The sequence below is a fragment of the Apium graveolens genome, chromosome 5, assembly GCF_009905375.1.
Source record: "Apium graveolens cultivar Ventura chromosome 5, ASM990537v1, whole genome shotgun sequence".
NCBI classification, from domain to species: Eukaryota; Viridiplantae; Streptophyta; class Magnoliopsida; order Apiales; family Apiaceae; genus Apium; species Apium graveolens.
In genome coordinates, this window is record NC_133651.1 from 292,907,133 (window position 1) to 292,979,221 (window position 72,089).

Genomic DNA, 72,089 nt, shown 5'->3' on the forward strand with positions numbered 1-72,089 from the left:
CTTTGTAATAGTATTCTTACAGATCTCACAAATTACATTCATATATCGGATATTATTAGACTCAACCATTATCTATGTATCCATCCAAAATATCTCAATTGATTTTGGATCTCATGTTACCAATAGAGGTATTGGTATCAAGTTTCGAGATACCCCCACATTTCAATTATTTTTAATAATGTTTCATTACATTCCACTATTCATAGAAAATTCAATATTTTTCTATTCTAGATACCCCCATAATTTTAATATCTTACAGAATGTCAGAAAACATTCTAAAACTAATAGAAAATTTAATTATTTCCTTATGTGGTATCTTGTTTAAGGAACGATTAGCCCTTCGTAACTAATATCCTCAAATTCAGTGATATTCTAAGCTGATCACAATCATTTTGCATCTCCCTCAGAGCACAACTCAAGCTTGTATCTACTCCATTTATTTAATACGGGTAAGGTGCAACGACATCATGAATATTCACGTTGCAAACAGAATTCACCCGGTGATTATTCATTATTAGATTTATTCACTACCATTTTAATTACCTGTATTAAGTTAGTTTTACCCTTGAGCCTATAGAGCATACATCTCTCTATTTAGCTTCAATATTGACTCGATTACGAGGACGAGTGACAATTATTTTACTATCAAACCAGAAAGTAAACCCATATCGTGTCACTACCTCTCATCAGAGCAGATTTTACGTCATTCATTAAAACCTATAAGGTTTTAATATCATGTTTAAAAGAACTTTCCGTAGTTCTTGTCATTAGAAATTCAATTTTTTAATTTCTCTTAAAGTTTTACATGGTTCACACGAACCTACATTTCTGGCTCACCTACTAGTACAGCCATAAGAGGCCAAAGAAAGAACATAAATTTTCAATAAACCCACATTCAGTGATCCCTGATCAACTGATGCGTTAGGGTTAATAACTTTTTCGGATTCTCTCCGAAGTTCAGCATAAATAGCTGATATCAATATTCTCCATATTAAGTATCACATGGATCATTATAATAGGCTCGTGTGTCACTGCCGCAGCAGACTGACACCAACACGTGAAATTACTATTTAACTGGAAGAAAAATCCAACCAAAAAAATATAATTTCTGTTCCGACCCATAACCTGTTCTCCAGGCCCATTATGTTATTTAATGTGGAGAATCCCGAGGACTTCTAAATCTGGTTCACTTTAGCTGCACAACGCGTCACATTGTTTAACAACAAACATATTACTTCATAATAATTAGTGCAACACAAGTGAAAATACTAGAATAAAATTTTACAGTAAAACTATTGTTAACTAACGAGACATATTACATAATAAAACAACTTATGCCTCCTTTAATAGCTTTCCAAAGTCTCCAATAGACTAAAAGCATTTTGTTAAAAAATAAATCTATTAAAATAAGATGTTAAGAAATACATAGTTTGCATCACTTTTATTGTCACAAACCTCTGCTTGTAGTCTATTTTCTCCAAATAAATAGATACGCAGTAAGGCCTCTATTTATCCAATATTATAAGTTTGTGATATAACTCCATTATTAAAGATTAAACAATAATAATTGATGCTTACTCATCACTCAACAATGATTGAAAATTAATCATCAAATAATCAAGTTCCATCTTGAAGGGTCACATCTATGTAGCCATATTATTTAATTGCGTAGCAATATCATGTTATGAAATTGCAAACACGCATGGAAACTATAGCATATATGATTCTTGTATCAGTATACTAATAATTCTGAAATCCATTCAGAATTAAGAAACTCTAGCTCATATATATATTATCAATCATCATGCTAATTAAACAAAACATAATAAGCTATCCATTAATAGCGAAAATATGGACAAAATATAAATTTGGGTTTAATCTAACAATTTATAATGATTAACCCGAGAAACAGGAATCACCAAATATGTCCACTTGAATATAAGTTGATCATAAATCAATAACCACTAAAGCATCAATAGGCTTATAAGAAAACCAATTATCCAGCAACTTTGTGCTTACTTTTGCCTCGTACCTGTTATGCTTAAATAAATCACCACTTAAAATCAAATTTATATTAATTTCAAGCACATGACAATAAGTGATCAAAGAAATTAACGCACTCAATTTAATTTAATTAATGAGGCAAATAATGGCCACTTATATATCCATAAATACAGTCACCATTTAGAGCCTATCAGTGATAAGTATAAGGCCGTGATCCAATTTAAACAATCAAATTGACTTTTACGTCTACTCACAAGAAAGTATGAATATCGAAGAAAATTGCTTTAAGATTGTTATCAATCTTGTACGATATAGACATTATTATATATATTGAATATATAACTAATTCACAAGAACTTTGCTAATTCTTAAATCACATAATCATATAAGAATTAACAATTAAATTTGGAGAAGGGTTTGAGAAAACAAACATAGATTGGATTTAATCTCGAGTCCAGAAAACTGTCTCCTTAAAGCAGTTTCGCCTCGCACCATCCGTGTTTAGCAAACTGCTTCCCAGGATAAAACGAGATACTAGTATAATCAATAAATCGAAAATACTCTCAGCGAACTTGAACTGAGCCCGAGAACTATGACCGAAATATTTGGAAAATTTAAGACCGAAGAGACTGAGAATTAAAGAGACGACTCTTATTTAAAATTGGTGCCCTAAGACTCTATACATAAAGAGAGGCTTGAAAGGATTTATATTTTTTTTCGATGTGGTACATGGTATTTATAAGAAAAACCAAGGAATAGGTTTGTGCTACTCTCGATGTGGTACAAAACTCACTTTTCACATTAAAAGGTCACACTTTGGAACATCAGTTCTCATTCACCTTTTACTCATTTTGAGCGTGTAAATATGCGTTGGAATCCCCTTGAAGAGGAGAATACATTCCAATAAATACAAACCACTAACACATAATGTGTATCACTCGTATAGTGTCTCAAAATAATTTACAACTTAGACTAAAATACTAAGTTTGTTCAACACTATATACATCTCAATTCAGGGTTAATATGGATTGTACTTCAGATCTGTAAGTACTTCTTCCTTTTTTTCACTTGATAACACTGTAATATTACTTTTCTTAATCAATATGAGTTTCTCTGTTATAATGTTTTCATAAACTACATCCAGAGACAAAGGTTAGATGACCGGAGAAGAATTACCACCTCTTTAAAGTTCTGAAACAGAAGCTAATGAAATTTTTGTTAATAAAAATGATTATACTTCTGAGGGTGATGAGATTTTATCAAAAGATCATATAAGGAGTCAATATTATTAGATTTTATGAAGAATAACTTTTTATTTTTTTATTAATATTATTAGATTTGCTTATGTGCCATGTCCACACATGGCGGAGGCATTATGTGAAGTTTTGATGGAGACTTTTTTGGAGTGGAATGTTGATGGTAAACTCTCTACTTTAACGGTTAATAATTGTACTACAAATGATGCAATGATCAATCTTTTGTTAGATGAATTTGGAAGTGATCAAATTTGGTTAAAGCACTTTTTCATGTACGGTGTGCGGCTCATATTCTTAATTTGGCAGTGAGGAAGGCTTAGATGTTGTTTAGATTCAATTGAAAAACTTAGAAATAGTGTAGCTTATTGGACGAATATTCCAAAGAGAGAGGAGAAATTTGAAGAAGCTACACGTTAATTAAGAATTAAATGTGCTAAAAAAATTATCTCTTAATTGTCCCACAAGATGGAACTCCACCTACTTGATGCTTGAAACGGCCATACCATATAAGAATGTCTTTAGTCATTTGAAACTCAAAGAGTCTCACTATGAATCTTGTCCAAGTGATGAAGAGTGGGACTTGGCTAAAGATATATGTGCAAGATTGGAAATATTTTATAAGGCTACTTTGTTATTTAGTGGAACTAACTTTCCAACAACAAATTTATTTTCCCGCATGTGTGTGATATCAAGCTTATACTAGATGATTGGTCTCTTTGTGGAAATATTGTGGTGAAAACTATGGCGAATAAAATGATTGACAAATACAAAAAGTATTGGGATGATTCCCATACTTTTTTAGCGGTTGTGGTTGTGTTGGATCCAAGATATAAGGTCACACTAATTAAAAACTACTACATGAAGCTTCACGGGAAACATGGCCTTGAAATGGTGGAAAAGGTTAAGAACCATTGTTGTGATTTGCTTACCATATACGAAAGTAAATTGAAGAAGAAAATTGATGTTGAGCCTACTATATCATCGAGATCTCCTCCCACCTACTTGAGTAGAGGAGTATATCATTCTTTAAGTGATTATGAGGTATTTCTTGATCAAGAGAAAAAAGGAAAAACTTCATATGTGAAGTCAGAATTGGATAATTATTTGGAGGAAGAGCAATTGCCTAGAAGAAGTGAGGAGTTTGATATATTAGCATGGTGGAAAACAAATGGCTTAAAGTATACAACTTTACAAGCCATAGCTAAAGATGTATTGGTTGTCCCCATGTCTACAGTGGCATCCGAAAGTACTTTTAGTACAAGTGGTCAAGTGTTGAGCAATAGAAAAAATAGCCTTAGTCCAAAAACTTTGGAGTCATTAATGTGTTCTCAAAGTTGGCTAACAGCTATGGAGGGAGAAGGTAATATGTCATCATTTATTTTTATTACAATTTCTATTTGAATTAGTTTTTATTATGATTATGATATATATAATGATAATTTTATTTTATTTTATTTATAAAATAGATGTTCTCACAATTGATGATGAGGATTCTGATGGTGAAGAATGCATAACAGAGGACTACAATGCATAAATTTATGGTATTATATTTTCACATTCTCTGTTGCAAGTCTTTCATGTACTATTCTTTAATAAATTTTATATATCTATTGCACGAGAGATGGTGTGCAGGAGCAAACAAGTTTTTGAGATGTTCAACTTTTGGTCTGGATTCAAGAAAAAATATATTATTGTATTGGTGATTAATTGAAGTTTTAGTTTGTTTTAATCATATGACCATATTTATTAAGTAGTAAATTTTGGAGCAAGTATTTTTAAATTTTGTTTTTATATTATTATTTCAGTGATAAGCTAGACCTGATTTTTAATGTTATCCTATTCCAAATTGTTGACCTGGGAACATGTATATCATTTATCTTATTTCTAAAGTTCCGATGTTGTGAAAAAAATGCAAGACAACTTTAATGAGTTACTACTTATCATATTTTACATACTTTTATAGGTGTCTAGTTATTCCTGAGAATTGATTATAAATTATATTATTTATTTTACAATTATATATCATTTGGCAGGCTCCGCTTTTATTTATGTAGTATTGATCTTGTACTAGTAATTTAATAAAAAATGTTTAATATATCAAATTGTAAAATCCAAAAAATTTCTTGATACATATTTAATATATATTTAAGATTAAAATTATGATTAAAAAATTCCCCGAATCCCCACGAGGATCCCCATTCCCCGTTTGGGGAGGGGATGGGGAGAAAAATAATCTTCGATGGGTATCGGGGCGAGTTCGGGGTTTGTATTTATAAACGGGGACGGGGGGGAGGGAATACCACTCCCCGGCCCGAACTCACCCGATGACCATCACTACAAACAAGCGTTCGTATATATAATAAATTTTGTAAATTGTTCAGACTCATTTTTTTAATATTAACGAACCAAATAATTGTTTGTTTCCTAATTTTCCAAACATATAAAAAGATGCTCCCGCTCTCTCATTTTATATAAGTTACTTTTTTTGACATTCCAAAAGAATAAACATGACATTTCTAATATTTTTTTAAAATTTTCAAAGCCACACATTCATATAATAAACTTACTTTAACATCCGCTTTCATTTCATATATTTGTGTTCCACGTTGAAGTCAAGCATTAATTTTTTTAAATACATACTAGTCAAACAAGCTGATACATAATGTGACGCATGAGTAGTAATTGATTCAAGTTAGTCCCACTTGAATATTTGAATTAAAAAATCTTTATAGGGAATTAAATAACATTACTAATATAGCCCGTATTTTGCATATGCGAATTTCTTGTTATGTACAATATAAATTTTAAAAAATTATTATTAGTTTAAGCTTTAAGTTTGCACCTTCATATAATTTTTTGAGACACTTTGTGAAACTGTACAAATATCAAAATCAATGTGGTTCAATTCAATGGAGGTGCTCACCTAAAGATGTGGCAGCATGATAGTTAACTATATCATTTTCATAGACAATTGTTTTAGTATTAAGGGAGCTTTATTTAAAAATTAAAAGAATGAGAAGTTAGATAACTATAATGGTGACTTCTCCCTTTAACATTCGATTTTTCTCATCTTAATACATCAAGTTGTTTGAAACATTATAATTTCAGAAAATGGAAGCATAATATCATAAATTCTACTCGAAGAAAATACAAATAATTGCCTAACCTAATTTGCAGTTAAAATCTGATATATTATACAGAAAAGACTACCAAATTCGCTGCTTCAATATGTAAAAAACCGCTACAGAAATCTGCTAAAAATATGCAGAAAAATGCTACAAGTTTGTTGTAGAAAACTGCAAATATAACTGCTGAAATTGTTTTTAACATCGAGTGCTGAGATTGCTTTCATGATTTGTATCAAAGCCCTTTCTAAACTTAAATCAGTTGTTGCGTACTCCTAAAGATGTTTGAAGTTTTAATATTCAAAGAACATGAAACTATGTTAGGATTTTACTATATTTGTTAGAATTTAAATTTTTTTCACATGTAATAGTCAAAACTGGAAACTTTTAAATGCATAATAAAAGGTGGCTTCACGTATAACATGGACGAGTCAGCGTACAATTTATATAACAGAGCTAAAGTCCTGGAATTAAGGTAGGCAACAAGTTTACATTAAGGTGAAGATTTTCAAATATTATAGCAGTGGTCTCATGTTCATATCGGTAGTGCACTAGAGCTAGCTAAATAAAAAAGTGGCTAATACTGCATGTGGGTGTTGCATGGTTCCAATACTTGTGGATGGTACATATTCTCAAGGCATAAAATAAGGTAGGTTAAGTTGAAATTTCATGTGAAAGGATGACCAGAAAATAAAGAACTAAATAACTGGTGATGTAAGAGCTGGTGTATGTGTTTGTTTATAACCTATAAATAGCATATTTCCAGAGTATTTGTATATCATCAAAGTTTGTAAAACACAAGTAATAGAGTTGAGAGAAAAAAAAGAGCAAAAACTTCATGTCTCTGAAGAGTGAAAAAAAGAAAGGCTGTAGCCTTGTGTGTGAAATATAAGTTGTAACTTTGTTTTGTATGAAATAAAAGTATTGTGTTTGTTTCATATCAAAGTTATATCATATATATATATGATATATATAACGGGTCTTTTGAAATTTGAAAAATTAAGCTAGCAAAGTTCATTGCGTTTCCAACAAGTGGTATCAGAGCTGGAACACTACAAGACTGAAGAAAATTTAGCGAATATTTTCACCAAGCCATTAAAGCCAGATGTATTTTATAAAGTGAAAAATAAGCTTGGAAGAGACAATTATTCAATAGAATCATTAATCATTAAATTGATTATCCATTAAAATTAAACAACTAAAGATATGTATTAAACGTTGATAACCTGATGAGTTAGTTGGAAGAGGCCGAGTAATGTCAACTCCAGCCTGTCTTTTCCGAGACAACGTTAGCAGATTCTCATGAACGACAGGAAGAGGAAAAATTCCTTAAATTAGGAAAAAATATAAATTATGAAACACTTAGTATGCGTTAGTGATACGTTATTCAAAATATCAATAAAATATATAAACTGAAACCCAAAAAAGAAAAGAAATAAGACACATGTGTCCTACCATTGACTGATAGTACAAAAATATAAAACACTTAATATTGACTGATAGTAGAAGATAGTGTCAGACCTGATGTTCTTGGTTGCTGCGTCAGTATAGTCATGCGAAAGGAATTATCACATGTCAATGCCTCTACATGTGATGGATTTTTTTTATTTGCTGAAGTACGATCTGCAGAAAATTAGGATAAAAATGTGTATTCAGATGAAAAATAAAAATGTTTAATCCAGAGTATAACATGACAAAATGGTATTGTGTATGGTTGTAAAATTGGAGATGAGAAACAACATACCTATATTCGTTTGTTGGAAAATTTTATGATCTATGTTCTCAGCCAGTGTGGATTGATGTGTTGAGTTATGATTAACTATTGTATTCTGAAATGCATTAGTTGCTCGTTGTTTGGATACTATAAAAAGAAAAGTAATACAAACTTGAGTAAGAAACATCTAAAAAAGTGTCGATAAATACAAAGATGGATTAATAACAAACCATGATATGCGGATGAATGAGATGATGGTTCAAGCGATTCACATTTACGATCTTGAAAAATAACAAATAATTTCGTGACCGGATATTCAACATTAACATCATAAAAGACAATTATTATGTAATAACTTAATAACTCTGTTCATCATAAATCAAAGAAGAATGTGACTGCAATTATGATGGAAGACTTGAAACATTTGGCATCTATGAATAAAGGGCTTATTTCCATGATTGAATGTGGTAACAGTGATTTTGAATTTTAAATTTATGGTTATGGTTATTCAGGAAGTTATATGAAGCATCAGGCATGTAAACTTTAATTTAAGAACACGGATCAATATGTTAGTATGGATAGTTCGACAACATACAACTAAAGTACAGTGTATATATCTAATTGCGTTGGCCCATTTTACCATCAGATGCTCCAATATAGTTTTTTGGACCAAAAAGTATATTATATGGAAGTTAGTAATGGAAAGAAGGGCAGTTTTTATAATTTGGAAAACCTAGTGCTAGTAAGGTTTAAGAGTATTTTAATTGATATTGATATTGATATGTTAGATATATTTGATAATGTCATGTGTAATATGATTCGTGTTTAGTTTTCAGATCTTACATTACATGACAAATCAATACTCAACTGGAAATCAACACTTATACTGAAGACATAACTTAAGATATCAGAACTTAAGTTATCAAAACTTAAGGTTTAGAAGATATTTATCAGGAGATAATATAAGGACTTAAGATGACTTTCAGATAAGGCAGGCAGCTGATTGAAAGGAAAGAAGATCGAGACTAAGACAGAAAGAATTGTGCATGAAGAAGGAATTCTATGAAGAATAGAATACTTGGAAGAAAAGATAACTAGTTAATATATTTTAGGAAGCAGAATTATATTCCATATCGATTAGAAGATTATCTTGTAACTGTGTAGTATATAAACACAGACATAGAGTTTACACTATAAGTGTTACGATTATCGAAGTTATTATTCTTTGTAACTCTAGCAGCTCTCGTGATAATTTGTTCATCACTGAGAGGGGACAGTTCCATATTGTAACAGAGTTTATTGTGTTAAATAAAATCTGTATTCTGTTACTTAAGTTCTTATATTCGATTTGATTGTGCTAAACACTGTATTCAACTCCCTTCTGCAGTGTGTGTGACCTAACAAGTGGTATCAGAGCCTTCTGTTAACACACAAACAGTTTAAGATCCAAAATCAATCATGTCTGAAGAAGAAACTCCAACCAAGCCCACCAAAACTGAAGAACCTCCAAAAACTGTAACTCATAGTCAATATGAGACTATAAGAGTTCCCATGTTGAAACCTTCTGAGTATTCCATATGGAAAGTGAAGATGACTATGTTTCTGGAAGCTACAGATCCAAAATATCTCGACAGGATTTATGAAGGACCACATATGCCAACCAAACTCTCTGTGAAAGTTGCAGGACAGCCAGCAAAGTCTGTACCAAAGGAGAAAATTGATTACACTGCTGAAGATATCTCATCGATTGCAAATGATGCAAAGGTAAGACACTTGCTGCATAGTGCCATTGATAATGTAATGTCAAACATGGTAATTAACTGCAAGACTGCAAAAGAGATATGTGATGCTTTGGAAAAAAGGTATCAGGGAACTGATTCTATCAAGAAGAACAGGAAGACAATACTCACTCAAGAGTATGCGCACTTTGACTCAAAGCCTGATGAGTCATTGACTGATTTATATGACAGATTTGTCAAACTCTTGAATGATTTATCACTAGTTGACAAAGAGTATGATATTGAAGATTCAAATCTTAAGTTCATTGAAAGCTCTTCCTGAAAGATGGGATTTGAAGGCAACAATAATAAGAGACAACTATAATCTTGATGAAACAACTCTTGACAAAATTTATGGGATGCTCAAGACTCATGAACTTGAGATGGAACAAAGAAGCAAGAGGAATGGAAGAAAATCAAGAACAGTTGCCTTTGTGACTGAGGAGGAAAGTCCTAAAGTAGCTGCCTCAAGAAAAGGCAAGGAAAAAGCTCATCACAAAGTCTGATACTGAGTCATCAAGTTCTGATAGTGATGATGACTCAGAAACTGAAAGTATACCTGAGATGGACCATGATGAGGAGATGATGAAGCTGTATGCTCTTATGGTGAAAGGGATCACAAAAATTGCGTACAGAAAATTCAGGAGAGGAAAGAAGTTTTCCAGGAAAGGTGCAAGTTCTGAAAAGAAAGGTTTCAGAAAATCTGAAGGCAAAGGAGGAAAGTTTGACAGAGGAGATTACTCAAATGTTAAATGCTACAACTATGGTGAGAAAGGCCACATATCTCCAGATTGCAGAAAAGGGAAAAGTGACAAAGGAAAGGCTCTTGTCTCAAAGAAGAAAAGCTGGTCAGATGCTTCAGATTCTGAGGATGAGGAAAACTATGCCTTGATGGCAAATGCTGATATCAGTTCTGACATTGCTGACTTAAAGGTACCTCAAACTACTTATGCCTTTCATACTGATGCTATTACTGAGTTGAGAAGATATCTTAAAACCATGTTCATTAGTTATAAAGATCAAACGTTAACATGTGAAAGATTAACTTCTGAAAATCTTGCTTATAAAAAGAGGAATGATTATTTAGAAAAAGAGTTAGTCATGTTCCATCAAACTCAGAAAGATAAAGATGATGCCTTTTATGTTAGGGATGAAGTGTTAAAAATGAATGAATCTCTAAAAACTGAGTTAGAAAAGGAAAGAGAGATTATCAGGACTTGGACTAACTCTGGTAAAGCAACTCGGGATATTCTTAGTAGTGGAAGTTGGAAAGAGGGCTTAGGTTATAGAGATGATTAGAACAGTAAGGGAACTGTAGAAACTGAGCCTATAGTTGTTAAACAAAAACCAAAGGTAAATCCTGTTAAGTTTGTAACTTCAAAGTCTGATATTGATAAATTAGAAGTTAAGGAGAAAGTAACTTCTGACAAACCTAAACTGGATAAGCCAACCGAAGTTAACATAGGCTTAATGACTAAGAAGCAGCTTAAGCATAAGCTGAAAGATGTTAAGAATGTAAAAAAGGTAAAGCCACCTAGGAAAAATAGGAATGGAAAGGAAGGTGTGAACAAAAGTAACAATTATAAGCCTGTTCCTAATGCTCCTAGAAAAACATGTCATAACTGTGGAAACTCTAACCATCTGGCTTCTTTTTGCAGGAAGAATAAGAATATAAACTCCTTACCTTCAAAATCAGGAGTTAAGAGTCAGTTTGTTAGATATAAGCCACAAAATCCTTGTTTTCATTGTGGTAGTTTATGGCATTCTATTTATACTTGTAAGGAATATCATAGTTTGTACTATGATTATTATCAAATAAAACCTTCTGTAAAGAAAGTAAGCATTATTCCTTCTAGTGTAAGTTCTGATGCAAAGTCTGATATTGTAAATTCTGATAATAAAATTGTTAACATAAACTCTGATGCTAAATCCGCTGCAAATGTTAACAAACTTAAAAAGGCCAAAGGATCCAAGCAAGTCTGGGTCCTTAAAACTAATCATTAGTGGTCTTTGTGATTGCAGGGCAACAGGAAGAACATCCTAGTTCTGGACAGTGGATGTTCAGGACATATGACTGGAAATAAAGCCCTGCTATCAGACTTTGTGGAGAAAGCTGACCCAGGTGTTTCTTATGGAGATGGCAATATTGGAAAAACCCTGGGATATGGTAATATCAATCTTGGGAATGTCATCATTGAAAAAGTAGCTCTGGTCTCAGGACTTAAACACAATCTGCTGAGTGTGAGTCAAATCTGTGACATAGGTTATCATGTGGATTTCTTTGAAGAACACTGTGAAGTTATAAGCAAATCTACAGGCAAAGTTGTTCTGAAAGGATACAGGCATGGTAACATTTATGAAGCCAAGCTTTCAACAAGTACTGATGGTTCTGCAATCTGTTTGTTGAGTAGAGCATCAATTGTAGAAAGCTGGAATTGGCACAAGAAACTCTCTCATTTAAATTTTAACAAAATAAATGAACTAGTCAAGAAAGATCTTGTGAGAGGATTGCCAAAATCAGTATTTGCTCCTGATGGCCTTTGTGATTCATGTCAGAAGGCAAAATAAAGAAAATCTTCATTCAAGAGCAATACTGAATCATCAATTCTTGAGCCTTATCACCTACTACATGTTGATCTATTTGGTCCAGTTAATGTCATGTCTATTGCAAAGAAGAAATATGCTATGGTCATAGTGGATGAGTTCACCGGATACACATGGGTGTATTTCTTGCACACAAAAAGTGAAACTGCATCTATCTTGATTGATCATGTCAAGCAACTGGATAAATTGGTCAAAGATTTTGTGAAGATCATAAGGAGTGATAATGGCACTGAGTTCAAGAATTTGATCATGGAAGAGTTCTGCAAAGACCATGGAATAAAGCAGGAATTTTCTGCTCCTGGAACTCCACAACAAAATGGAATTGTTGAAAGAAAGAATAGAACTCTTATTGAAGTTGCACGAACTATGCTTGATGAAGCAAAGTTGCCAACCTACTTTTGGGCTGAAGCTGTGCAGACTGCTTGTTTTACTCAGAATGCAACACTTATTAACAAGCATGGAAAAACACCATACGAGATGGTGAAGAAAAAGAAGCCAAATTTGAAGTATTTTCATGTATTTGGATGCAAGTGTTTTGTTCTTAAGACTCATCCCGAACAGCTATCCAAATTTGATCTAAAAGCTGATGAAGGAATTTTTGTTGGATATCCACTTTCGACAAAAGCCTTCAGAGTCTACAATTTAAGAACAAGGGTTGTCTTGGAATCTATCAATGTCTCTTTTGATGATAAGAAGATTCCTGGACTTGAAGATTTCAATGATCATAATCAGCTGAGATTCGAGAATGAAGTTTTAAATTCTGATTCTGAAAATCCTGATACTGCAAACTCTGATGGATTAAACTCTGATATTATTGAAACTGTGGTGACTACGCCTAAGGAAAATGCACCTGTGCAGGGGGAGCATACTGAAGATCCAACCACATCTCAAGAAGCATCATAACCTACAACAGGCTCTTCAAGTTCTGATGGGCCAAGTTGTGATAATTCTGGAAAACTCAAATAATTAAGGATCCAACTCAGAGAGCATAATTTCAGGGGGACCATCAGAAAATGTTGATGAAGACAGCATGGATCATGGGGGAGCATCCAGTTCTAGAGAAAACCTTCCATCTGTAAGAAAGTGGACTAAAGCACATACACATGACTTAATTATTGGGAATCCTGATGCAGGTGTGAGAACTAGAACAGCTACATCAAATGAATGTATTTATCATTCTTTTCTCTCTCAGACTGAACCAAAGAAAGTGGAAGAAGCACTTCAAGATGCTGATTGGGTGCAAGCAATGCAAGAAGAGTTAAATGAATTTGAAAAAAATAAAGTCTGGACCCTAGTGCCAAGACCAAGGAACAAATCAGTTGTTGGTACAAAGTGGGTGTTCAGAAACAAAACTGACAGTGATGGCATAATTACAAGGAACAAAGCTAGGCTGGTTGCAAAAGGATACTCTCAACATGAGGGAATTGATTATGATGACACATTTGCACCAGTTGCTAGATTGGAAGCTGCCAACTTCTTGGAGGCAGATTGGTTTCTTGGTTTAGCAAGAAACAGAAGTCAATTTCCACAACAACTGCAGAAGCAGAATACATTGCTGCAGGAAGCTGTTGTGCACTGGTTCTTTGGATGAAGAATCAGTTACTGGATTATGGGTTAGAATTTTCTAAAATCCCTATTTACTGTGATAATCAAAGTGCAATTGCTATGACAGGTAATCCAGTTCAGCACTCAATGACAAAGCACATCAGCATTAGGTACCATTTCATAAGAGAACATGTGGATGAAGGTACAGTGGAATTGCATTTTGTTCCCACAGATCAACAACTAGCAGATATCTTCACAAAACCATTGTGTGAAACTACTTTTACAAGATTGGTAAATGAACTTGGAATGGTTTCAGGTTCTTTCTCTAAATCTGCTTAGTTTATGTTCTGATACATCAGACTTTATGATCAGTATTTATAGATATTACTATCTTTGTGTATTTTGTGCTTAAATTGAAAATTGCTAAAGTGTTGATTGTTGTCTGATGTGAATTTCTAAACTCTAATAGTGATATGAATATTTCTGTGATTATTCCATCCAATGAGGATAACTGTGCTAGATGATGATCTAGTAGTCTTTAATATACTAAAGATCCCATTTTTGAAGTAATTGTTTATGTGGAAATCTTTTAACACAAGCATATTTTGATATTGAGCTTAGTTAAGTTTACTTTGTGTATCTTATTACTAAGTCAAAAACTAGAATAGTGCTTCTTATCTGTTAAGTTCTGATGTTAGTAAATCTGGTGAATGTACTAAGTGCTGATAAGCCTCACTTATCAAAAGAAAAAGAAAAGAAATAAAAATCAGGTACTCCTTTGAGATCTAGAGTAAAAATATGGAAGGGAAGACCCAAGTGCATTGCTGGTATTAAGTAATATGCATTAGAAAAGCAAAATAAAATTTTCTTGGTGACTTTTCACACTCTATGATTACTGGAGAAATACTCTGATAACAGCATACATTCTAATAAGCAGTCGTGACTCACTTACACTGAGAAATCACTGTAAAATGGAATTTCAAAAGATGCATAAAATGAGCACAAAACAGTTGAGGTGGACTCATGCATGAACTCATTCTAAAGTAGACTTCAAAATAATGACAGATTTTAAGTAAAGTTCTTAGTTATGCCTATTTCTAAGATGTACTAAAGTGAATCAGACTTTACTCTTTGTCTGATATTTAGCTTAATGCACACACTTACACTCCATATGAATGATGAAAATTATTGTGGTGATAAATGTTATTTTAGATGAACAGTTTATGTGTCAGGTTGCATAAATTCTGAGGACAAGTTCTGATGGAAGTTCTGATGATTAAGTTCTGATGAAACCATATCAGTATTTGTGTGAAGAATTACAGGAATTCACATTCACTTTTCGAGTTAAGGAGTCATATTCTGATGACTTTTAAATCCTGATAATAATCAAGTTTTGATGCTGTCGTGACAGTATTTATTTACTTGGTTTATTTTTGGTCATTACTTGAACGATAATATTTTTACAGAATATTGGTTAATGTGAGATAAAACAGTCATAATCATTGTGGCTTAGTGGTTAACATGTATGTCCTGAAAAACTGCATGTGCACGATAATTATTGCTTATTTTATGTGCCCATTAACTCTCGTTCTTACCGTTTACTGACTGTTCAAATGGTGCCAGGTGTAAAGTGTATCCCATGCTTCAAAAATATGACTGTTGAGTAACGGAGTATATATATGAGAGATAAAAGATTTTCTAATCTTTTACTTACTTTTTTATTCTAAATCTCTTTTACTTTCTCTCTCTCTCTCTCTCTCTCTCTCTCTCTCTCTTTCTTTTATTTTCTGAAGCTGTTTTTCTCTCAGGATTTTTTACAAACACTTTGCAAACATTCTCTTATTCACTTAATTTCTTACAGAGATGACACCAAAAGAAATAATTTTTGATGGAGCTAAGTTTGTTCCTAATAACTTCTCTGCTATTCTTAGCAAGTCAGAAGCCCCATCAGAACTTCACTTCATTCAGGACTTTCTTGCTAGTTCTGATATTGGGTACGCTCTGACCGAACCTGAAGCAGTCTCTGGTACTCAAGTACTGGAGTTCTGGAGAAGCGGAGTATATGATGATGGTAGTGCTCAAGGGTCCCCCGGTATTATTTTTTCATCAGGGGAGGATGAGTATGTTGTGACATTGGCTACAGTCCGACAAACACTGCAGCTGCCTGCGAACTGTGTTTATTCTACTGTTGAAGAGGTAGTTCTTCAAAACATGATGGCCAGTCTGGGGTATGAGAGGACATTGGAAAAGCTGGGTCAGTTGAAGAGATCTTTCATAAGGAGGGAATGGAGTTTCTTCTTTGACTGCATAACCAAGGCTTTTGCAAACAAATGCTCTAATTTTGATGCAATCCCCATATTCAACCAACAAATCAGGTATGCTCTCATAAATCAAACTGATTTTGACTATGCAAGTGCTGTCTTAAGTTTTATTGGGGATAGAATGACAGAAGATAGAAATACTGTTTATTTTGCTAGATTCTGTCAGCTTATCTATAGTTTTTGTTGTGATAATAAGCCCCAATCTGCTAGTGAATTAATTTCATCATTCAGACTAGCTAAAAGAGCTTTTAATGACTTATTATCTACTGATAATAAGAAGGTTGTGTTAAGACCCCTCCTAGTTCCTTTATCTGTCAAACAAGCCTTAATAACCTACGATCCAGTTAAATATACTGAAGTATAAATAGATGTTCAACCATCAGAACCTCATCCATCAGCACCTACCACCTCTACACAAACACCTCAAACTTCTCAACCTTCAGATCCTACAGTGTAGCCTTCATCTTCCAAACCCAAGAGGACTAAGAAAGTACCTCAGACTCAACAGAAGAGAAGGAGAATTATTCTGCAAGATGAATCAGATGTTGAGGAACAGGTTCCAATATCTAAACCTGTTATTCTAGAAGCTGAGAATGTTTCTTCTCAGAAAGATACTGTCACTGGGAGTTCTAGGCCCCTCAAAAGGCTTAGAAAATTAAATTCTGATGATAAAACTCCTACAGTGTCTCCACCTTTGAGGAAATTAAAGAAACAGAGAGCTCATAGGGACATAGTTGAGACAGATTCAGATGTAGTGGAAGCAGCTAAGGAAGGGGATCAGGAATCTCTGATCTCAACAGAACCAGTTATTATTGAATTACTTCCTTATGCACAGATATAAACTGCACAACCAGAAACTGCTCAAGCTAAAATGCCTACACCTCTTATGTCACCTATAGTTAATCCAGTACATATTGAAGAACCAGGAACAAGTGCTGAAATTGATATTCATAACCTGATTGTGCCTGCGGTTTTGTACTTGGAAGCTCCACCAATTCAACTCACTCCACCAACAACATCACTTTTGAATATTGATCAGAACCTGGCTGCAGATCAGAATTTAGAGGAAAATGTTGAAGCCTCTATAGCCTCACATACTGCTATTTTATCAGAGGATGCTGATACTGCAGGATCTACAAGTTCTGATGCTGCTAATGAAGAAACTACTGGTGAAGCTGCTGAAAATTTAGATGCTGATGCAACTGGTCCATCAGGACATGCACCTCAACAAACTGTTCATAAAGCTGATTTAGTCAAGAAGTTTTTTACAAGGGAAACACCAGTACCTTGGAGTGAAACTCCTAGAGGAAAGGAGTGGACTAAAGAATGGAACTCAGTTAGTTTTGTTCCTTCTGAAAAGATTCTTGCTGAGCATCTTGCAAAAGTTGATGAAATGCTGATAAATGATGATTTCAAGGCACAACTGAGAGTTACTGCATTGAGTACAAGGCACCTTCAAGGTCAACACTCAATAATTCATCAAGGTGAACAAAATTCAGGAAGCTCTAATCCAGCAAGATATGAATGTGAAACTTGAAAAGAACAGATTTTTCAAGCCAGCCTTTGATAAAATTGCCTACATTGAGAAAACTCAGGAGAAGCAACAAGCTCAAATTGAAGAAATTCTGCAGAATCAGGCTTCTCACCAAAGTCAACCTAATGAGATCCAATCCTCAGTGAAATTGCTTGTCTCTCTTCTATTATCTGCTGATGCCAAAAAGGGGGAGAAAGTGATTAAGTCCAAATGCAAATCTATTCAGGCACTAAAAGGAAAGGATGATGGAAATGATGATCAGGGAAACTCTAATAAGGGTAGAGGTCAAGGCAAAAGACTTTCGTCAAGTAAATCTAGAATTACAAGTCAAGGAACAAGTTCTGATATTGGGAGAAGAATAAGTTCTGATACTGGTAAAAGGATAAGTTCTGGTGGATATCTAGAACTTGATGAAGAAATTTCAAAGCAGTTATTTCTTAAAGAAAATCCAGGAATGGACTTTGAGAGTCTAAAGGAAGAAGAAGCTAGACTCAAAACAGAAGGCGTCAAGACAAAATCTGAAGCTTCTGTTGTTGAAAAGAAATTTCCAAAACCCAAGGGTATTGTGATAAAGGAAAGAACAAGTTCTGAGGCAACCAAGGCCAAATCACAAATCGAAATTGATCCAAGGTCCAAGGGCAAAGAAAAAGTTGATGAACCTGTAAAGGTTTATATGCCAGTTATGGATGAAGAAATAATTGATGATGAAGCAGATGCTAATCTTACTCTGATGCATAAGAAGATTTTTCAAACAACCTCTGACATGGCTCATGTTGTTCAGAGTCAAGATTTAGTAAGTTCTGATATGACAGTGAAGCAAGCAACCTCTGACATAGCTCAAGTTGGCTTGATATCAGAAGATAGGAAACCTCTGACATTGCTCATGTTAAACCTTCAAAGATACTCCTACCAGGATTCACCAAAGCTAAACAGACTCAATCTTTGAAGACTGCAACAGGTGGTTTTGAAGCCAGAGTTGTTACAGGAAAGGAAGCAAGAGATAAATCTGGGTTGGGTAGTTCTGATGAAAGAAGAGTACATAACACTACCAATGATCCAACTTCCTTAAGTGAACCAGGTGTTGGAGCAACTCCTGAAAGATTGAATCGACTTGAATCTGTACAAATGGTTTACCATACCTTCTTGAAAGAACATATCTTGTTATATTTTATGACAGATGGAAGGGTATACCAGATTAAGAAAAATGCTATACCACTGAAGTATTTTGAAGAACTGGAACATGTTCTATACCTACTTCAAGTGAAAGACAGATTAACAGATAGTGATGCAGGGTATTTAAAGTCTCAAATTCAAAGACAGAAGAAGCTTTATTCTGTAAAGTCTGACAGCACATACTGTCCCAAGTACAGAGATCACAAGGGTGATATTGTCGATATGAAGCCTAACTCTACTAGGATTATAACTACTTTTCTGGGTTATAAGGCTGTGGAATTCAATCTAGAGTCTGACAAGGCATATTTGATAAGACTAGATCAGGAGATAAGAAAAGCTAAGATAAATGATCTCAGAGCATCTATTTTTCAAACTGGAGAAGATACAGCTGAATTGATAAATGCTAAAAGGAGGAAAGTCAATGACCTTGAATATGCAGAGAGATGTTTGTTGAAGAACTATCTCAGGACAACTCCTGATATCAAAGAGATCAGAAGAAATTGAAAGTTGAAGCCAAGTCAAAGATCTACAACTACTTAAATTCTGAATTTTATACAGACTGAAGCGGTTATCAAAAGTTAAAGATGGTAAAGCTGAAAGGACTGTAAGTTGTAGTTATCTAGTCAAATAGTCTTGCATTTGTACTTAATGTTTTTGACATCATCAAATATCTGTTGAACTTGTATATTATGCTAATTTACAAGTTGGGGGAGATTGATAGATATATTTGATAATGTCATGTGTAATATGATTCGTGTTTAATTTTCAGATCTTACATTACAGGACAAATCAATACTCAACTGGAAATTAGCATTTATACTGAAGACAGAACTTAAGATATCAAAACTTAAATTATCAGAACTTAAGGTTCAGAAGATATTTATCAGGAGATAATATCAGGACTTAAGATGACTTTCAGATAAGGCATGCAGCTGATTGAAAGGAAAGAAGATCGAGACTAAGACAGAAAGAATTGTGCATGAAGAAGGAATTCTATGAAGAATAGAATACTTGGAAGAAAAGATAACTAGTTGATATATTTTAGGAAGCAGAATTATATTCCATATCGATTAGAAGATTATCTTGTAACTGTGTAGTATATAAACACAGGCATAGAGTTTACACTATAAGTGTTATGATTATCGAAGTTATTATTCTTTGTAACTCTAGCAGCTCTCGTGATAATTTATTCATCACTGAGAGAGGACAGTTCCATATTTTAACAGAGTTTATTGTGTTAAATAAAATCTGTATTCTGTTACTTAAGTTCTTATATTCGATTTGATTGTGTTAAACACTGTATTCAACCCCCTTCTATAGTGTGTGTGACCTAACATGATATTGATATTGACATTGATAAATCTTAAATTTAATCATAATAGCGGGATTTGAAGCTTGACTTTACGAGTAGTTATCTAATTATCTATACTCTTTTGGTCGTTAAAAAAAAGTTTATAAGAACATATGCACTGCACTTCCGTTTTACTTGATTTAGGGGCTTCTGATGGAGAGAGAGTGATGCAACCATTCTTTTTCAAAGCCATCAATTATTGACGGAGCAACAATTCATTAATAGAAATTTTAATAATCAATGGAGTAGCTGATGGGTAGCAATTGATGGGGCCTACCTGATTTTTGCAAACTATGCTTGCCAACGTCTTTCACAACAGCCATCCAACATATATATATTCCAACATATATATATTGACAACACTGTCTAAAAGTTATGTATATTTCAATATTGCTTTCAAGGATACTCCCTCGGTCCCGATATACAAGTCTCTTTGACTTTTTACGCGTATTTTTAGGTGAATAAAAAGAATAGCTCCCTTGGGACGGAGGTAGTATTATTCGTGAGACCATTAAATAATTTAGTTGAATTTAAATATATAATATTTAATCTATATTAATAAGTAAGATAATTAATATTACATAATTATTTATTTAATGAATAGTAATTGATGAATTGATGTAATTATATAAGTGTATAAAAATATTAGAGAAAAATTCATTTTGCGTGAATAATAACCAACGGCATTTGTTTAATTGATGAATTGAGGCCCATCGAGTGCATATGCTCTAAAATGTGTAAGCAACTCTTTCCATATTGGCCACCATATCAAGCAAAACAAGCTAACAACACAACAGAGTCAAGTGACAAGTATTGCATCCACCTACATATATAAACCAAAAAAGTGCAAGTTTTTGCGGCTTTCCTATTCTCGAATCCAACCTTTCACATCACACTTTAAACCCTAGTCTCTCTCTCTCTCTCTCTCTCTCTCTCTCTCATGGAGGCACGAAAACCAACGCAACAGGAATTCACAGTGGCTTCACTATCTCACTTCTCATCATCTTCTTCACCTCCCAATTTATCTCCTGTCATTCGTTTCCGCTCCGACTCCGGATTATCGGAGCTCCGATTCGAGCAAGGCTCCGAAACTATCAGTTTCAATCTCCAAACATCTCAGGTTAACTTTTCATGATTAATATTTTTTATTCTTATGTGTTGTTTTTAATAATAAGGCAGTAAACACGTGAAGTTTATGATTAATTTTTGTTTTGTGTTCAGGTCTTTAAATTAGGCCCAACGGAGTCCATATGCGTATGTGAAGGTTCAGAAACTGACAATGAGGTGTGGAATTTAAGTGCATTGGTTGTTTTCTTCGTTTCGAGATTTAATTTTGTTGTGCACATTTGTGTTTTGTTTGTAGTAGTATGTGTGGAGTTTTAATTATTGTTAAGTAGTCAATGTGAACTTTCCTAACAAGGTAACAACTATTAAATGTTGAAATTTTGATGCATTATAATCTCTGATTTTGGAAAAAGGATCGTTCCTTTCTTAGTAAAAGATGCTTACCTTTCTAATGATACTTATATTGTAGTCTTAAGTAAAATGTTATAGAAATGAATAATTTTAGTTAAAAAGTGTGAGTGGACATGAGATTTGAGAGTCAAAAAGTAGCAATTATCGGCAAGTTCTAACCTAGAAACGAAGCAAACTTCAAATGTAGAAACTCACTCATTTATGGAGACTAACCAAAATTTTCTTATATACTAGAACAATATCCCAATTGCGGCCGTCTGACTTCCCCACAATTTTAATCATTCTCTCTCCCGCGTCCCTTTTCTATGCTCTTCACATTAATTGAGACGGTGTATGTATAGCTTCTGGAGTTAATTAATAATAGTAGTTTTTTTAAACTATGCGCTTGACAAATAAAACATTCACTAATAATTTTCTTCGGTTCTTGTGGATGAAAATGGTGAAAACTTGGCACAAGATTTTGCTAACTTATGTTTCAACTTTATCAATGCTAGTTGATTCATGTCCTCTGACATACTTCTAGTATGTTTTGAGACTCCATCTACCATTATATTGATTAGTATTTCAAGCAGCAACATATTGTTTAAGAGAATATATATAGTGAATTACTAGATTTATTTTTTGTGTTTCGCTAGTTGTGGTTTTAAATTTATTTTTTGTGAGTTTCGGCTTCCTCTTTAATGAAGTCATTGTGTAGCCATGTTACAGTAATTGTTGTCTATCAGTTAACGTCTTCCTTTTGATTCAGACAATCTATTCTAGGGGGATTAACATTCAGTTCAAAAATGAGGAGGAATCTAGAAACTTCCATTATGCATTTAAGGAGTGCAAGAAGGAGGCTATCACTCAAGGTGCTAAATTGATATTTATTTTAAATTTATATGAAAATGATAATCCGCCTCTCATTTAAATTAACCTGCCTTTTATATTGTTTTTCAATATCTTGTATACAAATTTTCAATTATCGGTGAGCAATGTTGATGGTACGATAAAAACAAGCCTTTCTTTGTGTTATGCGAAAATAGTCTATCCCAAGAGATAGGAGCTTTTAATTGACTGAAGCTTTTGTATCAGTTCACAATTACAACAAGGTATTTAAAAGCATTATACACTGGATCGCAAACTCAGACCATAAGATTGTGTATCAAAAGAAGTACAATTATTTTCTATAATTGAGCATGAATGTACCTAACTCGTGGTTGTTTTTTGTTCCCAGCATCAAAGTTACCTAATGGGACAACGTTGGATTCTAAAAGCAAGTTTGATAATAAAATAGAGGCATCTTCTGCAAAAATGTATTTCCATTACTATGGGCAATTACTGCATCAACAAAATATGCTGCAGGACTATGTGAGAACAGGTTATAACACCAAAATACAAATTGCTACTCCAGTGTTGTCCGTCTTCATGCTAGTTTAAGATATTTTCATGAAATGCTCATTCTGCATGTAGTGCAAGAGTCCCCCCCCCACCCTCCACCCACAACACACACACACACATTTTTAAAATTTGGATTTTCCTAGTTGAGGATTGCGATGTCTCTTAATTCTCTTAATTCGACTAATACCATTGATGTACTGATGTACTTTCACATTGACGCTGCACCACAATTGTTTGTTTCAGGTTCTTATTATGCTGCAGTGATTGAGAATCGTGCTGATTTTGCCGGTCGAGTAGTGGTTGATGTTGGCGCTGGTAGTGGCATTTTATCATTATTCGCCGCTCAGGTACCTTGGTTGTAAGCATGATCAATTGTGAACTTGAGAAGAAGTATCTATATTCCTCATTAGTAATGATCTTATTTTTCTTTGTGTCTTCTATCTATCTTAACACCATTTAATCAGGCTGGTGCAAAACATGTTTATGCTGTAGAGGCATCTGAGATGGCAGAATATGCTCGCAAGCTGATTGCTGGAAACCCGTTATTGAGTCAGAAAATTACAGTGGGTCATCAGTTTCCGTACAAGAACCCTAGTTGGATAGTTTTGGGCTATTATCTCATTTGTTGATGGTATTACAGGTAGTGAAGGGTAAAGTAGAAGATGTCGAGTTGCCTGAGAAAGCAGATATTCTGATATCTGAGCCAATGGGTAAGCTGAGGTTCTACATCTTTCCGGAGATAAACATTTAAGACGATGCTATATTTTTAACTCAATTAGCTTTGGAATACAAGCGGATCAAGTTTGTCATTTTTCAATTTAGTAATTAGATGTATAATGATTTCAAACTCTTGACAGTGCTTTTAGTGTCAAAATGAGGTTTATATGCACAGAGTACTTAAATTCAAGTTAACATCAGAATGATGTTGCTTCTTACGAACAACTCAACTCTCATATACTCTACAGTATAAATTGCCTTGCAACCTTTCTTACTAGTTCTGGACTTATGGTAGAAGGTGAAACTGCTGAGTTGAGCTTAATATATAGTTATCTTTTCATTATAATGTATTAAGAAATCTATTTGTGTTGAGTGATAGATAATGTAATCTGTTAGGCAATGCTTATTAGGGAGGATTTTAACGAGAGATAACGTTTCCTGGGATTCTAGTCCCATCACTATCATTCTGTGATTGGAACATAGTTGCTGTTTTGGAGTGCTGATGTTCGAGTAGTGGCATAGCAAATTTACTATAGGAGGACTACTATTAGTATATGCGTTTTTGTTTGGAGTATTATGATTCGGTGAGATGAATATATAATTTCCTGTTATCTCTAACAGTAGAATTTGGTATTAACAGGGTTCTAAATATGATTTAATATTGTTAAAAAAGGTATTAAATTGCATAGAGTGTAACCAAGTAGTAGTAGTTAAGTACTTTGTCTACTTGTTGTAGGAACCTTATTAATTAATGAAAGGATGCTCGAGTCCTACGTGATTGCAAGAGATCGGTTTCTTGTTCCTAACGGAAAAATGTTTCCTACATTGGGGAGGTGAGTTAACTTATAATCCCTTTTCCTAGTGAAGAGTCATATTTGCAGCTTAGATGTTTATGATGATCCGTGTCTGTTTATTAGATTATATTACATGAAGAAAAGAAAAGGCTTTTACTGTTTATTTATTTTGCGATCCCAATATTTGGAACAATTCTTATTTTTATTCAATGAATTTTTTTTTTTTGTTATTTAATTAAACATGCACACGCCGGCAGTCGAACTCTTGACCTCCCGCAAGGGGGACAAGAGCTCAATTACTGCACCAACCCTTTGTTGGCCTCAATGAAAAAAATTCTTTTTATATTAGTTGAATGAATTTACAGACTCCCCTTCAGCATATATTGCTTGTTCTGGTTGGTCAAAAGTTGATTGACTTGTATACACTTTTAAATTCAAAGTTGATATAAGTTTCTTTTTTAATTTAGCCATTACAGTTATGTTCACAGTGAACTATATATCGAAAAACTTTATTGCTAAAATTGCTGCTGCAAATTTATAAAGAAGTTGCACTAGTTATGAATTTGGAAATGAGTTGGATCGAGTTTAATGGTAAAAAATGGTCATCTTCTTTGGAATGGAAGGATAATAGTTTTAGAACAGTAGCTAAAGGGAAGTTTAAACTGTTGCTTAATATTATGCTTTGTGTAAGAGCTTTGCAAATTCTTTTTTCTTTGTTTAGTATATTAAAGCATTTGCATAGTTCGTTTTCTCCTAACCAAGCCATTCACTAAAATGTTGAGATCAACTTGATTAACAGCTTCACGTGCAAACACTTAGATGTTGACTAAAATTTTAAGATCAAAATTATTACTTGTACACACTTGGAATTTTGTTGTAACTATTTTTAATGTTTATTTTTTTATTAATAGATACACTTAGAGATGTTAAATTTTTCTTGTCAGTTTTAGGGAGGGAGGGGGGGGGGGGGGTGTCCTAATTGTTGCTGTTGTGCAGCTCCTGTAGTATGTTTTATAGTTTTACTTTCTTAATGAAATTTCTGCTATTGTAGAATACACATGGCGCCTTTTAGTGACGAATACTTGTACACTGAAATCGCAAATAAGGTTAGCAAAATGTATTAATTTCATTCTAACACAACTGATTGATTTTTGTTTTTGGGTCAATACGATGCTCAGCCTGCTTTATAACAGGGATAGTTCTTATTAATGTTTCTCTTGGAGCCAGTCCTATTTTCCTGCATGTGTTTGTATGTGGGCATGATTAAATTTTATTTTCACCCAAGATAGTGAAAAGTTTGAGTTGCTGGTTATCTCGTCATATACCTGATGGGGACAAGAGATTAATTGTGAATACAAGATTATGCAATAGCGGGTTGGGAAATTCAAAATAACTGTGTTGCAAGCTTACTAAGAGGATTTAAGTATCAAACAATACTTATTAGTTGTCGGGAAATGTTTTGGGGTATAAGGTAAAAGTAGTGTCCTTGCACAAACCTTAATGCGGGAACTAAATTTTGCTTGCAGTTCTTTGCTTATTTGTATATCTTTTGTGTCGAGTCTAAAATTAGAGTTTGTACTTTTCAAATCACAGGTACTGGCCGAAGTAGAAATGTGTTATGTTGACATGCATTTCTTCATTTCTTATAATTGTAATTCATGAAAAACAAAATTTTAGTATTGAAATTGGATCTCTTAGAAGTCGTCTTACGGTTACTCTTCTCTTTCAGGCTCTGTTTTGGCAGCAACATAATTATTACGGGGTTGATCTGACAGCTTTACATGGAACTGCATTTCAGGGATACTTCTCTCAGGTCAATTTTTGCTAATATGTATATGTGCGTGTGCGTGCGGCGCTCATAGGTTACTACAATATCGTTTTGGTCAAAATGCGATCATCTAATGTATGGATCATTTTATTAACGTGAGTTCCGTGCTTTCTTCACTCCCTTACATCCAGTTTTTATTTTTTTTATACAGCCTGTGGTGGATGCTTTTGATCCTAGGCTACTGGCCGCTCCTGCAGTATCACATGTGATAAACTTCACAACTGTAAAGGTATTGGTTAAAGTGGTAGTTCTATTTGTGATGGCTGCTGCTGTACAAGTTCTACTTCTGCAAAAGTGCATTTTAGATGCTTTTGGGTTATAGGAACTTTCGGTGTTTCTTCATCAGCAAGTACCTTACATAATAATCATATGTAAACATGAAAATTTTATGCCTGGATCATGTTTTTTCACTGTAGTCTTGTTAAGTATCTTATGTTCCGAAAGTAGATCTTTATCCTGCATTGGTTTAAAAGAAGTTTTTCAACTCACTTGTTCAGCAGTTGTGTTCACAAACAATGTATACCAGCATAGAGGGCTAAGCAGGATGTAGTGCTTTCCCTGACAAATATGCTCTAGGCCTTTATCTGAGCTAATATAATATTTGCCTATATTAACTAATATTTAATCATGAACAACGTAGAGAATACTATTTCCTTCATGAAAATGGTTGTTAAATGATGTCTGGCCTAAACAACCGAGCTATACATTGGATCCATCTTGTTCACTTTGTTGAACATATTTATGATCTTAATAATCTAAATATTTCCTTAAATGTATTGGTTTCCTCCTAAAATCATAAGTCAATGGTGCAGAAAAGCTCTTATGATGTTCAGGTTTGTTGGATAAAGGGATGGAGTGCGATGATAAAAAAATCGAATCAGTTATGCAGTTTGTGTTTGCCGTTTTCAATACAAACATACCCCAAAAGAAAAACTTGAAGGCAATAGTTGAACAAAGTTGCTTGTTTATTAGAAAATTTGTAGTGCTCAACGCGCGAGTATAGCATTATACCATGAAAGTATCCATCTATTGTTGTAATTATCTGATTTGGGTGGTATTAGCTGTCCAATGTTGTTTATGTTTGATCACTATAATTGAAATAAATTTTGCTTACCTGCTTCTTTTCTTTTCCATCTTACAGGAGGAAGATTTATATGAAATTAATGTCCCCTTAAAATTTACATCAACTGTGGGTACCAGGATTCATGGAATGGCTTGCTGGTTTGATGTATTGTTTGATGGAAGGTTCTCTACATGATTAACAGTTATGTTTGTTCTTAATGTCATTGACTTCAGAAAGTTGTGTTCCCTTACATGTTTGATTTACAGCACAGTGCAGAGGTGGCTGACCACTGCTCCTGGTGCACCTACAACCCACTGGTACCAACTACGCTGTGTTCTTTCTCAACCACTTTTCGTCATGCCCGGACAAGAGATAGTGGGTCATCTTCACATGATTGCTCATAGCGCTCAGAGTTACACAATTAACTTAACTATGTCAGGTTGGTGTTGCCTGTATTTGCTGATTATATATTGTATAACTACTGATCATATCTAAACATGTAGCGGAATCTCTTTCATTAGTTAAAATGTGGGGTCCTGGTGCTGAACAAGGAGGAATTCTGCATACATCATCTTGCAAGTTTGATCTTAAAGAGCCTTATTATCGGATGTCTCAACCACAAGCCTATTCGTTGACACAAGATCAGCAACCGCATCAGTTATTGCAATCAGAGGTATTAACTAGTGCTGTCATTATGACTTAATACATGCTCTTGGTGCTGATGTAGTCCTCAAAAATCAGTTTCTTTTGCTGTTAAATCAAAATAGAGAATTGATAATTTCTTGGGCGTGTTTCCTTCTACTGACTACTAGTGGAGTAGGAACATTACTATTTAATATTTGTGTTGTAAAAACTATAAACTACCTATTAATTTTCGAGGGAGACGTTATGGAAAACCATAATGAGTTAGAATCATCAATATGGACGCTTTCTGATTCACGTATGACGTACCTATGATTTATTTTGTGCAATTATAGAGAAACTTACAAAATCTTAGGGAACTTGGAAGGGTCAAGTTTGTCAGTGTGTCCAAAGATTCATGCGTGGGTTTTTGTCGTTGCTTAGGGGCTTATTGGAAAATAGAATATGGTTTATGAATACTCGGGAATATATCCTTGGTAGGTGTATGAACTTGTTTGCCAATTGGAAACTTTTCCTGGTGTTTTGTGTGTGTGTGTGTGTGGGGGGGGGGTTATAATCTTTTAACTTCCATCGTTTTTCCATGGGAAGATGAAGCTGGTAATAGTTACTCTTGTCCCTTGGCAGGATATACATATACAATCCCGGGATGATGAAGTATCAGAATTTATGCAACAGCCAAAGAAAGATCCTGTTTCTGACACCATTGATAGAGTTATGTAGGCGTATATATGAAATCATAAATTGTGCAAGGATGTTGATGGTTATTCCGTAGGTTTGGAGTTGCGTGGGTTTCCTGCTTTGCTTTAAAAGCAGTCCTATCCAATGCTAGCTGTTACTTGCATCTCTTAAAGAGTGAACTTCCCTTGCTGGCTAATTGGAGTACAGTTTTTCTGTATAATGCCTCATGATTCTGAAAGTCAGTCAGGTCAATTATTTATAGATCGGTTTTGTTCCGTTTTTTTACAGAAAAATGAAAAGAAAAGAGAGCCTTTAATATTTAGTGACAGTAAATTTAACTTAAGATTAGTGGCTGCTTGTCCTGATTAAGGATTCTTGTTAGATCCCTAAACCCTTTAGGAACTGCTAAAACATTGTTTCTTTTATATTTGGGCAAGTATCTTCTCTTTTCGTGGCCAAAAACCTACTTGGTCATTGTACAATATAATTGAACATTAAATTTGAGAGTGGACTGTGATACCCTCCCTCCCCCCCCCCCTCCTCTCAAATAAATGATTACTTCTATTCTATATTCCTCGGAGTAATTGTTGTTAAACTTTTGTGATTATGGTTTTTACAATCCATTTCTTGTAAGTGGGAGTGTTGTGAATATTTCACACTGTTATAATGTTCTGATGGTTGTATATTACGTTGATAGGAACTAGGAAGCACGACCTATTAATACAATTTGAAACTTTTCGAAACTGGAATCCTGACCGAGACCAAACACTCCTCTTCTTGTTTAATGCATCATGCTTAACCATGATTTTGTGCATACATAAACAAATTTAGACTGCAAATTGCAGTCCCGTACGAGGTCATTGATATGTTGCATTGATGAGATCCATTGTTTTTTTCTTGGAAAATAAATTTTTATTGCACTTTTAAGGTACAACACCAGGGGCATACCTTGCAATTAACAAGAAATTTGCTATAAAACCATGAGAAGTCATGAAAGCCTTCTTAGGCTAAATTATATATATATATATATATATATATATATATATATATATATATAAATATGCGATTAAGTATCAAAGTGATTATTAACTAAATGTCATATATCAGTTTAATCATGTAAGGGTTATTATTTAAATCACTAAGGTCATAATAACAGATAACTCAAAAGATGTGCTCGAGATTTTTATTTTTATTTTTATGGAGTTTTATACATTTTTCATAAATTCTATTACAACCAAATAAAAATTTATAAATTCTTAGTATTTTAGATGATATAGTGAGATTTTTAAAATTGTATCTAATTATTTTTATTAAAATAAAAAAAGAACTGCAAAATTAAAAATAAATAGTAGATAAAATTTAAGAAATCTCATATTTTATAATTCGTACTTTTTTCATTTGGTTGTAATATAATTCAAGAAAAATGTACAGAACTCCATAAAAATAATTTTTAATTCTTAAGCACATATTTTGAGGTATCTATTTGATATTTATTAAAAATTTAGTGATTCAGATGATAAACTGTTAAGTTAAGTTTAGTTTGATGGTTAAACTTATATATTGCATTCAGTTGAGTGACCAGTTTGATATTGAATCTATAAATATGAACTAATATATATATATACATCATTTCCCGATCAAAACTATGAGTACAAATTTATAGCGGAAGCGTACCATAATCGAAAGAGGTTTGATGATCTTGAGAGAAAGCGAAGAGCTTGAGTTTAGGGTGATTTAATCTTCACTATTCTTGGATGGGGTGTGTGTATTTTCTGAATATTCACTACTAGAAAATCAGCATTAGACATCGCACATTAGACATCAGTCAGAAAAGTCGCTGATATTAAAAGCCATTTTTACATCACATAAAAAAAAGTGATGTCTTTTTGGTATGTTTACATCAGCTTTTGAGTAAAGTGATGTCTAAGTTGTTCTTTTAAAAACTACGTCACATCAGTTAACATATAAACCGATGTCCAATTTTTTTTAACATCGGTTGACATAATAACCGATATCTAAGCTCAATTTTAAAAAATTAGAGCCCGCTGCTTCTCCCTTTTGCTCCCCGCCCTTAGCCAAATTTTTTCCCCCCTTAGTATATTTCCCCATCCCGCCTATTCACTCATTCACTTTAATAACATTATAACATAAAATTAAAAATAAATCAAAATCAAAACAAAAACAAAAAATTACAATCTCCACAAAAACAAAAACAAAAACTCATTCAGTCATTGCCCCTTTCTCTCTCGACTGCTAAACCTAGAACTCTCAAATATATGCTTACTGTCTTTCCCCCCTTTCCGATTAGACCTTGAATCTCCAATTAAACCTCTCAATTTCTTCAACTCATCTCTTAATTTCTTACTGTCTTTCTTTCAAATATTTTTTTTTCTCATCTGTTTCAATTTTTGTGACAGATTCGAAGATTAAGGAGTTAAGTGTGTTCATTGAAGTTTAAGGTGAGGAGTAGAGTTTCTTGGAGCTAAATCTGGTAGCTAAGGGTTTATTAAAGCTTAAATCTCGGAGCTAATTAAGTTGGATTTTGGTCTTGGAGTTTGTTGCTGTGTTTTTTGGGATTTTGGAGCTTGCTTTGTTAGGTATATTCTTCTTTACATATCTATTTATATATGTTTGGGCTGCATTTTGTGTAGTTGTATGTATGCATGTGAAATTAAAATGTGTAGTTGTTGCATGTGTAGTTGTATGTGTAGTTAAAATACGGATTTACATGTAATAACAAGTGCTTGTATATATTTGTGTTTGTGTTGTTTGTAAATATATTTGTGTTTAGTCTGTTTACTAATTCATATTATAATCTTAAAATCATGTATTCAGATATTCTTAGTTTTCCTAGGCAGAATAATTCAGTTTGTGTCAGTGTCGAAAAGATGCTACACGGCCATTAAGAGTTCAAATGTAGTATATTGCATTTTGGGCAGTAGGTTTCTTTTGGTTACAAATTTGCTTAGAGTAATCTCCAGTTTCTGGTTGTGATATATCATATATGAAATTATATTTAAATATGCAGCATTGTCTTTGATTTTTAACATAACTGTGATTACAACTTTGCAGATTACAGATGTTGAAAATTTGATAGTAGCACCAATATCAAAAGCATCAACTAGGCAAAGAGTTGGAAGGGCAGGAAGAGTACGTCCTGGAAAATGTTATAGGTGCTGAACTGAGAAGTTCTCATTTTATTGACAATAGTTTCTTTTTAGGAGTTGTGCCTATTATTATTATCTATTCTAAATATCAAGAAGATTTTAATGGTTTAGGTGTGATACTCTGTCCAAATTCTGCCTACTGTGTGTACAGTTTGAAGTGAATTAGATCTTGAAAAACAGGGCGTGATATGAGTTGATAATTTTCATAGATTGATGGGTGAATATCTTCCATAGCATCTCTCCTGGTTTGAATTAGGGGTTACCTGTGTAGGCCGAGTCTTGAATAATTTCTCCCTTTATATCATCCAACTAGACTTAATGAATAAAATACTAGTCGGTAGGTGTTTATTATATGTAATTTCAGCTTTGATTGATCATTCTAGGTTTTAACAGCTCGATAACTCATGATTATGATATTACACTTTCATATGTATATGCATGTCTTTATCTTTCTACTTTTTGAGCTTATCTCTGGCACTGGATATCTCTGTTGTTTTTTATTGCAATTATGTCCAAGTTCCACCTCTTTGGTGTTTTTGTTATTGAAAATGGATGGTTGAATTTAATTATAATTCATCTTCGGCATTCTTCTCAAATATCACTGCATGAGTTCTTGTTCGTAAATTTATTAAGTTTTTGTTTTGATTTTGCTGGAGAGCAAGACTTTGTTGAATAATACTAATTTAAGCTATAAGATATTAGGCTCTACACAGAGGAGTATTACGTCAATGAATTGTCTACAGAGGGGATTCCAGAGATTCAGAGAACAAGTCTTGTTTCCTCTGTAATTGATGATGATGCCAAACTTACTTCACCAGCTGGTTTCCAAATAGCTTAAATTCCATTAGTATGTTGCAGTATATCTTTCTTTTAAAAAATTGAATAATTTTATCTTTCTTCCTGAGCACACACACATGAGATGCCTGGTATAATTTATGCACTTCTCTCTGTTATCCAAGTGCAAAACCACCTACCTAGCCATATAGTAAACATAATTTATACTGATTTCATGATTTCTAGTACTCAGAATATTTAACTTTATGTAGGAACCAATGTTCTCAAAAATGATCTTAGCTTCAGATGAGCTTGGATGTTCCGAGGAGATCTTAACAATTGCTGTTGTCCTTTCCATACAGGTAGACTCTCCCCTATATCATAATCTTTTTGGAATTCTTCATATTTGATCTAGCTGTTTGCATAACATAGAAATATGAACATCTTGAGTTGAATGATACAATAATTGTATGATAAGTTACATTCTAAGAGTTCTCTAATCAATTGTATATATATAGTCTACACTGGATCTTCAGAATTCTGCAAATATTTGAGATGCTTAAGATATTACTAATAAATCAATGTGAGGCTGCAGATAGTAGCCAAGCTGCGATTCTATACACTGGCCTATATTTAGTCGCATTTGGGGCTGGTGGACTAAAAGCGGCGCTTCCTTCCTTGGGAGCAGACCAGTTTGATGAGTCAGACCCTGAAGAGTCTAATACCCTTTCTAGTTTCTTTAACTGGTTCCTATTTTTTGTTGTTACTGGGGCTATCTTTGGTGTCACTTTCTTGGTCTGGATTAGTGAAAATGAAGGCTGGAACTGGGGATTTGGGGTGTCTACTTTTGCAGTAGCAATCGCAATCTTGTGCATGGGAAGATCACTCTACAGGAACAATGTCCCAAAAGGAAGCCCACTCAGTCGAATAATGCAGGTGTGCACCATTTTGTACAATTACACAGGATGTATGCATGGTCATTGTAATTGCAGATAGATATACTTTGATGTCCATTATTTTGATGGGGCTAATTCATGACTTCAAATGCTTTTTTCTAAAACTAGGTATTTGTGGCTGCAATTAGAAACCGTAATCTTTCACTGCCAGAAAACGCAGTAGGATTCCACGAGGTTCATGATAAACAATCTGAGACTCTTCACAGAACAAATCAATTCAGGTGCCTACTCTTATTTATCTTAGCTAGCTAGTGGAGATTCTTAGTGTTCGGAAAATTTAATCTCTCTATATTGCAGGTTCTTGGATCACGCAGCAATTATTGTGACTACAGATTCATCTACTGTTAACAATCCGGGACCCTGGAAAATGTGTACTGTGACACAAGTCGAGGAAACAAAAATTTTAATTCGGATGCTCTCGATAATTTTAAGCACTATCTTCATGAATACATGTTTGGCTCAACTCCAAACTTTCAGCATTCAACAGAGTAATACGATGGACAGAAATCTTCTTGGTTTTCAAGTCCCTGGATCTTCAATCCCTGACATTCCACTAGTGTTTATGTTTATATTGATCCCAATATATGATCGTGTCTGTGTTCCAATTCTCCGAAAGTTCACAGGGATTCCCACTGGAGTCACAAACCTCCAAAGAATAGGAGTTGGACTCGTTCTCTCAGCCATTTCTATGGCTGTGGCAGGAATAGTAGAGACACACCGTAAATCTGTTGCTGTCGAGTACAACATGGTTGATTCTGCAGAGCCTTTGCCTATGACTGTGTTCTGGTTAGGTTTCCAATATGCAATATTTGGAATGGCTGATATGTTTACATTGTGAATAGTCTAGTAAAGCTCATGTTTTTAAAAAAAAAACTTCTGTTGCAGTCTATCTGGGTATCGTCCAGGGGATCACAGAAAGAGCTAGATGAAGCAAAGATGAGATTTGCTGCTGCCGAGGTTTCATCTCAACTCATGTTTAATTTATATAGAGCTTCAGCTGGTTTAGCAGCTGTTAAATTTTAGAAGAGCTTCAGCTGGTTTAGCAGATGTATTTCTGTTTGGGATGAACTATGTAAATGATCGATGGTGGATGTCTAGTACTTGCTTTTGCAGTTATGTAGTTTGTTTGGATTATGAAGTTTGGTTGGTGGTGGATATATGTACGTAATTGGTATAATCTATGGTAAATCAATGAATGTATGTTTGTTTTTGCGTTTGTTTTGGTTTGGTTAGTTTTGGAATGGTAAAATGGCAGTTGGTATGTTTTTGGATGACTCTTGTTTGGGTTTTGGGCATTTGATTGAAACAGGGGATTCATGAATAAAAAAATAAACAAACATCACTTCATGAACAAAATAACTGATGTAAAATGTAGTCAAATAAGATATTTCATACAATAAACTGATGTCATAAACAGGCACATATATCAGCTCACAAGAAATGACTGATGTAAAACAATATAATAGATATCACATTTTGAAAGAACTGATGTTAAACACACACAAAGACATCGGTTTCATTAAAAAAAGAAAGGTACGACATCGTTTCTAATAAAAGGCTGATGTAATATGTTAAGTTACACATCAGTTTAACAAGTTTTTCGATGTTAATGTATCATATTGCTTTATATGTGATAAGTTTAAAATGATATACATGACATATGAATGAATAACTGAAACTATAGTGAAGGTATACATTGAAGAAAAATACATCACATTGTTAAGAAAAACGATGTCTAAACTGTGTATAGACATCGGCTAATAAGCGATGTGTAATGCACCTACCTTTCTCATCGCATGCAAAAACATCGCTTGGATTTTAAATAGACATCGGCTAATAAGCGATGTTTATTGACAAATTTCTAGTAGTGATTATGAGAAAAACGTAACATTCTGTTCTAACATAAGGTTCAGTATATAGAGGGAATAATGGTGTTGTGTTATAAAAACCTAGTACTTTAGTATTTAATGCTAGGGTTGGTGAGTTTCGAGCTTTAATAACTGCTCTTGCGTTCGTAACTATCGGCCGTTGCAAGATGCCTACGTATTTCTGTGTTGTAGAGAATCAAGCCAAAAATATAGTTTTAGGTTGAGGGGTAGAGCCCTTTATATAGAGGTGAGTCTAGGTTAAACTTCTGTTGGGAGACTTGATTTTTAAAATTGTATCTAATTATTTTTATTAAAATAAAAAAAGAACTGCAAAATTAAAAATAAATAGTAGATAAAATTTAAGAAATCTCATATTTTATAATTCATACTTTTTTCATTTGGTTGTAATAAAATTCAAGAAAAATATACAGAACTCCATAAAAATAATTTTTAATTCTTAAGCACATATTTTGAGGTATCTATTTGATATTTATTAAAAATTTAGTGATTCAGATGATACCCTGTTAAGTTAAGTTTAGTTTGATGGTTAAACTTATATATGGCGTTCAGTTGAGTGACCAGTTTGATATTGAATCTATAAATATGAACTAATATATATATATATATATATATATATATCATTTCCCGATCAAAATTATGAGTACAAATTTATAGCGGAAGCGTACCATAATCGAAAGAGGTTTGATGATCTTGAGAGAAAGCGAAGAGCTTGAGTTTAGGGTGATTTAATCTTCACTATTCTTGGATGGGGTGTGTGTATTTTCTTAATATTATGAGAAAAACGTAACGTTCTGTTCTAACATAAGGTTCATTATATAGAGGGAATAATGGTGTTGTGTTATAAAAACCTAGTACTTTAGTATTTAATGCTAGGGTTGGTGAGTTTCGAGCTTTAATAACTGCTCTTGCGGTCGTAACTATCGGCCGTTGCAAGATGCCTACGTATTTCTGTGTTGTAGAGAATCAAGCCAAAAATGTAGTTTTAGGTTGAGGGGTAGAGCCCTTTATATAGAGGTGAGTCTAGGGTTAAACTTCTCTTGGGAGACTTGGTGGACAAGTCTCCAACTTAGATGGTGATTAGGAATCCTATTGAGGAAGGAGTTCCAGAATCTTCTGTGTAGGACTTTGAGTCCGTTTTGAACACATGTCTCTGCTCTTCCAGCCGTATTGGGCCTAGTCCGTGAACAGCTTGTGTTCGTGGACCTTGAAGACCTCATCTAGTGGGCCTCGTCTACATGGTCGTCTTGAGTCTGCTATAAGTTCGGATCAGACAGGTCTGTATTGGACTTTTAGACATGAAGCCCAAGTGTAATTAGTGCGACATTTAATGTGTCTTTAGGATGTATTTTCCATCCATATCATTTGCCCCCCCAACTTCCGTGAATACTTCTCGAGTTTTCGTGTAAGTTATAATGGTCTATTCGCGACTCGGGGTACTTTTGGCACTTCTCGGGTATCGGCTCTTCATGGGTATCGGCCCTTCATGGGTATCACCGCGTTATCGTAAAGTGTGGAGCGACCTACACGTTTACAACGGCTTATTAGTGTGAGCATACACACTTAAGGCCCTCGTAGGGGCTATTTGAATGGTGTTCAACACTAAACGGTCTTAATCGGGACTATAAAGCGAGCGTTTATCACCCCTTAACCTTCGTCAAGGTTAATTATAAGGTGAAAGCTGCTAATTGGCCCTCATCGGGGCTAATCGACCCTAATCGGGGCTAATTTCCATGTACAGGTTGCTAATTAGGCTTAAAAGAGCCTAATTTTAAGCTATAATGCACTAATTGGTCTTAATCGAGGCTAATCTGCCCTAATTGGGGCTAATTAAGACGAATCAGTATGCATAAGGCACTAATTATCCTTAATTCACACTAATTATAAGAGTGAACGGGTTAAACGACCCTAATCTGGGCTAATTTCATCATACAAATCACTAATTATCCCTAATTTGGGTTAATTACGCTTAATATACACTAATCGATCCTAATCTGGGCTTAATTTCACTAATCGGCCCTAATGTGGGTTTAATCTTAAAATCCTGAAAATTTAAAAAAATTTAAAATTTTTCTGATTTTTTTTTTTCATTTTTTTCGATTTTTTTTCAAAATTTTGGAGGGGGGCATCGGGGTTGAGCAGAACCTCCTGGGGCACAAGGCTCTGCTCGGCCTCATGCCCCCAATTGTGGGTTACTCGGCCACTTTGGAGGAGACCCTCCTGGTCGGCCACGTCCTGGTTGGCCATTTCTTGGTTGGCCTGAAGGTGGGTGCCCAGGGGTTCCTGCCCCTCACTTTTTTTGAACTTCTCATTAAGAGTTCTAAGTTTCTACATACCTTACCATGCTCTTGTTGTCCTTGATTGTCCATAGAATTAATTTCAAGGTTGCCTTTGAGTTTCTCAGGGCTCTGCTATGGCTGTTCCAGCGAATGTTCTATACTTATCCTGGTGGACGTTCTGTACTCGTTCTTGCTGAACGCTCTGTGTTCCACTGAACTTTCCCTTGTAGGAAGTCTTGTACTCCATTAAATTTGTCTAAACTTCCCTTGTAGGACGTTACGCACTTCAACCAACTCGTTCTCGTAGACGTTCTAGTCTTCACGAAACTTGGTTATGTTGGGAGTTATCCTTTTCAAGAAATCTCAAGGAGGCCTCTGGAGCAACTTTTGAGGGCCTCAAGGCTCTCCTACAAGAGCTTTTAGTGAGTAAAAAGACCTTAACTTGTTGGCTGGTAGGCCAAGGCCACTACGGAGGTAAGTTGTGGCCGTCATGGCTCTGCTACGAAGGCTCCTGGTAGGCCAAAAGGCCTCAACATGTTGGCTGGTCGGCCGGGGCTTCCCCGCATGTAAGTTATGGTCGTCATGGATCTGATACGGAGGCTCCTGGTAGGCCAAAAGGCCTCCATTTATTTCCTGGTCGGCCGGAGCTTCCCCGCATGGAAGTTCTGGCCATCATGGCTCTGATACAGAGGCTCTTGGTAGGCCAAAAGGCCTCCATTTGTTGCCTGGTCGGCCGGAGCTTCCCCGCATGGAAGTTGTGGTCGTCATGGCTCTGATACGGAGGCTCCTGGTAGGCCAAAAGGCCTCTATTTGTTGCATAGTCGGCCGGAGCTTCCCCGCATGGAAGTTGTGGCCGTCATGGCTCTGATACGGAGGCTCCTGGTAGGCCAAAAGACCCCTATTTTTTGCCTGGTCGGCCGGAGCTTCCCTGCATGGAAGTTGTGGCTGTCATGGCTCTGATACGGAGGCTCCTAGTAGGCCAAAAGGCCTCCATTTGTTTCCTGGTCATCCAGAGCTTCCCCGCATAGAAATCGTGGCCGTCATGGCTCTGGTATGGCCGACCGGGAGTGGTCTTAATCTTTACCAGTTTTGCTAATCATGGTGATTAACATAATCGTTCCTTAATTAAGGTTAATGACTTGTATTTAGTTTCAGCCAGGCTTTTTTTGGAAGACTGATACGATAAGCGGTGTCCTGTATCGCTTTTCTCATTTATTATGTCGTCTTTTATTGCCTTTTGATCGTTTTTCCTCACCATTTTCGGTGTTCTTTTAACGAGGTACCTGCTACCGCGAACCAGGCAGACTTATGACCTGATATAGCAGGTGACCTTTTTCCTATAAAAGAAGATGAGAAGCGCTCATTTTCATTCACACCTTCATTTCTCAAATTCTCAAATTCTCTCAAGCTCTTAACTTTCTTCAAGCTCTTCAAGAATGTCAGGAGGACAAGGCCCTGTCAAGTCCTCTTTCTCTGAGAAGGAAGCTCTACATAAGAGGGCTACTCTTTGCTCCCTCCAAGGTATAACTCTTGTCTCCTCCTTCTCAATTAACCGTTGTTGGAACAGTTTGAAGAGTATGTTGGATGAAAGGGCAGACGAGTACCCTAGTACTGTCCATTTTGATGCATTCCATCACCGAAGTACGCTTCGTGAGAAGGATGTCGAGGTGATTAAGTCGACTTACTCCTGGCCCGACTGCTTAAGGGTTCGTAGAGCTAAGCCAAGTGAGAGGGTTTGTAATCTTTTCCACCAAAGGCTGTTTGTGTTCAAGGCGACCCTTAATTCCGGGCTAAGGTTCCCTCTGCACCCATTCATTCTGAGGCTTCTAGCTGTACTCAAGATCCATCCATGCCAGCTTTACCCTAACGGGCGGTCTTTCATCATTCTATTCATAGTGAGATGCCATGACTTAGGCATCCCTTTGAGTGTGACGATGTTCCGTAGTATCTTCATGATGAAGGCTTCTCCTATGACTCGTCCTGGTTGGGTAGTGATTCAACACAGAGCCCACATCCCTCAAATAGTGAACACCAGTTCCCTCAATGACTCAAACCACAATTGGAACAAGAAGTTTGTGGTTGTTGAGTGGAAGGATGGAGACTGGGGGGCATACTTCAGACATGACTTTAGTAACCCAGTTGATAGTTCCCACTTCATTCTCAACCTTTCTGATGCCGAGCTTCATGCCCGAGACCTCCTTATTGACAACGACGGGAGGACCCCTTCTTGGGAGTTCGTGACAGAAGTCAAGCTTGTCGAGGCTGGCCTTAGCTGCCTTTCTATAGAGGGTATTTATCCTTGTTTTCCCTTACTTTGTGCAAGTTTATTCTTACATCTGTTTCTTTTCTTCTTGTTTCAGCTGCTAAGGCTCTTGATGCCAAAGAGCGATGCTGTTACGGGCAAGATGGCCAGAGATGCCATCAAGAAGGCCAACCATATTCCTAAGATCCCTGCCTTCCTCGAGGCGTCAAGATCTGTCCAGAAGAGGACCAAGGATTTTGACGGGAATGCCAGGATCCCTTTCGAGCACATATGGGATATTTATTCCAACGACTCTGTTCTCGGCAACCCGGCTCTTGCTCTCGAGTGGTCGAAAAACTGCATTACTCCTCCTGACCTCTTATCCGTCTCTTCTGATGAGAAACTCCTCGAGGCTGAGATGCTGGGAGCTCAAGCCCTCTATCAGGTATGTTTTTCCTTGTGTAAATTTTTGCTTAAGTTCTCTTTTTCTTAGAACTTGGAAAATATTATAGGGATCACTCCTTGGGGGCTCGGCCCTTTTTACTCAAACTCATATTTTCTTTGTCAGGCCAATACTTATTTCGCGGTGTCCTCTACTCAAGCTATCAAAATGAGAAGTGACTACAATGCATTGCAGGCTTCTATGAAGTAGATGACTATCTCCTCGGGGGAGTGGAAGTCTAGGGCTCATAAGGTGGAGGAAAAGCTCGCCATCATGGAGAAGAAATATTTTAGCTCGGAGGAGACGAGGAAGAAGGAATGGAAAGACCTCGAGGCTGCTTATCACAGATCCAATAGGTTCACCACAATGATGGACGAGCACGATGACGAGATGCGCCCTGTTAACCTGGCAATATGTTGGAATAGGGGAATCAAAGACGCTCAAGGTATATGGCCGGATATGGTTGATCCAAGCCTTCTAGCTTGCCCCTGGCAGCTTCCTGTTATGGACCTATCTGGGAAACCTTCCGGATCTGTGCCCTCGACTCCTTGCATGAGGCCCCAGTCGAGCTCCAGTCACTCGGGTTCCGGTTCTGGCTCTAAAGGTAAAGTCCCCTCTGGTAGCCCCAAGTCCAGGGCAGCCCTTCGAGGGAAGATGAGGGAGCTGATTCCAGAGAGCAGTGGTTCTTCTTCTGAGGAAGGGTCGGACGTCGAGGGGGATGATTCCTCTGATGAGTGAATGATGTGGCCTTGCATGGTTTTGAGTGCCGTATGTGGCTTTAATTTTTAGATCTTGTTTATCTGAACGTTATTGGTTTGTAACCTATCGGTCCCTCGGGACTTTGACTTATGATCCTTCGAGATCTTTATTTATGCAATTTGTTTGATTTTATTTCATGCTTGTCTTTTATTTTCGGTATTTGGTCCTTTGGGACTTGCATTCTTTGGATGCTCGTACTTAAATAAATTGGTAGACAAGATTATAGAAATAAACTTGCATAAATAGAAAATATCTCTAAGAAACGGGTTCAACCCTTACATAAGATGGTTTTGTCGACCTTATTTAAAAACTTCATACTAAGTACTAGGAACATGTAGTGAATATCCTAAACATAATAAGCCTTCAGGTTTGAAGCATGCCAAGTACGTGGCACTTCATCACCATTCAGGGTCTCTAACTTGTTGGATCCTCGTCCCAGGTCTTCCTGACCTTATAAGGTCCTTCCCAGTTAGGGGCTAGCTTTTCTCTCTCCCTTATGCATGATGCCTCAATCTTCGGGTTAAAGAACCTTTTTCTAACCCATCTATTGTAGTAGGGGGAGGCTCTTCGTTGATGCTCTGTATTGCGGGCGTTGGCCTCATCCCTAACCTCATCAATGAGATTGAGGGCGAGCCTCAGGCCTTTTTTGTTGGTCTCTGGCTCGTAAGCTTCGATCCTAGGGGATCCATGAGTGATCTCAAGGGGCACCACTGCCTCGACTCCGTAAGCCAGCATGAATGGGGTAGCTTCAGTTGTCACTTTACAGGTGGTACGATATGCCCATAGTATAGCAAGGAACTCATCCACCCAAGTGTTTCTCGAGCATTCCACCCTCTTCTTAAGTCCATCAAGGATAATTCTGTTAGCAACTTCCGCTTTCCCGTTTGCCTGAGGATGTGCAACCGAGGTGAAGCGAAGTTCTATGCTGTTATCGTCGCAGTACTCTCTAAACTCTGTATTATCAAATTGTCTCCCATTATCCGTGACAAGGATGCGTGGGATTCCATACCGGCATATCACATTCTCCCAAAAGAATTGGGCAATTTGTTTGATAGTTATCTTGGCTAGTGCCTTAGCTTCAATCCACTTTGTAAAGTAGTCTATTGCCACCACAATGAACTTCCTCTCTCCCGATGCTACAGGAAATGGTCCAAGTATGTCCATTCCCCACATTTCAAAAGGGATGGGTATGCTGATCGATGTAAGACTCTCTAGGGGCTGCCATACTATTGGAGCATGCCTCTGGCACCCGTCACATTTTTTCATATAAGCCTTTGCATCAGCTAGCATAGTTGGCCAGTAGAACCCCAATCTAGTTATCTTGTGAGCGAGGGCCCTGCCCCCCAAGTGTTGTCCACAAATCCCTTCATGGGCTTCTTTGAGTGCATCCTCTGCTTCAAGAGGTCTTAAGCATTTTAAGTACGGAATAACAAAGGACCTTTTATAAAGAATGCCTTCAATCAATGAGTATCTCAATGCTCTAATCGATAGCTTACGTTCCTCTTGGGCATCGTCGGGGAGCCACCCCATTTTTAAGTGGGTTTTGATCGGGTATATCCAACAGTTTTCCACACAAACTGGTGCTATCAGATTTATGACATGAATTGTAGGGTTCTTCAAGACTTGAAAGTAAATACTTCTTGGATAGTTCTCAATTTCAGACGAGGCGAACTAAGATAAGGCATATGCCATAGTGTTCTCCTCTCTTGGAACATGTTCTGCGTACCATTCATCGAACTGGGTCAGTATTCCCTTTACGACTCTCAGGTACTTGGCCATAGTATCATCCTTGGCCTTAAACTCCCCATTAACTTGAGCAACTACAAGTCTCGAGTCTCCATAGACTTTCAAGTTTTTGGCCCTCACGGCTCTAGCCAAGCCTAAGCCAGCTATCAATGCTTCATATTCTGTTTCGTTGTTCATAGTTGGAAAATCCAACTTCAAAGCATACTCAATCATAAATCCATCAGGGCTTTGCAATACTAGGCCTGCGCCACTAGATTTTATTTTGGACGCTCCGTCAAAATAGAGAACCCAATATTCTTTCAGAGTTGTTTCTTCATCCTTCTCTCCTTCTTCTGGGGTTACTATCTCTTGCCCCCTGACTTCTTGGTCGTTAATAATACATTCGACCACGAAGTCTGCTAAGGCCTGAGCCTTGAAGGCCGTTCGAGGCTTATACTTGATATCAAATTCTCCTAACTCAATTGCCCACTTAATGAGCCTTCCACTAGCCTTCGGGCTATGAAGAATGTTCCTCAAGGGTTGGTCCGACAGGACTTCAATCTTGTGAGCCTGGAAGTATGGTCTCAATTTCCTCGAGGATGTGATGAGAGCATGCGCGAACTTCTCTGTGGTGGAGTAATTCAACTCTGCTCCATGGAGCACCTTGCTTACATAGTATACAGGCTTTTGGTGCTTCTGCTCTTCCTTCATGAAGACCGCACTCACAGCTTGTTTAGACACCGCGAGGTACAAATAGAGAGTGTCCTTCGGACTTGGTTTGGCCAATAACGGGGCTTCAGTCATGTACTTCTTCAGCTGTTCAAAGGCCTCTTGGCTCTCAGCTGTCCATTCAAAGTCCTTCACCTTCTTAAGGGTTTTGAAAAAGGGCAGGCATTTATCTCTAGACTTGGAGATGAACCTCTCTAGAGCTGCAATTCTTCCTGTCAGCTTCTGAATGCCCTTGATGGAGCGTGGTGGCTCAATGTCCAGACCCAACGCCAAAAGCACACTTGGCTGGGTTTAACATCATCTTGTGGTATCTCAACACTTCAAATGCTTCTCTCAGGTGGCTAATATGATCAGAGTTGCTTAGGCTTTTGACTAACATGTCATCAACATATACCTCCATGGTCTTCCCAATTAGATGGGAAAATATCTTGTTTACCAGTCTTTGGTAAGTAGCTCCTACATTCTTAAGTCCAAAAGCCATAACAAGATAGCAAAATACACCAAAGTCAGTTATGAAAGATACCTTGTGGGTGCCATCCCTATGCATTCTAATTTGATTATAACCACTGAAGCCATTCATAAAGCTTAGCATCTCGTGTCCAGCAGTGGCATCTATCAGGGTATCAATTCTTGGTAGGGGTAACAGTCCTTGGGACAAGCATCATTCAAGTCAGTGAAGTCAATGCACATCCTCCACTTTCCATTGGCCTTCTTAACCATTACAGGGTTAGCCAACCATTCAGGGAATTGCACTTCCTCAATAAATCCAGCTTCTAAAAGCTTCTCGACCTCCTGCTTAATGGCTTCCAGCCTATCAGGGGCATAAGTTCTCTTATTTTGCTTTACACCCTTACGAGTTGGATCAACGTTGAACCTATGAGTTATAAGGTTTGGGTCAATCCCAGGCATAACAGCTGCTGTCCAAGCAAATACATCATTGTTTTCTTGGAGGAAAGTTATCAATCGGCCCTTCAAGGGCTTGTCCAGAGATGCCCCAATGTACGTGACCTTCTCCGGGTCTAAGGGATCTAAGGGAATTGGGACCAAGTCCTCGGCTGGCTTCCCTCGTAGTTCGTTATTTTCTCGGACATCCATGTCTTCTATGGGGAGGACCTGCCCCCCAGTTCCATCGGGCCTAAGTGCTGCAACATAGCAACTGCGGGCCATTTTCTGATCTCCTCTCGCTTCTATAACACCATTCCTAATTGGGAACTTCAGTACCATGTGGTAGGTTGAGGGCACAGCCTTAAAAGCATGGATCCCTGTTCTACCCATAACAGAATTGTTCCTCTAGGCTACCTTGACAACCTGGAAGTTCAACATCTGCGTGGCCTCCCTGGGCTCCTCCCTGATAGTTACGAAAAGTTGTATTGCTCCTTTGACTTTGCATTCCACAAGGTTAAACTCGTAGATGGGTGCGTCAGATGGAGTTAGATGAGAATCATTGTAGCCCATCCTTATGAATTTGTCATGGAACAGAATGTCCACGGATGCTCCATTGTCCACTAGGACCCTCATAACAGAATAATTTCCAATTATCGGAGTGATAACCAGAGGATCATCCTGAGGAAATTTCAAACGTTCAAGGTCTGGGTCACCAAATTCAAGCGTCATCTCCGACTTAGAACGCTTAGATGGCTCTCCAACTATGCTCATTACTTCTCTTGCATAAGCTTTTCAGGAGTTCCTTGTAGTACCAGCTGTTGTAGGTCCTCCTGAGATCATATTGATTACTAGCCCTCGGGGCTGTGAGTTGCGATATCTGTTGTTACCTCTCCGATCGTCATCTCTTCGATCATTATCTCTCTTTTGGCCTCCGGCCTCTTTACCCTTGGTGAAACGTCTAAAATTTCCCCTTCAGATCAGATACTCAATCTCATCCTTGAGTTGCCTACAATCGTTCCGAAATCTTTGTGAAACCTGCAGTACCGGCTCTTGTCTCTTTTCTCGGGGTCTCCCCTTAGTGGCTTCGGCCATTTAAAGTCCTTATCCTTTTCAATTTCCATAAGGATTTGGCTTCTTGGTGCGTTCAACCTCGCATACTCAGCAAACCTTAGCTGCTGATTCTTCTTAGAAGAGGAGGAGTCAGAGCTTTTATCAATTTGTGGATACTTGTCCTTAGCGTCGTACTCCTGATCCGTCTTTCTCTTCTTGTTTCCAGTAGGTTCATTGTTCAAAGCTGTCTTCTTCATACTCCCATCCACCTTGACATACTTTCCGGCTCTATCCTGGAGCTGTAGCATACTTTTGGGAGGGCGCTTAGCCAGGGACATCTTAAAGAACTCGTCTCTAGTCCCTTGCTGTAGAGCTATCATAGCTACCTTATCATCAAGATCAGGGACCTTTAAAGCCTCCATCGTAAATCAATTCAGATACTCTCTCAGGGACTCCTTTGCCCCTTAGATTATGCCCATGAGAGAAGCTGAACTCTTCTCGTGCACTCTGCCACTTATGAATTGCTTGATAAAACTTGACTCAAGTCCTTAAAGGATCCAATAGAATTTGGGGGCAGATGACTGTACCACCTTTGAGCCATACCCGATAGGGTTTGAGGGAAGGCCCGACACTTAATAGCGTCATTCACGGGCTGTAGCAACGGGGCATTAGAGATCGTCCTAACATGATTAGCAGGGTCTCCAGTACCATCTTATGCTTTGATGGTGAGCATCTTGAACTTCCTTGAGATGTGATCATTCATTATCTCATCAGTGAATGGTGGGTTTGGATCATCAGTATCTCCTAGGGGCATAAAATTACTTGGATAGGCCCTTGGGGCAACTTCCCTTCTTGGTATTGGACCATCCAGGTGTATGATTGGGGGAGGACCTCTCCGTCTTGGAGAAAGTGGGAGTCTTGAAGTCAGTTGTGTCTCTAGGTCACGCTTCAGCCTTTGGATCTCAGCTTCATGAGCCCTGATCCTCTCTTGAACATCTTGGGGATTCGTCCCTTGAGTGCTCCTGGAGTGTTGTTCAGTATCAGCCATCGGCTCTTTGCCAGCATGCCTCCTTCTTAGAGCGACATCATCATCCGATGATTCGGAGTCTCTTTCAGTATAAGGTCCAGAGAATTCATGATCCTCCGGAATAGGAGCCAAGCCACGTATGTATTTGGGCGTCCTCCCTTGTGCTTCACTCTTATTAGAGTATCCACTCCCTCCAACTTCGAGGTATAGAGGCATCCCGTAAGGGGGTCAGTAGTCACAATTGTCAAGTACTTATAGCCAAGGGGTTGAGAGTTCACAGGTGCATGCAGCTGCTGAAGTTGGGGATTCGTCCCTTGAGGAGCCGGGGGATTCATCCCTAGTGGCTGAGCCTCAGTTGCCCCTACCAGGGTTCCTCCTTGGGTGGAGGCATAAGTTGAGTGTGGTGGTACTTCCACCATTGATGCGATTGCTCGCGATAGGACAAGATTATTTGTCCCACTAGTATTTTTGCTCCGTGTGTTCACCATGGTTCTTGTAAGTTTCCCACAGACGGTGCCAAATGTTGTGGAATAAAAACCTGAGTACTTTAATATTTAATTTTAGGGTCGGTGAGCTTCGAGCTTTAATGGCTACTCTTGCGTTCGGGACTATCGGTTCTTGCAAGATGCCTACGTATCTCTGTGTTGTAGAGAATTAAGCCAAAAACGTAGTTCTAGGTTGAGGGGTAAAGCCCTTTATATAGAGGTGAGTCTAGGGTTAGACTTCTGTTAAAAGACTTGGTGGACAAGTCTCCAAATTAGATGGTGATTAGGAGTCCTATTGAGGAAGGAGTTACAGAACCTTATGTGTAGGACTTTGAGTCCGTTTAGAACACATGTCTCTGCTCTTCCAGCCGTATTGGGCCTAGTCCGTGAATAACTTGTGTTCGGGGACCTTGACGACCTCAACTAGTGGGCCTCGTCTACATGGGCCGTTTTGAGTCTGCCATGAGTTCGGACCAGACAGGTATATATTGGACTTTTAGACAAGAAGCCCAAGTATAATTAATGCGACATTTAATGTGTCTTTAAGATGTATTTTCCATCCATATCAAATGGGATCAACCCTAATAGGCTAAACCAATAACCGTCCATCAAAGTTCTGTGTTTTGTTACTTAAGCCATTATATATATCCAAATAGATATATATATTGGATGTATTATTTAAATATATATTAAGTGATATTTATAAATTTAACTATTAATTAGGCTCAAGTCTTATTTTAAATGATTATAATAATATCCAATGGGTCATAAATAATGGATTGGATCCCGTCGAATCCAACATTCTCCACTTGGCCAATGGCCAATACATCATCGCCATACATATAACAAGACTTTCATTATTGAGCTTTACATCCCATAAGACAGACTAAATCTTATATCGTACAAGAATAAAATTAAAGGTAGTATCATACTCATATACAAATATGAAGTCGTCCTCCAGTTACAATCCAAGTATAATAATAAAACCTAACAGAGATATCAGCCTAAAGTCATGAACAACATAATATATCATAAATAATAGAAAAATCAATATGACATACTGTAAATGTTTATTCTATAAGCTTCAGATGTCCACAAATTAGAAGTAACAAACTGAATGCTTTGTCCAAAAACCATAACATAAAGTGATCACACCACCAGTGTCTTACAATAAAATTCATATCAATAAGAAAGATTATCAATCAAACCCATGCTAGTAACATGTTCTCGAAAGAGATTGGATGGTAAACCTTTTGTCATTGGATCCGCCAACATAGCAAATATACTAATTTTCTCAATGGACACTTGTTGTTTTTGAACCCTTTCTTGCACTAGAAGATACTTTATATCTATGTATTTTATCGCATCACTTGTCTTGTAGTCTTTAGAAAAGGAAACAACATCATTATTATTGCAATAAATTTTCAACAGTCTAGAAAAAGTAACGATTATTTTGAGATTCATGATAAAATTTCTCAATCATAGAGCTTGCTTTGTCGCCTTATAGTAAGCCACAAATTCAGCTTCCATAGTAGAAGAGGTATGCAACGATTGCTTAGCGCTTTTCCATGATATAGCTCCTTTAGAAAGCATAAAAACATAAAATGGAGTGGATTTTAACTCAACCTTATACTCAACATAATCGGAATCGGAATAAGAAACAACCTCAAGATTATCCGTCTTTCGATATGTGAGCATACAATCTTTTGTACCTTGCAAAGACCGCATGACCGTTTTAACAACCTTCTAATGATCTGCACTTGGATTTATTTGGTACCGCCCTAGTATTTCAACAATACATGCTATGTATGGATGTGTGCATACATGAGCATACATAAGACTCCCAACTGCCGAAGCATAAGGAATATACTCCATTTGATCTAACTCCGGCGGATTTTTAGGACATTGTTTCAAGCCAAATTTGTCACACTTGACAACATGAGCAACGGGTAGGGAACAATTTTTGCGTGTTAAAACGTTTGAAAACTTTATCGATATAAGCTCTCTGTGATAAACCCAAAACTCTCTTAGATCTAATTCTATGAATTTTAATGCCCAAGACATAAGATGCTTCCCTCAGATCCTTCGTATTAAAATTCTTATGAAGAAAACTATTTGTCTCGTGCATTAAATTCATATCACTACTAGAGAGGAGGATATCATCTACATATAGTACTAAAATAATGTACTTGCTCCCACTCACTTTTAGATCTATGTATTGGTCCATAAAATTTTCTTTAAACCAAATTTTTCAATCACGTCTTCAAATTTAATAAACCATTCTCTAGATGTTTGCCTTGACCCATATATGAATCTCTTCGACCGATATTTCATGTGTTCCTTGCCTTTAACTACAAAACCTTCCGGTTGTGACATGTAGACATCCTCGTGCAAGTCACCATTAAGAAAAACAGTAATATGTTGGGGTGTACCCGACATTTTGTATTGAGGAACTATGTCACATTTTCACAAAAATAAGGCAAATGGACCTGGATTCTGTCCAGATTCAGTGAATTTTCCATAATACTCTCCTCCTCTGGCAGATCTAACAACCTTAATATCTGAAGTAAGTTGTTTCTCAACTTTTACTTTATAAATTTTAAAAACATCAAGTGCTTCTGATTTTTCATGCAAAAGCTAAATGTAGCAGTAACGTGAGTAGTCATCAATAAAAGTAATAAAATACTTATGACCACCTATATCTGGAGAATATGACCCACCAATGTTTGTGTGGATTATCTCCAAGCATTTAGTGCTACGAGTTGCACCTCATTTGTTTGTTTTTATAAATTTTTCTTTAATACATTTATACATGTGTCAAAATCCTAGAAATCTAAAGGATGGAGAATTTCCACTTTAACAAGTATTTCCATTCGACTTTTAGATATGTGACCAAGTCGTTCATGCCACAATATTGGAGGAATTCTCATTACTCTTTTTTCGCTTTTTAGAAACAGTCGCAACTTCATCTTGTGCATTCATTGAAATTAAGGATTCACTAAAATAAGCATTCAAACATAATCTGTAAATGTTTCCCTCTAACAGTTTAGAGCCAATATACTAAGAATAAATTAATAAAAAAAATAGAGAAAATCCTTTATTTTACTATATAATAAATATCCATAAGAGTTTAACTTTGAAACAAAAATAAGGTTTCTAGAAATAATATGAACATAAAAAGTATCAGCTAAATCCAAATTGAAACCACTTTTCAACATAAGTCAGAAAGTTTCTACAACTTCAATTTGGGCTTTTTTTCATTTCCAACGAGCAAATACAGGTTTCCTTCATTTAGCTTCATCACGGAAAGCAATCATTTTCTTATCTAACCACTCATGAAATTTAGAATACTCTTTTCTTTTGTGTCATTTAGCTCTACAGGAGTTACATTTAGGACCTCCAAAATTCTTTGTGCTAGAACTTTGCCCCTTGTCTTTCGCGGCATCTGCATCAATTCCCTTTTTCTTTATGCCAAATTTCTTTCCTTTCCCCTTAATCACAACATGAGCACTTTCTACCTTCTTAGACTTAAAGAATTCTTCTTCTTGAACGTACATAGAAATCAACTTGTTAGGTAATGAATACAGTACAGAGGAGGGTGAATGTGTTTTGGATTATTTTTAAGCTTTTTGAACTATTATGGATGGTGAACAAAGTAATCTAACTTGTAGAGATAATATGTTTTAACAGAAATAATAAAACATGCACATGAACACACTATCTTCAAAACTCACTTAATTTTATATTAAAATCAAGTATGCATTGCTACAAATTTCTGGGTTCTTTGTTGATAAAGAACTCAGCTTCTTTCTTGAGAGAGAGTTACAAGATTTTTAGATCTATTTGTTACACTTAAAACAAAGCATCCAGTGTTTACTTTATAGAACAGTAAACACAGGTTTTACACAGCATGCAATAGCATGTACTAAACCCTACTTTAAGTATAATGGCTTATCGAGATCTCTTATTATTCTATAGTTGTTTTGACTTATCGAAGTCTCTGAGTTCTCTATAAGAGAATTTGGCTTGTCAAGATCTCTGAATTTCTGCATGTAGAAAAGACTTGTCGATATCTCTGAAATCTCTATAGGCATATTGACTTATCGATATATCTGAGATCTCTAATGAGAATTTGACTTGTCGATATCTCCAATCTTTACATCTTCAATTTGACTTGTCGATATCTCCAATCTCCAATAAGCTATTTTTGACTTGTCGATAAGTCATTCCGGAGTTCTCGAATGACTTCTCTATAAGACTTAATCTGTGAATTATAGATTTCTTGACTTGAATGTTTTTCTCAAAACAGATTTATTCAACTCCAAGCTTCTTCACATTGTCTTTGAGGCATGATCTTCATGATATTCTCTAGAGTTTATTCTTAGGCTTTAGACTATTTACTGAAAAATACCTCAGTCTAATCAATTTACACTTTTACAGACTTAAGTAATACAATACAAAATGCAAACTTAGATTATCATACAATTTACTTAGGTCTGTCAATTTGACTTAGTCTTGTTATGGTACAGGCATGTCCAGCACAACACAACTCATTCATCTTCCACTTCTCTTTTTGCGTATTGTAGTTGATCTTAAAAGGACCAAATTGTGCAGGAAGAGAAGTCATTATGAAGTGAACGAGAAAACCTTTAGATCTTTGCATGTCCATGTCGTTTAATTGAGAAGCTATATCATTCATTTTCATTATATGATCACGAACACCACTTGAACCATTATAATTGAGAGTGACCATTTTTGAGATTATTGTAATGGCTTGAGCCTTAGTGGATGCCTTGAACTGTTCCTCAATATATTAGCTAGGTACTCCTTTGCATTATCAGATTCAGGGATTGCTCCTCGAATTGCACTAGTAATAGAGCCCTTAAGAATCATCAAGGAAACACGGTTGCTATGCTCCCATTTTGCATGATCGGTCTTTTGCTCACTAGAGCTTTTAACCATAATGGTAGTAGGTTTCACAACCCTTAATTCATAATCAAGGGTAGTAATTCCCAACATAAGATCAGTATGCTCTTTCCACTTCTTAAAATTAGAGCTACTCGATGGTTCAATGTGCGAAAAGTAGTTGGTAAGTGAAGCAGGACCAAAACCTGAATCAAGGTTAGTCATAATCATGCATAAAAGTACAATTAATTTAATTCACATGATGAAAAATAATTAGTTCAACAAATAATACATAAGCTAAATAAACTGAGGGATAAATAGCTAATCTAAATAGAAAAAATAAAATACATAAAATTTTCCTTCCATTAAAATTAATAAAATATTAATATCTTCCGTTGGGCCGATTATTAATATTAAATTAATTTATTATTAAGCATAAGATTATAAAAAACTAAAATATTAAATTATATTACTGTTGAGCAGAAAATAATTTAAATACTACACATTGAATTTTAAAATTCTGTTTATAAAGTCAAAATATAGATCTTCCGTTGGCACGATTTATATACATTTATTTGTACACATACATTATGTGATTTATCATTCTCTTAAAAATTAAAGTAAAAGATGTTCGTAGGTCCTTCTAAAACTTTAATAATCAAGAAATCACTACATTAGCCCATAAATTAAATTTAAAATTAACATTCATAAGGGACTAATATTAATTAAAGACATAAGTATCCCTTTAAAAATATAAGTAATATAAACTCAAGTCGGGTCGGGTCGATTTGGGCAAATGTCTCGGCATTTCGCGTACGCGAGATGACATGGTGAGGAATTTTACTGCTGGTTTAATTAAAATATTTGACCTGCCCGAGGATCAGTATTTACTGATGCTGAATAAATACTGATATGGACATCAGGATTTGCTAAGGCTGAATAAATCCTGATATAATTTTTGGAAAAGATATACACAACTTACAGACTTGTGAAAACCCTAATTGGTACATTCTCTCTCTTTTCTCTCCTCATCATATAGTATCTATGCATAAGTTTTTTGAATGAACTGAGTTACATGTCGCTGTTGAGCATTCCATGACTGTGGACGCTATGCATTGCTCTGTGTTATTTTATCATGTAAGTGATATTACTGCAATTCAACACAACGTAAGTTGGACAATAATCTCTTCAAGAACAGTCTAGTCTTCTCGAGCGCTAGGCGACTCAACTATTTATTGGTTCTTTCGGACTTTGATAAAGCTTCTTTTAGAGCTAAATGTTTCTCTCTTTCCTTATCAATTTAGTCTCTGATTATATCTTATTTCTGCCTTCGTGTTTTGTTTTATTAGTTGGTTTATTATCTGTTCTTGTTAAATCCTGATATATAACTGCTTATTGTTGCACGATTTGTTTATTTAATCCCAACAATTACAAAATCAACAGTGTACTGCAATAAAAAAAGTTAACATTGTTAGTTTTTAGATGGTCTAGAAGGTTAATTCGGTATTTTAACATATAAAATCCACGTTTTATCTAATTTATAATAATAATACACTAATTTGTGAAATACTCCCAGAGGGGGTGGATAGGTATTATGACAAATTAGTATTGATTTTTAAAGTACCAATTATTTATCAAAATGTCGAGACAACTTACTGTTAAGTTTAAATATGTGTTGTTAACAAGCTAACAAAGAAAAACAATGCAGAAAAATAATAACAGCAAGTAAACAACACACAAGAATTTTAGTAGGGTTCGACCCCTATGTTTAATGGTCTACTTCATGGTACCTTACCAATTTGGTAAGAGTACATATATTATTAATCACTGAAATGATACGATTATTGAATTATATATCTCCCATTTTACCTTGTTCCCTTTTCCCTTGTTCTTGCTAACAGTTGTTCCCTTGAGTAAAATGCCTCATAAGCCCTATAATAACCCAGGTAAATCTTTCTCTGATAATCTAATTTTCTAAACCCTTGTTATCCAAGCCAAACTACTCCTCAACAACAACTAAACCTTGAACAATACTATAAAATGAAAATTACAACTTAATCTTTGAACTCAATATATATATATACATGTATATGTATGCATGTATGTTTGTATGTATATATGTATGTATGTATATATGTATGTATGTATGTATGTATGTATGTATGTATGTATGTATGTATGTATGTATGTATGTATGTATATATGTATAAATTTTGTTAGAGCTCGCCAGAAAAGAATTTCAATGAATACACGTTGTATTTCTCTCACATAATTTTGTTCATACTCGAGGATCAGTTTTAAAAAGAGTATACTTAAAATGTATTTATAGACTGAGTTAACTTTCAAATCGACTAACAATACTCCATGATATTGACATGTTCTCACGTTAGTTTGTTTTATTTGAACGTTAATATAATCTAAAATACATTTGAACTAAAGATAAGATAGAGTTAAAAATACTTTGAAAGTCTATCTTTAGTTCATTTTGAAAAAAAAAATTAGGGAAGATTGTGTAGATAAAAACATTTAGTAAACAACTTCCCAAATAATAGGACATGATTTTAAAACAACTATATGAATAAGATGAGCTCTAATATTTATATAACATGTACATGCATATATTAGGGTCCTTAGAGCATCTCCAATGGTTGGCACCCTTGAACGGATTCCAACTTTACCACATAGTAAAATATATTATTTTTAATAATTTCTCTCTTCCATATCAATTTGGCACTCTTTTTACACAAAACACTCCAATGGTTGGCACCCTTAAATGCCAATTTCACTAAAATTACAAAAACAATATGTGTAATACAAATAAATTAGAAATATAATAAATTACTCATTATTGGAATCACAAATGAAATTGTCATAATAGTTTATTCACCACTGGAACAACAAATGAAGTTGACATCCTACTTTATGGGATACCAACTTTTGGTACCCCAAGTTGGCACCCCGTGTCACCTCATTTGGCATCCCATGGCATCCCAACAACTCCAATGGAGTGCTGACAAGGGTGCCAAGCCACATGGCGTTGGCACCCCTCTTGGCACCCACCATTGGAGTTGTTCTTAGAGCAAGTCTAATGCATACTTATATTTAGTCTTATAGTTATAATATAAGATTAAAATCATAAAACTCAACTTCGATGCATAGCTATACATGGTTGGATGGATAAATTCATAAATGGATACTTAGTCCTATATATAGGACCAAAGATGGCTTTATCCATTCTTGACACATTATCAATCTATATATTTATATAAAGGAAAATCTCACATGACATTTGGGAATATGACGTGGGGTGCTTCAAACTCATCATTCTATTTTTCTTAATTTTTGAAGGGCATTTGTCATTTTATAAATGGCTTGTAAATAAATTATATAATGAATGAACGGTCCAGCTAATAATAATTTCAAAGAATTCAAAAGGTCAGATGATTAATTATATATAACTCCCAACTCTTGATCTCCTACTCTTGCTCACCAGTATATAAATAAGCAAAGGATGTCTCATTTTGCCATACCTCTTCCACACATGTTATCAGGTTTGTATATATAATTTCTTAATGTTGTTTTTGCATTTCATGTCGTAGTGCTTTTTATTAATTTGAATCTTTGAATTTGAATTACGAGTTAGTTGTACAGATGTATATATTTACAAGCAGGTTGCAGGAGGCCAATAGTAAGCTAATAAGTTAGTTTATTTTTCTGATTTTCATTGAGTATACTTTGTTTTCTATAGGCCAATCTTCTTAAAACTATATTTTTTCCCGGCAAAAGCTTGATTCTTGCGACTCACTAGAATTCTTTTGATTTTGATTTTAAGAGCTGGAAGCTGGTATATAAGCTCGATATGTAGCTATAAAATTGTTGTCTTGGTTTGTGTTTCACTTTGTTCCCTTTGTTCCCTAAATAATATATGATTTTTACTCTTAATCGATCCTTAATCTTGTGTTGTCTACAATAATATAATATAATAAAATAGAGTTGCGGGGCAAGTACATCAATTACTTTCATTCTCTAAACCGACTTTTGTGATCCAATAATTGTAATGTGTATATATTATTACCTTTGCAAGTAGTCTGTTATATAGAATCACAAGGTTTGGCATAAATTGATCATTTTATTGGACCACCTTTTTTATGGTTACCTGTCATTGAGCTGATTTATCATGTAATTATTAATCTATTTTCTACCAATGAACAATAAAAAGTGACCAAAATTTGCATTCAGTGAGTATAATTAACGGGTTATATACACAAATAAACTCCTATATGAGGATTATTAAGTTTACAAAGCACATCTTATTAAAAATTTATTCGATAAATCCTTATATTACAACACATGATACTGACATTTGAAGTTGATGATTTTCGTTCGACACAGAGTCCTTATTGGCGTGTCCTTCACAAATGTCAAGGCAAAGAAAAATAAATGTAAAATATTAAACTTGCTTTGCCTAAAATAACCACTTAGAATTTAAAGTTAACGCAAGGCCGAAACTCTTATATTCTAAATTCATTTCAAGCATGCAGTTAAAAATTGAGAACATATTGCTAAAAAAAAGTGCTTGAACTACTACTGAAATTTCACGAGCATCTTATCAATAAATAATAAATAATTTTGAATAACATCTTTCACGTCGGTATATTTCCAAAACTACTCATACAACCTCGTATCGATAAAGCAATATTTTCCATATAATTTATATAAAATTTCCAAACTTTCTTTATTATATAGTTCCGCCTCTAAACCTACACATTTATAATTTTTGTAAAATATTCAATAATTCAAGTTACTCATATAATTATTCATCTAGAGTTACAAGATTGTTCCATAATTTGGTAACTTAAAAAATATTCTAGGAAAATAAATATATATTGGTATCCCTAATTTGAGCCTACAATTCAAGAAATAATAATGATTAATGATGCATTGTTATTATTATTATCCCTAATTATATATATATATATAATATTAATATAAAGATAGTTAAACATATTTTTAGTAATTATATACTTATAAATTTATATACTTGAATCCATTTCAGTTTTTAAGAAATAATTTTTCACCGCGCGAAGCGCGGTTTTTAACTAGTTAAATAATAATAGAGTACCAAGAGATCCACTTTAAATTAAAGTGATGACTATAGTCATTTTACATCTATCACCGGACTTGCTCTTACAAAACCAATCCTATAAATTTTCTGAACAACCACGGTTTGTCTTTATTGCGAGAAAATTCTCAGCTTACTATCAGTTTGTGATAGGTTGTTGTTAAACTATTAATTTGCTGATAAAATAATTTTATTGATTTCTGCCAAAATAATCTAGTACAACGCAATTTTTATATATCAGCATGTTCTAAATATCTATCGGTTTGCTGTCATTGTGATCATTAAAATCTCATGAGTATAAATTTGTTTATAATTAATTATTACTAAAAATTAAAAAAATCTAATTAACAAATAATTTTGAAATTTTTTTAGATACCAAAGAAAATATAACAAATAAATCAATAACATGCATGCATATTTTTTTTAAAAGATATCAAACGAGTCATGTCGAGTGCGGGTGTGTATGATCCACATAAGAGTGTGAATTTTTTTAAAGAAATTTATGCATATAAATGTACTTACATAGTTTTTTGATATATATTTTGTTGTATTTATATTTTGTAAAAAGATGTGAGCTTTAAATGTTAAATGATCAATTTAGCCTTCTAAATCATGCTAAATTTAACTATGTTATATTTTTTACAGTAGTACACCAATTGCAATGATGTGATAAGTAGTGATATACAATAAACTTCAGGTACAAAAAGTGCGACGTTAGTATACGAATTGCACTGATACGTCGATACGGGTGTCCTTACAATACAATACGTAGATGCGCATATCCTTACAGATGAATTTTTATATTAAAGAATTTAAATATCATTTTTTTAATTCCCCCTGACCACCATTTGAACATATTTCCCAATACGACAAAATAATGTTGTAGTGATACCTGCAGTCACTCATGTACCTCCCATCCATATTAGAACACATCTCATTTCAAATCTCTTCACTCCTAATTTTGAATTAAATATACGACAACAAAAGAGAATAGTTCAGAGAAAAAAGAGAAAAAAATAGATGATGATTCATTTATTTAAGAGAATAAATATATGTGCCCATTTCCATTCGTCTACTCCTTCACCGTCTCCGGCGACTCCAGCGACAGGTTCTTTGTCTCCGGCGACGGTGGTTCTATCTAATCAAGTTGTTAAAAATGATGTTGAGTAGCGTAAAATTGAATACAACACGCCATATAACCCGCCTATGATGATTACAACACCTGCTCCGCCCAGTTTCATAATGAAAAAGATTGAATCTAGCACTTATGTTCACAAATTTAAAGTCTTAACATGCCTATGTATCAAATTGATGGATGTAGGGACTACGATATTAAGCCGATGGGTAGAGATTGCAGTCGGGTCAGATCGGGTAGGGATTGCAGTCGGGTCAGATCGGGTCGGGTATTGCAGAATTCATATCCAAACCCGAAAATTATATCCAAACCCGAAAATTATATCCATACCCGAACCTGACCCGAACCCGAAAAATACCCGAAAATGAATACCCGAACCCGATCTATCGAATTTTTGATCGGATTCGGGTAGACCCAAAATTCGAATTTTTTTTGAATTAGATATTCATACCCGAACCCTAAATCCGAACCCCAGCCTGAACCCGAAATCTGAAAATTTATATAATTATTGATATTGCAAGTGCTTCGGATCGAACACACAACTTACGGAGAAAGAGTTTTAACGTGTTATCTTCAACCACTCCACCACATCATTAATTATGTTATTATAATTATATATAATATTTAATATATCAACTTAATTGAAACCTGTTATGCCCAAATATGGACATGGGCTCTAAACAGACCCATTACCTGAATTATTTATAATATTTGGCTTAATAAACAAGTCCAAGAATATGGAGGAGTTCTCGTAATTTGTATATGAAATAAGACCGTGTACCGCATATTGACCAAGACTTTACTAGATGACACGTGAGAATATGTAAAGAAGGATAGTCATGTCCATCTCGTACTAGAAGATGACACATGCCCATCTCTTACTAGGAGGTGAGTCCTTCCCTCCTCATACTAGGAGGTGAGTCCTGCCCTCCTCTAACCACGAGGTGAGTCATGTCCGCCTCTCCAGCATGAAGAGGGTCATGTCCGCCTCTCCAGCATGAAGAGGGTCATGTCCACCTCTCCATCGAGAAGGGAGTCCCGTCCACATCTCAACAAGACTGGACTCCTATCCACCTCTTCATCAGGAATGGAGTCTTTTCCACCTCTCAACGAGACATGGGTGATGTTCACATCTCAACAAGAGAGGAGTCATGTTCTCATACTATTAAGATGGGGGTCCTCTCCTCATATCATGCATGTCCTCATATTACTAGGATGGGTGGTCTACCACCATATAACCATAAGAGGCAGCATGTCCACATATTATCAAAATGGAGTCATGTCCACCTCTCAATAAGAGAGGAGTCTTCTCCCCACATTATAAAGAGACTTGAAGAGACCAGTGGTAGTATAAACTCACGTGCAAGCTGAACAAAAAATATAATTACAACAACTTATGACTATATGATTCTACGGGGCACATCATAGAGTCCTTGCAACACTATATCATACTTGGAAGGGCCTCATCAAGGTCAACAATACTTACATATTTCTGGGTCCATATCACATGACTAGACTCTAAGGGGTCGCATGTGAGGGCTCTAAGTGTTCTCATGCCTCACCAACGAGATATCTTCGCCTAATGTCATGACAGCCTATTACAGCCTAATTGAGCTTGGGCTATGGAATAATATGGGCTTATTACGAACTATCCAATGATCAACGAACCTGGGCTTTGATGGACCGGGCCAAACCCTAGCCCTTCTAGATAATTTGTTCTCCAAGAACTACGTGTAGCTTGAACCCCTATAAAAGGGTACGTAGGCCTCTTATTTATGGATGATCAATAGTTTGAAATAAGAAAGAATAAACACTATTCCTCTGGCATTCAAGAATCATCGAACAAGATTAGCTATAACATCCATCAGTTTTCATCCCGTGTTCTTCGCGTTCTTCATGAAAATAACCTCAAATCAACATAATTTGCTCTGTGATTCCAACAACCTCTGAATTCGTGTTGTTACGAATTTCTCCCAACAACAATACCCAATTTTTAGATTTATCACTAAAAGATGTTTTGTTAACCTTATAAACTTTATCACTCGTTTAAATGATTGAATAACTATATTTCATTAAACTTTATAATTAGTTAATTTTTAACGTAAATATAAAAATATATGTTCTAAAAATTATATAATAATACATATAATGTATATTATATAAATAATATATATATAATATCATAATGTGTAATATATAAAAGTATAATATATATTATTAATAATATATATGCATATAATTCGGGTTTTTTTCGGATTTCGGTTTTGGATAGAGTTTCGGATTTTGGATCGGTATACTTAATATCCAAATCCAAATTCAAAAATTTTCGGGTTTAAAAATTAAATCCATATCCAAATACAAAAAATCGGGTTCGGTAAATCCAAAATTTCGGGCTTCGGATCGGATATCCGTCGGATAGGATTATTTTGCCATCCCTACCGAGGGGATGACCTAGTAAATATTTTTTTATTATCAGAAGAAATTCAGAGTAAGGTGAGTTGGTAAAACTCTTTCGGGTTAAAAATAAATTTAAATCCAATATTTTGGTTAGATAAAATCTAGTTGAGTTGGAATAAATTTCATTAAGTACCGATTACAAGCAAATTATTCTTTCGATCTTAAACATATTTAAAATAAAGGACGAGAAACAAAATTATATTTTTTTTATTTTAATACTCAAGTATTTCTTATTGCGTATGGTTATTGTTTTTTAATCTATATATATGTTATATATAATTTAAACAAAAATCCAAATCAAGTTAAAAATTATATTTTTTCTTAGTAATCAAGTATTTCTTATTTCATACTATTATTATTTTTATTAGTTAATTATAATATACAGATAATTTATTTATTGTTCACATATGCTCAATTTATATAATTTTATAAAAAAAATAGAAAATAATCTATATGGATGCTGCGAAGCATGACTTTGTTGATTAGTTTTATATACATTTTTAAATCTCAAAATTTCCAAAATTAAGTCGGATATTATTATCAATATTTTTTTTAATCATGTATAGGCTGCCCCAGTGAAAAACATTGTGACAATTTTGGAGGTATATACCATTTTCCTCGCCTACCAATATCACCTAATATATCAAGAAAAATAACTTATTTAATACATTATAAAATAATCTGTCTATTATATTCGCAATCTCACCTCCGAAATAAATACTTATTTTATAATAATAAATTTGAAACAAAAAATTATAACTTAATTTTTTTATATTACGATTTAAAACAAAAAATTATAAAATAAATAGATTTATAATTAAATATTAATATTTATTATAAATATGTAAATTTATATTAAATGTACATAAATATAAAAAAACAGTGAGTTTCTTCACTTTCTGCATTCAATTTTAATGGATTTACAATTCCATTTCAAATTCTAAATACTTAGTGGTGAGTGACTGATTTTCGTTGTCCTTCGTCATGTCGAAAATCCATATCATTTCTTGTGAATTTTTAAAGTGGGCAATCGATATTAGGGATGATTTTGCAAGAAATTTAAAAAATTTCTAATAGTTCTAGTGTTCTACCATATTGAGATCAAAGGTTGTGAAAAATCATTTTGGTAGATATTTTCATGCAAGGGTTGATGCTTACCATCATTATTATTTGGTAATCATCATCAATGGTCTTAGGTTTGGGTATGACACGATTATTAATTACCCTTACTTTCGGTTATTCAAGTAATATTAAAGAGAATAATGCATCTCGATTTAGGTAAGTCCGATGTGAATAAAGCCATAGGTTAAGATTTGTCTATACCTTTTTTTTATTTTTGCTATCAAATTTTTATTTATTTGAAATTACTATACTTCTTATATATTGTACACATCCATACACAAGTTGGAGGTCTTTCGAGAAACAGTCTCTTCATTCTCCTAAATGAGGGAAATGTTGCGTATATTTTAACCTCCCCAGACCCTGCCCTAAGTGGGATATATATTTGGTTTGGTTTGGTTTAGGCATAGGGTTAATAGTGTATTTATAGTACAAACGTTGTGATGTGGTTGGTCAATCACATCACACCCGGATTGAGAAATTTTAACCGTGAGTCATTAATTTTGTAAAAAAATTGCATTCATGTTAATTGTCGGTTCACATGTTTATTAAGTTCGTCTCCAAAATCAAGATATATGATGGTGGTTATTCGTCGAAAAAGTCATCAATGGTTGGTTGTGATTAATTGAGGGATGCAATTATAGAGTGTTTGGTGATGGCTTACAAAATTCTTCACTTCTAACACATCACAATATGTTTACGTATATCTGTTTATAAGAAATCAAGTCAAATATATTTTTTTGAAGAACTAAAAGGTCAAATATGCTAGGTTTCTTGCCCTTAGGCCCACCAAGAAGAGCCTACTACGATGAAGCTTAATTACAACGTTTTAGTTACAAACAAAGGATGAACTTCATGAAAATGACGCATCCTCCGTGTTGCTTGCTATCTTTCTTAATCGTAAACAAACATGACTTACTTAAAATAAGTGATAAACCGGTAATGAATTATAAATTTATAAAATCGTTCTTACATTTTTAATAACATAGTGCAACATAAATATTCAAAATTATATAAGTTAATGATAAACAAATAAACAAAATATATAATAGTATATTTTACATTTGTTGATGAAAACTAATGAATTTTACATGACAATAAACTGGGAACCTAATGGAAATTATAAATTTTGGGTTAAATATCAAGTAAGTCACTAATTAAGATAAAATATTTTAAAAAGTCTTTAATTGCCATTATAACTCGTCTTAGTCCCTAACGTCATAAAAAACAAAATGTTAGAGTCAAAGATTAAGTTAACAGTCAAACATCTGAATGGGCAGAGATTCCTGATGTGGAGGGCAGAGATTTGGCAACAACTATATTTTAACTCAGCTATATATAAGATGTATGTGGAACCCTAAATATGTATGTCTCCAATTAGGGTTCTTCATCTCTTTATACTATAACTTAAAAATATTACATGTAACACTTCAATTAGTGGTAGTAAAAGCTTCTGGAGGTAGCCCGCAAGGGTTGACTCAGTTGTTTAAAGAGGGGATAATTATTCTCTTGGTCACAGGTTCGAATTCCACGGGAGGAGAATTTATGATTATGCCTCATGAGCCAGAGCTTGTCGCTTAAATGCGGTTTACCTTGGTTCACGTGGTTTGCAGGCTATTGCGTGAGCCTGTGAGATTTACCCAGTGTGCACCCGAAGGGTAGCGGCTGAGGGTTCCCTACGATAAAAAAAAGCTTCTGGAGGTATTTAATTATAAAAAACCCATGTCTACAAGGTCGGGAACATCGTCTCGAGGCTCATCATCACGATATATATGTGCTTGTGGTTTAAGAGCAAAAATGTAAACTTCTTGGTCTTTGAATAATCCTGAAAGAAGGTTCTATACCTACAGCCAAAGCCGAGTAAGTTAGTAGTTAGTTTAAAGAATAATTGATATCATAGTAAAATGTTTAACATCTATATGTTGCAAAATATGCAGGAAATCCGATGTGCTTATCTTGAGTGGTGTGATGATGAATGTGAAGGTAGACATGGTGAGATAATTACGCGCTTGAATAATAGACGTATCTACTTGGAAGAGAAGATTGGACTACTTGAAGATAATATTATGCAACTTCAGCCACAGAGGAAAAAAGAGCTAGGAAGAGACATTTACAAAAATGTATGAAGTTTAGTTGCCGTGTCATTGTTCTTTTCATGGCGATGATGGTGATCATGATACAGAGGACTGTTAAAGGCAAGGGCTGGAATTATCTTATGTAGACTACTTTTAATTGCTTTTCATGGTTATGTAGTAATGTAGTATGTAGTATGTGATATGTAATATTAAAAAAGTAATGTAATGCAATGCAAGAATACGCTATGGAATAAAATTAAAAATCTTGTTTGCAAAAACTTGTTGGCATTGTAACATAATCTTGTTTTTTAAAAAAGCAGTCAACAATCACTACACCATATATGGGCTATTGCAACCCCAAAAAAGTGTAGTAAAAGATACCAAATATGTTACAATAGAGGTTTTTGCAACATTTTTACTAAAATTCGGCGTTGCATTTACTGCCGTTGCAATAGAAACCTATAGCAACATTTTTTGGACTCATTGCACCATTTAAATGTATCACAATAACTCGCTTTATTGCAACATTTTTGCCAGTTTTAGCAACATATTGATGGTGTTGCAATAAAATACTGCAACACTTTCCTGTAACATTTTGGAGTCTAATGTGTTACAAAAGCCAATTTATTGTAACATTTTTATGTAACACTTTTTCCCTATTGGCATAATTTATCATTTTTAGCAACATTTTACTGCAACACTTATGTTCCTATTGTAATACTTTTAATAGTTTTAGCAACATTGTAGTGCAACACTTGTGTTCATATTGTAATGCTTTTTAATAGTTTTAGCAACATTAATTTGCAACACTTTTTATTACTCTAAGTTGCAATATCCTGTTTGAAATGTCAAAAACCATCCCAAAATCACATAAACCTGATTTCACATTTCTTGCAAATATAACAAAGTACAAGTCAATAAAGCCCAAACAAAGTTGGCTTATACCACAAGATCATCTTGCATCTAGCAAGTAATAAATCCAAAGTCGAAATACATAATCAACATACACATCATAAATCTAGATAAAGCTAATTAGTCTTTCATGTCTAAGTAGCAACATACCAATAGTATGTATATTTTAAATATAAGTACAGATAGGATATTTCTTTTTAGGAACTCATCAAAGTTTGTAATTTCTGCAGAGAATTTCAAGCCTTGCTGCTTTGTAGGCAACGAAAGATTCTCGTTAATCATCGTATTCTGATGGAACAAACTAATGTGCCCCCACTGCACAAACTCTTATGTTCCATACCACTGAGTCCTCTTTGTATTCACTTCTTCCCTACTGCAATAGTCCTTCGAATGGCCAAATTGATTAGGAATGCCACGACAGTCAAGTTGCACAGAAGGAAACATCTCTATCACCATTCTGAAATAGAAAGTAAGACAAGATCTTTCACATATAAGTTTCTGAGTTCTCAGGACTCTTTAGTCAACTATATTTATACAGGAAGCAGCCCTATAATTGATAAAGGTATAATCTTAATTTAACAATTCATACAGCATAAATCAGCTCTATACATGTAACCTGAGGTGATTTGGTCAAATAATATTATATCTTAGCTGGCACCCGTCAATAAATTTTGACATTAGTACTGTTGTTTAGATCAATATAATATACAGTTTCAATGACATTTTAAAACAACACAGAACAATAATTAGGTATTGAAAGAATTATACTACTTAAGTAGGACTCTAATCTCTAAAGTCTAGACGATCTGAGTACGTCTTTCTAGGGTATTCTCTGTTTCACCTAATGTTTTTCATTCTGAGAGTTAATAATTAGATAGAAAAAAACATAGTTCTCCATATGTCTAGTACAATTACTTGAGCATTCGTATCACATAGCCTCTTTTTCCTTCTTCCTTACTATTCAAAAAGAATTCCCGCTTAACAGCATCACAACTGAGCTCGTACATGACAGCTGCATCTCTGCCGTCCAAGTCGAGTTTCTGTAATTTTATATCCACTCTTCTCGCTCCGTATTCATCTCTTTGATCATGCAGAGACATGCTGATACTACTTCAAGTATTCTGACAATTCAAAGTTCTACTAAGACTACTCGAACTCCTCGGAGAAGTCACAACTAGCTTTTGGTACACAATATAATTAGGAAACTTTAACACTTTATCAAATATGACGCCCGTCTCTTTACCAAGTCTCAACCTTAAACATGCACGGTGTGATCCCTATATTTGTATCATTACCATTGAAATTCGTTGGACAAAGATAACTAGAAAAACTAAGAAAACAACTTACCACTTACCCCTTTTGATTCCTCATAAAAAATTCTGTCAAGCCCGCTGGTCAAATCTTTAAATTTGGCTTTATCAAAGGACTTTCTGATGAAAATTAAGCAATCAGCTCGACTACCAGGCCTGCACCTGATATTAATCTTCTCCATAGAAATTTATTGCTTCTATGATGGATACTTTCCTACAGAGAAACCAAAAAATAATTATAAAATAAAATTTAGAGGGCAAGAGGTACGCTAACTGCAGGCCCAAGTTTAGGTTCAAGAACTAGGCAAAAAAAATGCACAGAAAACATACACACGCATACAAACTTTCAACAGGTCACTAACCTCTACATAAGTTGGAGCTGCAATACGTCTGGATGGTTCATTCAGTGGACTATAATAATCAATTTTTTTATGTCCAGTCGAAGAGATATTCTCCTTCAAGATAAATTAAAAACAGAAGACCCCTTCTAGATCAACATATTTCAACGTCCAGAGAAATATGTCACAAAAAATAGTCTTAAGCGTTATCATGTTCTGTGTTACCCAACACTGGACAAAAAAAACTATGATCAGGTCCAAATTATCTCTGCAGTGATTTGTCAAGGCAATTTCAGAATTCTGGTATTACACTAAAAAAGACTTTATTTTTAATGCACAGTTGTCAAATTACTTTGCATTGAGTCTGTCTCTCTGAACTTAACTCCCTCCATGATATAAATCATGTTTATTCTAGGCATGATGCAGAAGCAATCTGATGAATTTGGAATACAATCTACTCGAACACTGTTTAAGTAGCAGTACCAAAACAAGATGATAGTTACTAGTTACCATTAAGCTATATACTAAAAATGAATGTCAATACAAGCGTTTAGTTGAAGGCACATACAAAAGCTGCAAATTTAAGAAAAATGCTTTAAAATAAGCATTTTGTTGAAAATTGCATCTCGTCCAAACATAAGAGCATGGTATAATCTTAGAATAACAAATCTACTAGTGCTAGAATGAGCCATATTATTGACTTTAACATATGGACTATAGTTTACAAGTCAAGATCAAATTCCGAACAGTAGAGCAAAAAGATAATATTACCTGGATTGGGTTTTCTGCAATCAATATTCCATCAATACCACCGCCAATTACACGACCATCCGGACCTGCTAGTGAGACGCTTAATCTGCCAGTCCTTTTAAAACTGCCATTCTCAGAGACTGTAAATGAGCCCGTTAAGGATAAGATCTCAAATCGACCCTGCAAATTCATAGAACCTTATTCCATTTTATCTATAAATTGTTGACAAAGTTAATGTGAAAACATGCACATATTAGCTTAGAAATATGTACAATATGCTAGAAAAGAGAAAATCAGTTATCAGGGGGAATAACATAATCATATTTTAGAAAATAGAGAGAGATCAAATGCTGTAAATATAGAGATGTCTCCCCTAGTCAGAAATCAAAGTAGAAACAACTCTTCTATACTAATTTGTAGCTCCACAAGTTCATCACTTCATATTAGTAGCAACATTAGTGTACATGAACACTTTTTCTCTTTGTATCTGCAATCTCATTCAGTAAATTCAGTACATACTGAATTTACTGAAACAAAAGATTAAAATACAAATGAGCAAGAGATATCATAAGATCTCTTTCAACAGAAGTGTTGTAGGCTTGTTGTAGCTCTTCTCTCTGATGATAGATAATAAAAGTACTTTGATATTAAGCCCTATATAGTAAAAAATATATATTTTATCTACTGTATTAATATTTCTTATCTACTTCAAGCCTTGGAATTATAAAAGTATGGTAAGACAAATAAATCTCTATATGTAATATCTAAAGTTTACAGAACTGAAAAGAACCTGTTACTTCGGTAACACCGTTAGTTCTCCAAAATCTAGTCAATGTTGCAAGTGATAAAGCACACTTCAACGCTTCAACCTAATTCCAAATCAACAACATCAAATGTCAATCACGTGCCTTACTAATAAAAAGTAGTAAATTATAAAAACATACAGTGAACTTAAACAATTTTCTCACCAAAAAATTCGCAGTAGTGACACTATAATCATACTTCCCAGCTCTCTTCGACCACACAATAAGTATAGCTTGTGAACTCGTGAGAAACGTGAGTGCTAGTGTAACAACCGTTCAATTACATTCCAATCACACAAACACAAACAACAAATACACAAGTTTAAAAATCAAACATACTGACATAACCAAATCAATTAAATTTTATTTATAATTCATCAATTAGTTAGCATTACTCACTTGAGCTTCCACTTCGATTTATCGCCAATTTTCCCATCCGATTTCGACAAAATATTGTCCATAACTGCTGAAATCGACATATAAATCTTCGATAAACAACAAATTAAACTCGTACAATTACTCATATATTAGCAGCATATAATCAAAAAATTTTATTGTCTTGGACCAAAACTATATCTTAATTCCACTAATTCCAACAATTGAAAAATTCTACTAATCAAATATATAATCAAAAACTTTCACTTGTATACATATATAATCAAAAATTAAGAACACATATTAAGAGCTTTAATCCAATATATAATCAAAAACTTTCACTTGTATACATATATAATCAAAAATAGATGGGTAATCTACCTCTAACTGAAACTTGAATTGAATATCCACTCGAATTCGCTCAAATTAATTCTAGATTTTGGGGATTTACTGTAATCGACTTTAGTTAATCGACTTTATGGAACAAAGAAATTTACAAGGGATGAGTGACATAGATGATTGATTCAGATGGGTGAGAGATGGCTGAGATAGATGAGCGAGAGAGATGGGTGAGAAAGAGACGGTCGAGGGAAAGATGAGCGGCTGAGAGAGAGGTGCGATATAGAGATATGTGGTTTTCTAAAATAAAATTTATTTTGAGTAAACAAATATTTGGGGGAAATTATTATCCCGCTCCTTGAAAAATTTCAATTGCCGCCTAAAAGTTTTAGTCAATTGTATTAAAAATGTAGCATGTATTGTAACACTTTTTTAAAAGTATTGCAATTGTTTGAAATTATGAAAATAAACTTTTCATTTGCAACGCTTTCATATTTTTTGTAGCACTTTTTAAAAGTGTTGCAATATACTAGTAACTTTCGTGGCTATAGTAACACTTTTTGCAACACAAATGTATATAGGGCTTGCAATAGGTCATATAGTAGTGAACATTAACAAGTAGCACCAAAAAGAGAAATATATATGTCTCAAAATTACCAACAAACTAGCTAAACCAAGTTCTAGGTGTAACACACATACCATTATAATGTACCCAAAATAAAGACCATTAAAGTTACCAAAAAGGAGACTTTTAAATGCGTCTCATACTACTAATACTACAGATCCTGCCCAGTCTTCATCAAGGTTAAGTGTAGTGTCTGGAGTGTTTGAAAACTTGAAACTTGTCTTTATAATAATATTTTGCTCCTCCTTACTGTTGTTCCTCCAACTTGTCCTTCATGTTGGCCTTCATCTTCATCTAAGTCTTTATCTTCAATTGATTTATCATCTTCAGTTAATGCATCATCCTCTGTATGAATTACAGTTTCAACTAGATGACTTGGTTGACCTGTTGCAACATTCTTGACTTGAGGTGTTCCTGCACTTGGAGTGACATTAGGTTAGTGATTTAATTTCATAAAACCTGGTGTTGGCATGAATATGTTCCTAAAACCAGAGGTCCTCAAAAGGATCAAGTGGTTTAAGTCTTTCCTTGGAAGCCCTTCTCTCATTCTTCTTATTCTCTGCAAATTTTATAAATGTTCTATCTCCAGCCTTTTCAGTCACATTTTCTTATGCATCCAAAAGAGCCTTTCAAGCCTACTAATTTGAAAACTTCTTTCCGCCACTTGTTTTTCCTTACTTAAATTAGTACACAACTTCTCCTTTGCATCTTCAGTTGATGCAACAATTGTTGGTTATTTAATTATAGTTCCAGGTAGGCATTTCCTTTTAAGTGACACTTTTTGTCTTCTTATAGCATCATCCTGGAAGTATTTTTCAGAAGAATCATCTTCTTTACTTTCATTGTAGTCAAACTGATGTTCCTGATATTGATCATGTTGCTCTTCATTTACATTTTTAATATGAATGTGATTCTCTTTGAAGGTTGGGAACATGGTTCTCTTATGGCCAGGTTTCTTACAGATGCCACAATGCATCTTTTTCTCACCAGTCAATTTTTTCAACCCAGAAATAGATGTAGTTTTAACTTGGCTTTTATTCTGACTTCCACCCTCCCAATTCTCTCTTCTCATTAACCTCTTGGGCCTCCTCTCAACTTCTTAGGCATATCAGGAGGAAGCATATATTCCCCATCAGTTATCAATGAATTCCCACAAATTTTTACATCTTAGAGCTTTCACAATTATGCTACAAGTCTTCAAGTACATTTTTTTAGAGTAATTGTGGCTTACATGTGTTGTGGATGATGTCTTATATCATGAATGGCTGCCACTGCATGCTCACATGAAATTCTAGTTAAATTAAATGCTCTGCAATTACATTTTCTGGCATCCAAATCAACAGTAATGCTCCTGGTTCCTTGTCTGACCATGTACAGATTTCCCCCATCCGATGTAGCAGTCCACATTATTGAACTTTTAACAGCAACATCTAGTTTTTTCTTGATTCTATGGAAATTTGACAATTTGTGTTTAACAATTCTTCCCTCTTGGACCTTTTTCTGGACATTATCATAAAATGGATCTCGTCCAACATTTTCAAAAGAGGCATATACATGCCAGAAGAATTAACCATCAGTAAAATAAAACTGTAAGACTTGCTCCTTGTCAAAAAAAATGTGTATTTCATACCTTTAATTAATTATCCAAGCATTGAAACACTCTGACATATTATTTTCTACATTGTTTGCATAAGCATTTGTCTAAAAATTTGCCTTTGTCCAGCTTTTTGGATCAAATTTGCTTAATTGGTCATGAGCAGTTTTGGACATTCTTTGAATTGCTTTCATTGCCTTGTCATGAGCTGCTGGATATGTTGCACATGCTGCAAACCAAATTGCCTTCATTAAAACATCTGATGGAAACCTTTTTCTGAAGTTAGTATACAAATGCCTTGTGCATAGTCTATGTTCAACTCTAGGAAAGTGCTCTCTCATTGCATTTTCATATCCATGTAAACAGTAGTATATACAAGATTATTACATGCATAAGTGTAAATATAGAGTGATATTTTTTATTGGATCTAGAAATACCTTTTGCTGATCAATGACTATGGTCAAGCCACTGCCATTACTAAGGTTAAGGTCCTTGTTAAATAGTTGAATAAACCACCTCCAGTTGCATGTGCTTTCCGATTTAATAACTCCATGTGCTTTTGGGAACATCTGGTTGTTCCCGTCTCTACCTACATCACTTATCATTTGACCCCATAGATAGTTTTCAAAAAACAACCATCAAGTCCTAGAAATGGCCTACACCCAGCTTTTCAGCCAGTTTTCAAAGCATGATAACAAATGTACATCCTCTTAAATTTATTTTCAGATTCATCGGTGACCTTGGATGTCCTTATATCATCCCTATTATTTGGATTATTCTTAAGAATTTCGAACCCAAAATCCCAAACCTTTTCATCATGTTGATTTAATGTATCATACAC

The 72,089-nt window shown here is 35.0% G+C and overlaps 5 protein-coding genes and 1 long non-coding RNA gene across 8 annotated transcripts; 3 read left to right on the forward strand and 3 right to left on the reverse strand.

Annotated features, from left to right (window-relative positions):
* Positions 1–4,001: 4,001 nt before the first annotated feature.
* Positions 4,002–4,794, forward strand: LOC141661041 (zinc finger BED domain-containing protein RICESLEEPER 3-like). Its single transcript, XM_074468022.1, has 2 exons — positions 4,002–4,620; positions 4,727–4,794. Exons 1-2 carry the CDS (start codon positions 4,002–4,004, stop codon positions 4,792–4,794), a joined length of 687 nt encoding a protein of 228 aa, XP_074324123.1.
* Positions 4,795–21,154: 16,360 nt separating this feature from the next.
* Positions 21,155–29,554, forward strand: LOC141659148 (putative histone-arginine methyltransferase 1.4). Of its 2 annotated transcripts, none has more exons than XM_074465898.1 (15): positions 21,155–21,525; positions 21,627–21,689; positions 22,630–22,732; positions 23,098–23,241; positions 23,505–23,608; positions 23,726–23,824; positions 23,902–23,971; positions 24,715–24,811; positions 25,824–25,878; positions 26,502–26,585; positions 26,752–26,829; positions 27,742–27,845; positions 27,930–28,102; positions 28,167–28,336; positions 28,930–29,554. In XM_074465898.1, exons 1-15 carry the CDS (start codon positions 21,346–21,348, stop codon positions 29,023–29,025), a joined length of 1,620 nt encoding a protein of 539 aa, XP_074321999.1. In that variant the 5' UTR covers positions 21,155–21,345; the 3' UTR covers positions 29,026–29,554. The 2 variants fall into 2 exon arrangements, with proteins under 2 accessions (XP_074321999.1, XP_074322000.1); XM_074465899.1 differs by having other exon boundaries at positions 21,156–21,525; positions 28,185–28,336.
* A 3,925-nt stretch (positions 29,555–33,479) lies between these two features.
* Positions 33,480–34,718, forward strand: LOC141661042 (protein NRT1/ PTR FAMILY 4.5-like). The gene is made up of 3 exons (XM_074468023.1): positions 33,480–33,860; positions 33,989–34,101; positions 34,178–34,718. The coding sequence occupies exons 1-3, from the start codon at positions 33,480–33,482 to the stop codon at positions 34,716–34,718; spliced, it is 1,035 nt and encodes a 344-aa protein (XP_074324124.1).
* An 8,441-nt stretch (positions 34,719–43,159) lies between these two features.
* LOC141661043 (uncharacterized) lies at positions 43,160–44,017 on the reverse strand. The gene has a single exon (XM_074468024.1). The coding sequence runs from the start codon at positions 44,015–44,017 to the stop codon at positions 43,160–43,162; it is 858 nt and encodes a 285-aa protein (XP_074324125.1).
* Positions 44,018–44,557: 540 nt separating this feature from the next.
* Positions 44,558–45,217, reverse strand: LOC141661044 (uncharacterized). Its single transcript, XM_074468025.1, has one exon. It carries the CDS (start codon positions 45,215–45,217, stop codon positions 44,558–44,560), a length of 660 nt encoding a protein of 219 aa, XP_074324126.1.
* A 20,116-nt stretch (positions 45,218–65,333) lies between these two features.
* LOC141661881 (uncharacterized) lies at positions 65,334–69,316 on the reverse strand. Of its 2 annotated transcripts, none has more exons than XR_012550158.1 (7): positions 69,072–69,316; positions 68,481–68,778; positions 68,303–68,381; positions 67,534–67,692; positions 66,787–66,993; positions 66,469–66,638; positions 65,334–65,571 (listed from the first exon to the last, which is right to left on the reverse strand). It is a non-coding gene; the product is annotated as an uncharacterized LOC141661881 (long non-coding RNA). The 2 variants fall into 2 exon arrangements; XR_012550159.1 differs by having other exon boundaries at positions 66,462–66,638.
* Between the last annotated feature and the right edge of the window lie 2,773 nt (positions 69,317–72,089).

What these genes read in the sequence shown, in the direction of transcription:
- LOC141661041 (XM_074468022.1), top strand. Translation starts at nt 4,002, where the DNA reads ATGGCGAATAAAATGATTGACAAATACAAAAAGTATTGGGATGATTCC. An exon ending in AACAGCTATGGAGGGAGAAG is followed by an intron (nt 4,621 to 4,726) that starts GTAATATGTCAT and finishes TTTATAAAATAG; the next exon opens with ATGTTCTCACAATTGATGAT.
- LOC141659148 (XM_074465898.1), top strand. Translation starts at nt 21,346, where the DNA reads ATGGAGGCACGAAAACCAACGCAACAGGAATTCACAGTGGCTTCACTA. An exon ending in GAAGGAGGCTATCACTCAAG is followed by an intron (nt 22,733 to 23,097) that starts GTGCTAAATTGA and finishes TTTTGTTCCCAG; the next exon opens with CATCAAAGTTACCTAATGGG. An exon ending in TCTGATATCTGAGCCAATGG is followed by an intron (nt 23,972 to 24,714) that starts GTAAGCTGAGGT and finishes TACTTGTTGTAG; the next exon opens with GAACCTTATTAATTAATGAA.
- LOC141661042 (XM_074468023.1), top strand. Translation starts at nt 33,480, where the DNA reads ATGCTTAAGATATTACTAATAAATCAATGTGAGGCTGCAGATAGTAGC. An exon ending in CACTCAGTCGAATAATGCAG is followed by an intron (nt 33,861 to 33,988) that starts GTGTGCACCATT and finishes TTCTAAAACTAG; the next exon opens with GTATTTGTGGCTGCAATTAG. An exon ending in CACAGAACAAATCAATTCAG is followed by an intron (nt 34,102 to 34,177) that starts GTGCCTACTCTT and finishes TCTATATTGCAG; the next exon opens with GTTCTTGGATCACGCAGCAA.
- LOC141661043 (XM_074468024.1), bottom strand. Translation starts at nt 44,017, where the DNA reads ATGACTGAAGCCCCGTTATTGGCCAAACCAAGTCCGAAGGACACTCTC.
- LOC141661044 (XM_074468025.1), bottom strand. Translation starts at nt 45,217, where the DNA reads ATGGGTAGAACAGGGATCCATGCTTTTAAGGCTGTGCCCTCAACCTAC.